This window comes from Coffea arabica, chromosome 7c (genome assembly GCF_036785885.1).
Source record: "Coffea arabica cultivar ET-39 chromosome 7c, Coffea Arabica ET-39 HiFi, whole genome shotgun sequence".
In the NCBI taxonomy this organism is placed as follows: Eukaryota; Viridiplantae; Streptophyta; class Magnoliopsida; order Gentianales; family Rubiaceae; genus Coffea; species Coffea arabica.
The window spans coordinates 37,683,083-37,755,171 of NC_092322.1; the positions used below are offsets into that span (position 1 = coordinate 37,683,083).

The window sequence follows — 72,089 nt, forward strand, 5'->3', positions numbered from 1 at the left end:
CCAAATCTTTTTAGTATTACTTTAATTATTCAGCAATGACCTATTTTGATGGTGACTTCTGACGTTTACGTCCTTAGTCAAAAAAGTACTTGGTAGATTATTCAAGATGTATGAAAATTTTTCAAAGTGTAAGTAAAGTAATTTTGGCAAACCAAAAAAAAAAAAAGAGAGAGAAAAACGTTTTGATATTCAAATTTTGACACATGAATGGCTTTTGTTCCCAAACTTTAGATAAAAGCAAATATGGTATCTAATCTTTTAACTTTTGAACACATTTTATATTTAATACCTTTAATTGATTTTTTCCAAATTGCTATCAGAAAAAATCATGTGATACTCATATATCCACCAATTATTGTATAATAAAATGCCAAAAAATGTAAAATTTAGTCCTTGAACTTCGTGTTTGACATTTTTTATATTTTATTTTGACATTTTTAATACAATAGTTGCCAAGCATGTGACTATCACGCTCTTTTAGTAGCAGTTTGGATAAAAACTATCAAAGATACTAAATGTGCTCAAAAGTTGAAAATCTAGATATCAAATTTGCTTTTGTCCAAAGTTTGAGGACTAAAACCGCTCATATGTCAAAATTTAGATGTCAACCAAAAAATAAATATGCGGAGGGTAACTACTGTATCTTAATCATGTCTGTCGCTTTTGCCATCATAGTGGAAGAACGGGTGAGAAGGTGATTCTCTTGGACTTCTTGACTACCATTTTCGCTACCCGAGTCAGAATTGCTCTAGCAGAGAAAGAAGTCAGGTATGAATCCAAGGAAGAAGATCTAATGAATTTAAAGAAAAGTCCGTTGTTGTTAAAGATGAATCCCATATACAAGAAAATTCCAGTTTTGATCCACAATGGAAGACCTTTCTGTGAGTCCCTAATTGTAGTTGAGTATATTGACGAGCTATGGAAGGGCAAAGCTTCCCTCTTGCCCTCTCCCTCTGCATGCACCTTTTAGCCCAAGCCGCAAACTTTGGGCATTGAGCCCCAATTTTGAAGTTTCCACAGGTCTCATAGGCATGGAACCAACTGTCGAAAGGAATCAAAGCCACATCTACATATCCAAACTCTTCACCACCAAAGTAAGGCTTATCTCCAAGTTCCCCTTCTAGTACCTTGAGAGCCTCTATGAATTCCTTCTTGGCTGCCTCCAGTTCTTCCCCTTTAGCAGCCCCCCAGGTTTTTCTTCCTAAAGTATGGGCCTGCATTGCACAACTGCAGATGTCAATGAATACGTATGGAAATATAATTGACCATAGCATGCAATCTTTATTGTCCAATTCTTAACAAATTCATTTCAAACCTCATTAATATATTGAAGAGCTATGAGAGACTCACAAATTGGTTTACCATTGTGAATTAAAACAGGGACTTTCTTGTGAATGGGATTCATTTGGAAAAGAAATGGGGTCTTATTGGGCAAGTTCTCTTCCCTGAACTCATACTTGACACCCTTCTCAGCTAAAGCTATTCTTAGCCTCATGCCAAACATACTAATATATGCATCCAACAGAATCACTTCACCTTCCATTTTTTCAGCAACGACCTGAAGCAACAATGACAGAGACTTTGGACACGAGATAGTGATAGAAGCAATGGAATTGATTGGGGCTAGTGTCACATTTACTGACTCGTATATATAATATAAGTTGCCTGAGTTGGAGCTAAAACATATGGTTGGTAGGTCCAGGTTGTGATTTCGTAAGCCATGAAATAATATGCACAGATATATAATTTTCTTCTTCTAATTGAATTGTTCTGAAACAAATATTCGACGGATAATAGTATACTGTTTAGGCTTTGTTTTCCAATATCATGTATGATCATAAATCTTAGCATGTGTCTCAACATTGGATTCACTTAATCATGTTGTCACTAGTTTCATAATTGTAATTTTATGCAGTTACACTCCCACAGAAAGGCAAATCCCCGGCAATTTTCTTTCCCAGGCCAGTTGAAACATGTACAAATGATTCGAGTTTTTCACCAGTAGTAAACAGAATATTTGCTTCAGGACTTATTTGAAACGTAAACTACACAAGGGATTTTTAGTCAAGAGTAACAAAAGTAAAACCAACAAGAATTGGTACTTTTGTTTCTTAATCAGTCCCATACTTCTTCTTCAATGTGAAAACATACTGATAAACCTTGCAAGGATCAGCGAGGGACTTTTGACACACTATCCCTTTTCATGCACCTGTTAGCCCATGTCACAATCTTGGGGAACTCAGTCTCTATCTTAAAATTTCCAAGAGTCTGTTGGCATGAAACCAAATATAGAGAGGTATTTGAGCCACATCTAAGTATCCAAAATTTTCACCTCCAACGTAAGGCTTATCTCCAAGTTTTCCTTCCAAAATTTTGTAGATCTCTATATGAATTCCTTCTTGGCTGCCTCCTGCTCCTCTCCCTTTGTAGCCCAAGTTATTCTTCCTACATTAACCTGGGCAAATATGAATCTGAGAAGAACACTACTAATAAGCTCAAGTTTTTGCCTTAAAAAAAAGAAAACTCTAGTGTTTATCCCTACAGTATAAACCTGGGCAAATGTGAATTTAAGAACAACACTAGTAAATGGTAATACATAGATGTAAATCATTGTGAACACAACATTACCTATCAGAGATGAAAGTAGCTTTAAACACCTCAAATTTGGTGTTATAAAAAAGAAGGGCATAGTATCAGTCAAACAGTAAAAGCTTAGGAACATTTGCTATCTATATGGAAGCTCACAAAAATAAAATAAAATAAAATAAAATCAGTGAGCTATACCATATACTGAACAATTGTACTAAGAGATTCACAAACGGGCTTTCCATCATGGATCAGAACTGGGATGTTCTTGTGAACAGAATTCTTCTGGAGTAGGGCTTCTGTTGTTGAAGTCTTCTCCCCTGTATTGCTCATCTAGTGCTCTTCTGACCCTCATGCCAAACATACTGGGATAGTCATCCGGTAAGACGACAACACCAGCCATTTTTTCAGATGATTTGCATCAAAATAAGAGAAGTTACAGGATTGATTTGGTATGAACACTTGCATAATTTGTCAACTGTATAAATTTTAGTACTCATATGTCAATTTTATAGGTGATTAGAGCATTACTTGATGGATTAATTTTTTCAATTCGTTGAAATTTGAAAGGGTTGTTATCTAGTGTAATTTAAGTAAAATAAAAAAAAAAAAGAGACAGAATAATGGCATCTGAGTACTTAAACTACTAGGTGAACAAATATTTCAACTACTGTGCAACATTTTGATTAGGCAATTCTCTATCTCTATGGTTAGAAGTTGGAAGTCCGCCTTATGTGCATAAACTATGGAATACAGAGCTGTACCACACTAATGCTTGGTCAAGATGTGGGTGATGCATTTCAATTATCTTCCTTAAACTCTTCAAACAGCTGACAAACCGATCGAGTCCAAGAAACCATGCTTGAATCCCTCCTCCTCCATGCTATTCCAGCCCCTTCCCCTTCCCACCAAAAAAACAATAGAGCCTAAAATAAAATCCACAAAGTTAATTTTGAGTTCTGAACTTTACCTTGGACCGAGTTGTGAATTATATAGAAGATGAATGAAAGGCCACAAGAAAGCCCAATTGAAAGTTCAGTACAAGTGCATCTCAACTACAAAACCAGAACATCTTTGGTCTCCCAAATTACTTTCGTGAATAATCTACAGGAAGAAAATGGAACATTGTGTGGTAATCTATTCGATCCCAAACATCTTCTTCAGAAAAAGGACAGTATCATAAACAGTGTGAGGATCAGAAAGGGACTGGGACACGCTCTCCCTCTGCATACAAAATTTGGCCCAAGCCACAAGCTTTGGACATTGGCTCTCAATCTTGAAGTTTCCACAGGTCTCGAAGGCATAAAACCAACTGTATAGAGGAATAAGAGCCACATCCACGAGCCCAAAAGTTTCACCTCCAAAAAAAGGTTTTTCCCCAAGTTCTCCTTCCAATATTTTCAGAATCTCTATGAATTCCTTCTTGGCTGCCTCCTGCTCTTCACCCTTTGTTGCCCAGATCCCTCTTGCTGGATCAAAAACCTGCATTTTCTCCATTAGTTAGTCAAATTTGTTTCTTCTTGCATAATGTAACTTTTAGTTATATTCCATTTCACACCTAACATTAGTTAGTCGAAAAATTTTTCTTTTAATTCATGCAGAATCTAACTCCAAAAAGAAGATTTTCTCCGGAAAAAAAAATGAAAAATATAAAATTCACCGAGAAATCTTGCAGGGTACCTTCTTGTCAATAAAGTCAGCCCAGAACCTTGCTTGAGCCCTCTCATAAGGATCAGATGGTTCCAATGGATTTTTGTCATGCCATACCTCATCTATGTACTGGACAATTATAAGGGACTCAAGTATTGGCTTTCCATTATGAATCAAAACTGGAACTTTCTTGTGAACAGAATTCATCTCAAGAAGAAGCAGGCTCTTGTTCGTCAAGTCCTCTTCCTTGAGTTCATACTTGACACCCTTCTCAGCTAGTGCTATTCTGACCCTCATACTGAACTTGCTCGGATAGACACTCAACAAAATCACCTCTTCACCAGCCATTTTCTCAGAGGATGGTACGAAGCAGGGGGAGGAGTTTTCTCTGGTTTGCTAGTTTTTTTTTTAAAGAAAATTGATGGTTGACCACAAAAGAAGTGTGTACAGATTCCTCTTTTTTTTTTTTTAATAGTAGTACATTTAGTCGTCATGGATTTTATTATTTAAGTTGAACTAGTACCATGAAATGGTACCGGATCATTCCTGGAACCTTCGAGCTCCACGCCCCAAGTCAGTGAGCTGTTTTTATGAGTTGGTCTAGAGATTTACAGAACATTTTTTTTGTAAATGAAGTGCACATATTTCACAAGTCAATAACTAAGGAATAAAAGGAAGGGAGAGAGTTGAAAAAAAAAATTATCTAAGGAGATGATATGAAATATATGGGACAATCCTGGAATAGAAAGTAGTATCACATTAGCATAATTTGGACATTGTACGAACACTCTCTGCATAACTAAAGACACAGACAATTGTCCTATAAATTTGTGGAAGAAATTATACATATAAACAGCCTATCCATGAAATCCTAGTAGTAGTAGTAAACATCATTTACTACCAGTCCAGGATAAATCTCTTTTATTCTCCCAAGCCAAGCAAACAAAACTAAAGGATTCTAAGACAGATCTACGAAGCCCAAAAAAAGCAAAGCAATCCCAAATACATATTCATGCGTAGACTTTATTCGATCCTCCATTTAGCGAAAAGGTTGAAAGAGACTTTATTCGTTCCCAAGCTTCTTCTTCAAGGACACAATAAATTCGTAAACCTTGTGAGGATCAGCAAGGGACTTGGAAACGCTCTCCCTCTGCATGCATCTTTTGGCCCATTCCACCAGCTTTGGACACTCCGTTTCTGTCTTGAAATTCCCAAAGTTCTCATAGGCATGGAACCAACAGTAGAAAGGAATCAAAGCCACATCCACATATCCAAAGTCTTCCCCTCCAAAGTATGGCTTATTTCCAAGTTCTCCTTCCAATTTTTTCATAATCCCTATGAATTCCTTCTTGGCTGCCTCCTTTTCTTCTCCCTTTGTGGCCCAGATCCTCCTTCCACAATCATAAACCTGCATTTCACCTTAATTTTCTCAGAAAAAAATTGAACAGAAAAATCCCTCCTTAACATAATATTTTTATCCCATATCTAACTTGTCCTGCTTGCTTATGTTGTTTGCCTAAAATAATCTAGTGAAAATAGGTTAAGAAATGCTTAGTTCCACGACTAGACGATCTTGGTAAAGACAGTAGAAATGCTTGCCCGAATAACTGATTAACAGCAGTTGACAACATTAGAGTTTCCATAAGAAAAAAATGTTACCTTTTTGTCAACGAAGTCAGCCCAGAACCTAGCTTGAGCTCTCTGGTAAGGATCAGATGGCAGCAAGGGATTCTTGTCATGCCACACTTCATCTATGTACTGAACAATGATAAGCGACTCGCAAACAGGCTTTCCATTATGAATCAGAACTGGGATTTTCTTGTGAACAGGGTTCATCTCAAGAAGAAGTGGGCTCTTGTTAGCCAAGTCTTCTTCTTTGTTTTCATACTCGATGCCTTTTTCGGCCAGAGCAACTTGGACTCTCATGCTAAACATGCTCCCATATGTACCCAACACAACCACCTTGTCACCGGCCATATTTTCAGATGATATTCGACAAAACAAAAAAAAAAAAGAAAGGATTTTTTCGCTAGAGGTGATGAAAAGAAAGAAGAATTATGGGCAATAGTAGCAATTTGTTAGCAACTAGCAGGTATGAGAACCGGGGTCTTGCATTTTATAGTGAATGAGAGGCTGGTGATGGCAGCATGATGGAGCGGTTGGTAAGTGGTAGATTTTACCAGGACACTTGGGTCCTCTGCCCTTCAGCAATTTAGGCCACAAGTCAAAATGCAGTTTTTTTTTTTTTTTTTCAAGCAGTAGGGATAGGATTCAAAGGTAAGGGAAGGAGGATTAGAACCAGAATTTCTAAATCTTGAGAAAATGAAGGGTCTCTTTTTCATGTGTTGTTAATTAGATCTTTTTTGACTCTTTAATTTTTTTTTTTTTTAAGATTCTTGAAAGCCACTTTAGGAATTTACAACCTATACTAGCACGTTTTTGTTTTGATATATGCTCAAATTTATAGCATGTAACTTAATTTACTTTATAATATTTTGAATACAAAATTAACTTTCCTTTTCCAGTTACTCACTAGAAATTGATAGAAAGTTCACGAGATGAATAATGTGTGCATAATTGCTGTTTACTCACAATTTTGTGGCCTCCCACCAATTGCTACTTTTAAATCCAGTAAGTACTTATCACATTCATGTGATCTAATGGTTGTTTAGCTTTCCTCGATTTCTAGAATTTGATGGCTCATGTATCCCTTTTCCCCCATAGTCGATGTATGACCCCAAAAAAAAAAATTTGCAACATTATCTCTACGACCAAATATTAAAAACTTTTTGGCTTGTTATTTTTAAATTTCTCTAAATTTGAATAAATATTTCGAGATAAATTCAATGCCATTTGACTGCCGTCCCCAATCAAATCAAAGGTAGTAGAGGATTGTAGAACTCAACAAATAAATATTATTTATTTGTGCTAGAATATTCGTTGTCTAGAACTTGTTCGAGGATCCTTGTCTTGCTTTCTTGTTCCTAATCACACAAAATTACGCGACAATTTTTGTAGTCACAATTCCGCCATTATCTTCTCCATTAATGAATCAGAAGATTCTGGTAATTTTAAGTAAAATTATTCCCATTACCAGTTATTTCAAACCAAATCAGCGGCCTGGTGGAAATTAAACTGCTAAATATTAAAACACTAACTAAGAAATTAAGGAACAAAAACTTGCGTCCACGGAAAAGTTTATGGTCTCTTTTTCTTGATTGTCTACTTAGTAGCTGCTGCGGCTGGTCCCTAATTATTAGGTTCCCAAGTTTTTAGCTAAGTGCTTACGCAGAGTCTTAAGGAATTTGACGTGACTCCTTAAGTAATCACATTCAAGCTTTTGTCTTTCCCTCTCTCTCGCTCCTTTTTCTGTTCCTGGTTTGCATATTATTTAAGGTCAATAAGAAAAAATATGAACATAGACAATTCAACTATACCACACTAAACTATAAGAGAGATGTATGGTAAAACATAAATCGTACGGGATTAAAGTGTCACGCATATTTTGTATATATATTTTAGTCATTTCAACCACTTTAGTTTCTAAATAAGGGTATGATATGTCACAATTTTATTATTTATTTTATAATTAATTCCTCCTATTACCTTATCGAATGTGCATTAATTAGCAGATTTTATTCATTTTTGGCATTTGTGCTTATTGCAGGGAGTTGGAACAAAATATCATAAAAAGGTGCAAATTTGTCAAGTTGTACACCTTCGGGTTAGTCAAATTAATTTTGACGATAGCTAGCAGAAGAGTTGGAGTAGTAAAAGGAAACAAGAGTCCAAACGGAGATGGTATTCCTTATCCAGTGATCAACTGCGGCAGACGAGGAGCAATTTTGGGGGACTCTCCTTTCTCTTCTTTTGGTAGTTTTCAAAAGAGAAGGGAGGTTAACAGAGACTAGGAGTCTTCCCTTTTATTCCTCTTAGTAGCCCGATAGGAAGGAAAATTAGGCAGGAAGAGATGGTCAGACAGTTTTGATTTTTCTTTCTTTTGTTTTCGTACTTTGTCGGCTAGTTCTTCTGGGGGGGTTGAATATTCATTGTTTTTGGGGGACTATTCCATAGTTTTTTCATTATATTTAAATGGAGGAAAAATGCCTTCACCATTTACTTCGGCAATTTTGCATAGGATCCCCTCGACAGAGATGAACTAAACTTTTATTTCTAGTCAAGAAATAACGGAGGATTTGGTTCTACTTAAATTATGAGATCTAACTGATTTTACTTTTTTCCATTATTTTCTTGTATTCGTATATTTCCTATTTTATTTTTTATGGTTATTGTATTATTCAAGTATCATGGGTCCAGATGTTAGATTAATTCAATAACCCAAAACCAATTAGAGTAATTAAATCTGTAATTGTTTAATTATTCTAAATTAGTGACAACTGATATAATCGTGGTTATATCAGGGAAAGATACGGGTTAATTTGTAAACAACCCTCGTAGCGTGTTGTTTAGTTAGAACAGGGTTTTCTAAATCTTAAAACAATTGCAAAATTGAATTCTACAGTCGTACCTAGGGTTATTTTGCAATAAGGACAATAACTAACGGTCTTACGTTAACTATCGATAATTAAGGAGAAATTGATTGTCATCACTTGTTTGACAATTATAACTTGTTTATCAGTTTATATGTGAAATTATTCTTGCATCGATGATCAATTAGGAGAGCCATTTCCGAAATTGCTTCTTGATTAGAGTTTGTCAAAAACTATTTGAGTTTTTGCAATTTGCCATCTAATTTTTATTTAATTGCAATATTCGATTAGCATAACTTATTGTTAATTTCTATAAAAAAAAACCCCCCCATTGTTTGTTTGAACTTCAAAAGAGGCAAATATCCCCAATTCCTGTGAATTCAACCCTACTTATCACTATCTATAGAAATTATATTTATTTGAGCAGGCATTTATTATTGCACATGCTCGATAACCTGTCAATTTTTGGCACCGTTGTCGGGACTGGTGTTAGTTAAATTTGTTTCTTTTTAAGTTCATTTTCGTTTTAATTTTCTAGTATTTTCTAGTTTATGCATTATTCTTCTCGTACAGGTGAATTAATTTTCGATCCTGCAGTGGAGAAAACTGCGCGCCGAACGTGAAAAGAGACCAGACAGCTCAGAGAAGAGCAATATAGTGCTGCATCTCAAAGTCTTGATCCAAAAGTTGTAGCAACAAGTTCGTTTGGTGATACTTCGAGTGACTCAGATCAAGATGAAGTCACTATGGCTAATGCACGAATACTAAGGGTGTTGGCTGCTTCTAATTTAAATCAGCAGCCCTTATGCATTACTTTTCCGAATTTAAATGATAACACCTAGTTTGACTTAAAATCTGGTCTAATCCATCTTTGTTATCTTTTCATTGTTTATCAGGTAAGAAGCCTCATAAGCATTTGCAAGAGTTCGATGTTGTTTGCAACATCATGAAACCCCCGAAAATCACGGAAGAACAAATAAAAATAAGGGCGTTCCCTTACTCTCTTAAGGATTCAGCAAAAGACTAGTTGTACTACTACCTCCAGGTAGTATCACCACTTGGAAGCAGCTGAAGAAAAAATTCCTGGAAAAGTATTTTCCCGCATCTCGAACTGCAAGTTTGAGGAAGGAAATATGCGGTATCAAACAACATTCAGGAAAGTCGCTCTATGATTACTGAGAGAGATTCAAGAAGTTATGTATCAAATTCCCTCAACATCAAATAAGTGTGTAGTTGCTCATTCAGTACTTTTACAAGAGGTTACTTTTCAAAGACAAGAATATTATTGATGCTGCAAATGGAGGGGCGTTAGCGAACAAGACTCCTCGAGAAACATGGTAGTTGATTGAAGGAATGGCCGAGAACTCATAATACTTCAGTATAAGGGAGGATATCTCGATACGCAAAGTGAATGAGATAGAAACATCCTCTATCCAACAGCAGTTATCCGACTTAATATCTTTTGTTATGCAATTGGCTATAGGAAATGCACCACAAACTAAGGTGTATGAAATTTGTACTGCCATGGGTCATTCTACAGAGATGTGATTCAAGAAAAGAGTGTGGAGAAAGTAAACATGGCTGGTTATGCACCCGCGCCAAGAAAACCACATGATTTGTACCCTAACATGTACAATCCGGGTTGGAGAGATCACCATAACCTCAATTATGAGGGCAATAGATAATCAAATTTTGCCCCGAATAGACAGCAAGGGTATCAACAGTAATACCAACCTCAACAGCCACCACCTCCTCCAAGTTCAGACCCGTCTTTGAAAGAAATAATGAAATAATTAATTGCTAGTCAACAAAAGACGGAATCTGACCTATAAAATATAAGGAATCAAATGGGTCAAATGCAAGCGATGTAGAGTCAGAGAAGTCAGATGGCAATATCAATCAACTGTCAGGAGTCCCAAGTTCACGGAAAATTGCCATCTTAATCTAAATTGAATCCGAAGAACGTAAGTGCAATGACCTTAAGAAGTGGAAAGGAAATTCAGGAATCCGAACTCATGACTCCAAAGGACAAGGATGAAGAAAAGATCAAGAAAGAACTTGACCCAATCATTGAACTTAAAGCTAATCCGCTTCCCTTTTCTAGCAGGTTGGAGAAACCAAAGAAGCAGAACAAGGAGAAAGAGATCTTTGACGTATTCCACAAAGTAGAGATCAACATTCCTCTACTAGATGCAACCAAAAAAGTGCCGAAATATGCAAAGTTTTTTAAAGATTTGTGCATCAACTGAAGAAGGTTGAGAGGAGACGAAAGAGTTATTGTGGGGGAGAACTTGTCAGCGGTTCTATAGAGGAAACTTCCACCGAAATGCGGGGATCCAGGTATGTTCATTATCCCCTGTAAAATAGATAATACTTTGATTAGAAATGTCATGTTGGACCTAGGAACATCGTTAATGTCTAAATCTATCTATGTTTCTTTGAACTTAGGTCCGTTAAAAGAAACTGGAATAATAATCCAATTAGTTGATCGAACAAATGCTTATCCTGATGGGTTGGTCGATGATGTGTTGGTTAAAATTCCTAACTGATTTTTATGTATTTAACATAAATAATTATCATTCCCCCGACCCCTTACCTTTGCTATTAGGTAGATCCTTTTTGTTCACAATTCAAACTAAATTTGATGTTAATAAGAGTACCTTGTCCATGAAATTTGATGAAAAAATTATTCATTTCAATATCTTTGAGACCATGAAATATCTCTCGAACTCTAATTTTAACTCTGTTTTTTCTATGAGTGCTATTGACCCAACGATGAAGGAAGTGTTTGAAATTATTGGCAGGGATGAGTTAGAAGTTGTTTTAAACAAGTACCTTGAGTTAAACACAACTTATGAGGTAGAATTGAGTAAAGATCTGAAGGTGGGGCATTGCAATCGTTGCCATTCAAGACGACAAGGTATGAGCTTGCACTTATTTTCGTGCCCAAATCTCACCAAAGGGTATTACCGTCTGTGGTGCAGACACCTATGTTTGAATTAAAATCTCTGCCAAAGCACTTGAAATACATTTATTTGGGCGAGAAGGAAATGCTTCCGTTGATTATCTCGACGCGACTGTTGGAAATCCAAGAAGAAAAACTAATCCAAATTCTTAGAGATCACAAGCAAGCAATGGGATGGACTATCACTGACATTAAGGGCATCAGCCTCTCTGTATGTATGCACCGAATAAGGTTCAAAGAAGATGCCAAACCTATACGGCAAGCTCAAAGGATGCTCAATCCCCTTATGATGGAAGTGATGAAGAACGAAATACTATAGCTGCTAGATGTGGGGATCATATATGCAATATCAGATGGCCCATGGATGAACTCGGTACATGTAGTTCCAAAGAAGGCAGGAGTGACAGTGGAGGCCAACCAAAAGAGTGAACTCATGCCAGTACACAAACTCACTGGATGACGGCAGTGTATCGACTACCGGAAATTTAACGCTGTTGCGGAAAAAGACCATTTTTCACTTCCTTTTATTGACCAAATGATTGAACGATTAGTTTGTTGAGCTTACTATTGTTTTTTAAATGGGATTTCAGGATATTTCAAATTGCAATGACACTGGAAGATCAAGAGAAAACCACCTTTACGTGCCCGTTTGAAACTTTCACATATAGGCAAATGCCTTTCGGATTATGCAATGTCCCTGCAATATGGTGAGTATTTTTTCAAAATATATTAAGAAAATTATTGAGATTTTCATGGACGACTTTAGTAAATATGGTGATAGTTTTGATAATTATCTAGATAACCTGAAATTGATCTTCTTGAGATTATAGAAACTAATCTCGTGTTTAATTGAAAAAAATGTCATTTTATTGTTGAGCATGGGATAGTTCAAGGTCACATAGTGTCCTCTAAGGGTATTGAAATTGATTAAGTTAAAATAGACATTATATCTGCCTTACCTTACCCCGCGAGTGTGCGAGAAGTGCATTTTTTTCTTAGACATGTAGGTTTTTTCCAAAGGTTCATAAGAATTTCTCGAAGACTAGAGCTCCTCTGTTCAAACTCTTACAAAAAGATATGGCCTTTGAGTTCAATGTTGAGTGTGAAAGAGCATTCGACAAATTAAAGGAGTTGTTGACATCGTCACCGATCATCCAATCTCTTGACTGGAATCTCTTATTTGAGATCATGTATGATGCTAGTGATCATGCAGTGGGAGTAGTGTTAGGGCAGAGAGTAGGAAAAGCAACTCATGCCATCTACTACACGTCCGGAACCTTGAGTGGAGGTCAATTGAATTACTCCACTACTGAGAATGAGGTTTTAGCAGTTATTTTTGCTTTAGAAAAATTCAGGTCATATTTATTAGGTGGTAAAGTTATTGTATTTTTTGATCATACAGCGTTGAGGTACCTAATGACCAAGAAAGATGCGAAACCAAGGCTGATAAAGTGGATATTGCTCTTGCAAGAATTTGACTTGGAGATAAGGGATAAAAGTGGTTCAGAGAATTTGGTAGTTGACCATTTAAGTCGCATATCAGTTGGAGAGGAGAACGTGCCATTGAAAGATACATTCCCTAATGAACAATTATTTTCTCTAAATTCTAAATTGCCTCGGTATGCTGATTTAGTTAATTATCTAATAACTGACAAATTACATGCAGGTTGGCCCAAAGCAAAAAGGGACAATTTAAAGAGCGACACGCCAAATACTACATATGGGACGACCCGTATCTGTACAAGCATTGTGCTGATCAAGTAATACGAAGGTGCGTAACTGAGAATGAATATCACTCAATCTTAACTTTTTTTCATTCTTTTGCCTATAGAGGTCATTTTGGACCTAAGAGAACAGCTCGTAAAGTGTTAGAGAGCGGATTCTACTGGCTTTCACTATTCAAAGATGCCTACATGTTCTGTAAGTCGTGTGAAAGATGTCAAAAAGTAGGTAACATTTTTCATAGAGATCTGACGTCTCAAATTTCAATGTTCTTTGTTGAAATTTTTGACGTATGAGGGATTGATTTTATGGGCCCTTTTCCCATGTCGTTTGGCTTTCTTTATATCATCTTGGCAGTTGATTATGTTTCCAAATAAGTGGAAGTTAAAGCCATCCGGACTAATGATTCAAAAGTGATTTCAGATTTTATTAAATCTAATATTTTTGTGCGTTTTGGGATGCCAAGAACCATTGTTAGTGACGGAGGGATGCACTTCTGCAATAAGACCATAGCTACGCTATTTCGAAGGTATGGTGTGCTCCACAAGGTCTCAACATCATACCACCTTCAAACCAATGGCCAAACTGAAGTATCGAATCGAGAAATCAAATCTATTTTGGAAAAAATGGTGTGACCCAATAGGAAGGATTGGAGTCAATGGTTGAAAGATGCACTTTAGACCTATTGGACGGCGTATAAGACTCCTATAAGGATGTCACCCTACAGATTGATATTCGGGAAGCTGTGTCACCTCCCAGTGGAATTTGAGCACAAGGCCTTTTGGACGATAAAACAGTGTAATATGAATTTAGAGGAGGCTGGTGCTTATCGAAAGTTGGACTTGCAAGAATTGGAGGAGATCCGGAGCAAAACATATAAGAATGCATTAATTTACAAGGAGAGGAGTAGGGTGTTTCATAACCAACAAATCTCTAGGAAAACTTTTGAAGTTAGTCAAAAGGTTCTCCTATACCAATCCAAGTTTAAGCTGTTTCCAGGTAAACTGCGTTCCAGATGGATTGACCTTTTTATTGTTACTCACGTCTTTCACTATGGCGTAGTAGAAATCCAGAGCACTAAGACGGCCAAAAAGTTTGTGATGAATGGACACCGTCTCAAACACTATTACGAGAGCTTTCCAAGTGGAGAAGTGAAGGTGATACATTTGGATGCACCAAATTGCTAACACCTAGCCATGTCTAACCAAAGATGTTAAAGAAAGGCGCTTTTTGGGAGGCAGCTCAATTTCTTTTAGTTGTCGTTCAACTTTAGTTGATAACTTCAATATGTTTTCTTAAAGTTTTTTCAAATTTTTTATTTTATTTTTTGTTTTTGATGATTAGTAGGAGTTCCCCTGACATAACGCGCCAGCGTCAATAGGGCGCGTGGTAATGTGCAACTCCTAGGTGCTTCATCAAAAAGGTTTTAACCCTCATAACGTGCCTATGTCAAATCACCTAAAGAGCTCTTCCTTCGATCTTGGAGCAGACTGACCGACATGACGTGTCCACATCAACAAGGCGTGAGGTAACTTATAATTCAACGACTCTTCATTAGAAGGGTTCTTGCCTTCATGACGTGCCTGCGTCACCTAGGCGCTGTTAATGTGCAATCCTCAAAGTCTTCGTCAGAAAGGTTTCCACCCTTATGATGCGTCGGTGTCAACTGGGTACATGGTAACTTTGAACTTAACAGACATTTATCAGAAGGGTTCTTGCCTTCTTGACGTGCCACATCATGTTCGAGGGAAAGGTATGTATAAAAAATAAATAAAATAAAATAAATTTCATTTAAATTCAAATTTTTAATTTTCAAATCTTTAGATTCATCTCTATATATAAAAAAAAAAAAAATCGCAACCCATTTTGGTTCTCTTTCTTCTTTCTTTCTTTTTCCTTTCTTTCTTTCTTCTTCCCCTGTCTTCCCTTTTTCCTTTTCACCTGAAACTCACGACTGCCGCCACCACCGTCTTTATCTCCTTGACGTTCGTCGCCGTCTTCTTTGTCGCAACCACTGCCATTGCTGTTCTCCATTACCTTGCCCACCATAGCATGGATGACTGCTGCAACAACTACCGCGCTGTCCACCGCTCCCCTGGCGTACCTTTCTCGTCACGCGCCGCCACTATTGCTGCTCCATTACTGTTGCGCCGCCATGTCTCTCTCTCTCTCTCTTGCGGCATCCGATAGACGCCACCACAGCTTCGACACACATCGCGCCCGACCCATGGCCGTCTGCCGCCTAGCTCCGTCACATGCCGCTGCATGCTGCTGTCTCAACCACCAACGTGCGCCACCGCCAATCCCTCAACCGCCACACTTCATTATCTTAGAGGTAGAGGTAATCCACTTCTTTCCCCCTTCAACTAACTCTCTAGAGTATCAAATTTTGAAGTATTATTTCTGGAAGTAATTATTTGACTCAATTGGGAAATACTCTGTTGAATTATACCGAATCTGGGAGTCATCTGATTCTTCATTTAAACTGCAGCGTTGTTCGAGAATTTTCTGATATTGTGGCTCGATAAATTCTGCATTTCACAATTGAATTGGGAGACACCGGTTGCCCTTGATTTGGTTGTTGAAATCGGTTGAATTAAATTGCATTGTTAGGAGTGTCGCGCCCCATTTTTTTGAAAAAAAAAATGAAATTACGATTACAGGTTTATAAAAATGAATTTTTTGATTGATTTTGATTGAAAAAAGTTTTTGACTTTTAGAAAATAAATAAAGAAAATGGACCTAAATGGAACTAAAAGTGCAATGATTTTGACCCAAAAATAATAGTTTAAAAAGGATTTTTAATAAAAAATAGGAGTCGCCACCTGGTATTAAGTTAAGGTGTACCAAGTCACCTATAATGAATTTTCAAAGAAAAAGTAGAGAAAACCCTTTTTAAACGACTTCAAGTCTGCAAAAATCAAGAGAAAAGGGGTCGGGAGTCACATTTGAAGAAAGGGAAGGCAAGAATAAAATCCAAAACACCCTTTCAACCTAACCAAAGCCAGTTGCGTGATTTAATCAAAAACTTTTCTTATTTTAACCTAAAAGTTTATCACATTTGGATGTCACTATATGGATGCAAAACCTAAATCTAGGAAGATATCGGGGGGTCGGAATATCTCTTCAAAACTTGATTGATGTAAATCACATTAATTGTAATGCCCAAGAGTAACTCTTCGAAGAGGTCACGAATATGCAAAATATGAGGCTCGAAAGAAAGAAAAGAAAAGAAAAGAATCATATACATGACCTAAAGGAATGCATCATAACGGGTGTGAGGGCTAAAATTCATGACTCAATTTTTCCTTTTATAGAGGGAATACGAGCGTGCTAAGACTAGAAAAGTCATACTCGTCCATATCCCATATTCGAGGGGTATTTCCTATCTAATCAAGCAAAAATGTACTAACCTAATTCTAATTCTTAAATGGAATGCAAGTCCTAAAATGCCATGTTCCACACATAGGGATAAGGAATATACATATAGGGAAAATATGGATAAGGGATGTACATAAGGGGGAAATATCATGCAAAAATAGTAAGGATCCTAAAAGATAAAAAATATGCATGCAAATGTAGTGATTATCATACAAACATGATCTAGCGCGTGGATGGTACCTAAGGGTCTAGCATTGGACTAACCCATATGTATAAGTTCTCACTAGCGTTGGACTAGTGAGAAATTAGAAAGGAGGGGCACAACTAGTATTGGACTAGTGTAGAATCGGGAAAAGGGGTCACAACTAGCGTTGGACTAATGTGGCGACGTCATGCATTTATTATAATCAAATAAATCATGTAAAATATAATAAAGCAAATAAACATATAAATTACATATAGCACATAACACATAAGCATGAAATCAAGATGCAAGACCCTAAAAAAGCGAGTAACACATAAACACACAAGCATGTAAAACACGCAAAGCAAATAAAGCAAATAATGACTTAACTATTACATTCGGAGGACCCTAACTACAATCTAAAAGGAGAAAGAATTAAATAAAATGAAATAATAACCAAACTATTATAATTTTGGCATTTAATGCCTCTTAAATAACCGAAATTAAAAAATGAATATACAAGATTAAAACCAATAAAGTGAATAAATAAATAAAATAAAATAAAATAAAGAAACACATTCAAAAGAATGCAATTACACACATAGAATCACATAGGAACATATTGGGTCAAATAAAATCAAAATAAAGAAGTAGAGCGTACCTCCCTTGAATTGGTTGTCTAATGAAATGCAATTTTCTTATTTAACCTCCAAAACAATAAAATGGTCAAGGCATCACTTTAATTAACAAATAATCACAAGAAATTGAAATAAATACGAAATTGAATTAATCAAATCATTTAAATAAAAATAAGCAACCCATATTCAATAAATTAAAACAAACAAGGATCCAATTGAAACAATTAAAGAAGTTTGAGGGGTTAAATTATTATTATTACAAATATTAGGGGTCTAAATGAAAATAATAGAATTAAGGTTTAAGATAAAGTCTATCAAAACTAAATGTTAAATTTCACAAAAAATGAATGAAAACCCATTTGCTATAGTTAAACAATAAAATTACCCCAAATTTCTACTAAGTTTCACATCATGATTATAAATCTATCAAAAAAATCGTTAAGCCTTCAAATTCATCCTAAAATTCACTAAAAATCTATTCAAAAACCCATTAAGTCATAGGAAAAATCTGAAGTAACGATAGTTATGGTAACGAATCTATTTTTACCTGATATAACAGGTAAAAATACTTTTAGCGACCATTAGATTACCTGTTGTACTGGTCATCTAAATGAAATAGTACCTAAAATTTTGGTTAGTAAGCTTTGCATAAAAAATAGTAAGTTAACTCGATATATTAGTAACTTTTATGTCTCAAAACGTAAACTTGAATAAATATGGAACTAATTTTTTTTTTGAAGTAAAATACTACTCTATATCTGAAACTTAGTTTTTGGAGAGTAATTTTAGTTCAAGTAATAGTAAGTTTTTATAGATTAATAGTAAATATTGTTGATAGAATAGTAATTTTGGTAAATTATCAAAACTTAATAGTTTGTGGCATAAATTTACTATTTTACTTAAAGAAACTTACAATTGTACGTATCATTTATAAATGTTATATGTTTGAAGCATTTTAAATATACCATGAAAACTTTTTTTTTTTGCATATGACCTTATGAAATATGTAAGAATAATTTGTCATATTTTAAATTTTTAATTATGGGAAAATAAACAACTAAGTTCCCAAAATATTTCACTTTTATTGTTTAAAAAATCTCAACTTGTTGGTTAAATTTAAAATAATTCTATTGTCAAAAATAGTTTTTTCTCAAATTAACTTTCATGATTAGATGTGAGATACAAATATGGTAAAATATCCCTCATACATATGTAATGGATGTAATGGATATTCCAGACTTTTAGTAAAAAAAATTTGTTGTTAAAATAACATATATCATAGTGTACTAATTATTTTAGGACCATTTTATAGGTGAACTAAATTTAATTTAAATTATACAATAGATTATACATGCATGTGATTTTCATTTATAATTATTGGATCCTATTCTTATGAACAATCTCCCAAGGGATTTAATCCAGATCATACCGATTTTCTTATATTAATTGTTATACTAATTTTGTCATTTTTATTATTATATTATTTCTCATTTTGTTTAGGCTTTTACTCTTATTATTTCTTGTGTCTCAGATGTAAATTTATTAAAACTTTATCATCTTATTATATTCATAGGTGTAAAATTATAAAAATTTTGATATATAATCAAGTAATATTCTATATATAACTAGGAAGATTTGTTGTTATTGTTATTCGAACTTTCAAACTTTTCAAAAATTGAAAATGATTAAAAGCTTATAATACGACAAAATTTTATTACATATTTCACAAGATTATGTGAAAAGTCAAACTATTTTTCATAGTATTTTAAAATATATAAATAATTTTTTTTCAATTATACCTATAATCATGTATTATACAGGTATATTATGAGTACTTACTAACTAAGGTACTAAGAATTAATCATTAATAAAACATCTTATCGTTATTTCAAATAAATTTCCTAATACTATTTTGAAATATGTTTTAAAATAAAATAGCACATGTGTCCCATAAATCAGTAAGTTTTGATTATTAATCAATTTACCATGTTATTAGTAAGAGTTACTATTTATTTTAGATAGAAAACTTACTTTCTTATTTTTAAGTGTTATTCTATTTAGGTGGATAGACCTAGCAAATAATCAAATGATCGCTAAAAGCAAATAAAAAATAAATAAAAAATGGTCATCCAAGTGTTATCCTATTTATGTCTTAAAAAGTAAATTGAAATAAAAATGAAAGTTACTTTTTAAAAAAAAATAAATTACTACTCTATATTCGAAACTTACTTTTTGGAGAGTAAGTTTAGTTCAAGTAATAGTAAGTTTTCACGGATTAATAGTAAATCCTGTTGATAAAATAGTAAATTTGGTTAATCATCAAGACTTACTAGTTTGTGGCATAAATTTACTATTTTACTTAAAGAAACTTATATGAAACAAGTATTAGGAAGTTTATTTAAAATAATGCTAAGATTTTTTTATTAATGATTGAAACTTAATATTATAGTTAGTAATTGTTGGTAACGTAAATGTATAATATATGATTGTATGTATCATTCATCAATGTTATGTGTTTTAAGCATTTTAATAAATTTATGTATCATTTACAAAGGTTATGTGTTCTAATAAATTTATTTTCTAGGTCACAAGTATAAAAGTTAAATTTGTACTAATGTGGCATAATCTTTGAAAACTATAGTAAATTTATCCACATATTTAGTTTCGTGAGATTCAAATATATGTTGTATCATTTACAATATGGATTTATATGCACATATTTTTTATCAAACTTACTTTTAATTGGCAAATAGTATGTAAATTATTAAAAAATGTCATTTTATAATAATCATAATTTGTATAGGTGAATTGTATGTAAACTGCTAAAATTGCCAATTTATAAATGATCAAATACTACTTTATGGCATATATTAGTTTGGTCAACTAAAAAATTATCGTAATTAAGTGTACGTTGGTTGTTGATTTGAAATTTGCACCCCTGTCACTATTTCGTTATTTCTACCACAAGTTTTTCTAATCAAAGTAAAACAAAGTCAAATATCTTTTCCTTTTGTATGCAGTATTTATATTTAGTTAAAAATTAATAAACCATGATTACATTTCATAATTTCTAATGAAATTAGTAACATTTTCTAAATAAATTGGAATAATTTGTAAAATATGTTATTTTTTTACCAATATAATTAGGGGTGACAATCGGGTCCAAATCGGAGTGGCGGGTCGGGTTGAGACCCAGGTAAAAGAGAAAACTGGCTGACCCGAACTTGACCCGCCAACCCGAAATGGGTCAAGATATCTGACCTGAATCTGAAAATTTCAGGTTGTCTGGTTGGCGGGACGACCCGAATGACCCAAAACTTAATTTTAATTTATTAATTTACCACTATAATTTCTAATTCACACAAGACTAATTACATAATCAAGTAATAAAAATTTAAATAAATAATCCCAAATAATGCCCGTACTAGTGTCGAATGCATAACTAAAATAGGAAATTGCAACAAAAAATAATTTTTACAGGAAAGGTGCAAATAAGTAGAACTTTTGCTAACTTTAAACCAAAATAAAAAAAAAAAGGATAGGCTTTTTTGTAGTGTTGAATTCAAAAGTGTTGTGGTTGTGATAGAATTCTTTATTAAATTTTGAAACAGTTAAGAATTCAAGAGATAAGTACCAAGGTGACTTTTATTAGCCATTAATTTTAGTTAGAGTAGGAAAGGTCGATGCCCTAGTAACGCTTGGATTTCTTTATGCCAAAGAATTCATAGTACCTAAAGCTGGTAGCCTTTTTCCGGATTCATTGAAGGTATTTATGAGACCCCCAATCTATACTCAATTTGATCATACCCAAAGATTGGAATCCTAGGCAACCCATAGCCAAAGATTGCTGAAAGTTATGTTAAATTGCATAATTCCTCTGGAACGACTAGAATTTAAGAGGGGAAGAGAAAAATACTATCTAGATTCAAAAATAATTGAGTAACTATAGTAACAGTCCATTTAGCAATTAGAACTTTTAATTTTCTGACTAAAACTTATCTTTCAGGCATATACTTATTAGTTTTAATTAAAAACTTACTAAAGTTAATATTAATTATTTTAATATAATATTTAAAAAAGTCGCTAAAAATTTTGATCTGTCACTAAAGGTAATAGAAACCTATAATAGTAGGTTTTCCTAATATCGTTACCATAACTATAGGCACTGTAGCATTGTCCCTAAAGGAAAAGAGTGATCATCAACAAACATGTCATAATAATTATGAATCTTAAAATTAATTTTCCAATCAGCCCACCCGAACTGAAATCATGCAAATTTAACACATGTTTCACACCATAAGCACCTACAAATGCTAAAGCAATTCACTCCTATCTATCTGCAGGAAAAGTAGTCACAAATTCTCAGTTTTTACTTCAACCTCAATAATTGAAAACTTTGCTTACCAAAAAAAAAAAAAAAAAAAATAATTACAATAATAAGCAACGCAATTACACATTATTGACTATATATGATAAATCGACCGGAACTGATCAGTGGTCTAAATAATGGTATTCCCAAGTCACTTTTACACAAATTGATGCTTAATTCCTTGACTTTGAGGGAGACTATCTGAAAAATTTTACGAAGGAAATCATACTACATATAGAGCAGAGATCAGTTCACTTAGCTGAGCCTTAATTAAACATATGTTATTTGAATTTTCCTTCAGAAGATTCCAAAAAGAACCGATTCCTAGCCATGAGATCCCCCCCCACCACAAAAAAAAAAAAAAATCTTTAGACAGCAGGGCAGGGATTCACGAAAACTCTATATAGTAATGAAATTCATAAATACTTCTACTGTAGGAAATACTCTAATTCATAAATACTCTAATCATGTTCACTGCCCCAAAGTCCACTGTAGGAAATTTGAGTTATACAACAGATTCTCAAGTCACCTATGCAAGTAAGTTCTAACTGTTCCTTGCAATAAATAAACCACATACATAAATTTTCTTTTAAAACGAATTTGCTAATGTTATTCTCAATAAACCAAAAATTGACTTATTCTCGATAAAAAAAATGAAAAAAAATCATAGTTTTGCATTAAATAAGACAAAAAAAGTCCTTTTTGGCCCCTTTACAAGATAAGGCAAAGAAAGTCTTATAACTCTAGCTATTGTATCTGACAATAATTTCACCTTGTTCTGCAGCCATTGTTTAAAAAAATGATACAAGTTTAACACTCGTAAAATCTCGAGTGGATACTACCAGAATAAGATATATTCAAAATTACCTTTTGAATACTTGATTAACAATTGAGTAAGCAAAATTGTGGCTCTCAAAGATAGACTGCTCCTTTCATTTAAATTTTGGAAGAATTATTATGAAGCTGTTAGGTTGGATAGCCAAGAACAACTACATAACGATAGAACAATAGCAGAATATGTGCTATTCTTCCTTCAGGTAATTATTTATGGTATTTTTCATCCTTTTGTAGTGATGAAGTAAATGTTAAGGGTTATTTTGTATGGTCATCCACGGAATAATTCAACTGGAAGTAAATACATTTCAAAATGTTTCATTATTGCATAAGATTGATTATGTCATTTTTTTTATTTGTTTGTTCCTCTATACTAAAGATGAAATAAATGAAAATACAAGTAGGCACATTGATTGCGTATTTGTTTAGCAAGATGTACTTTGTACCATGTGTTTCCTGTCTTAGGAAATATATAAGTGAGCTTCTCAAATATTGAACAAAGTTGATTTTCTCAAAGAACATGCGACTCAAAAAAAAATTTTGGCAAATGGGATTGGTAAAAAAAAATAGACGTTTTGGTTTCCTCTTTATTTGGGGTTCCTTGCCAATTTTGTTCTAGTCCCCATGGTATTGAGAATATTTGCATGCGGTACACATATAGATGGCTCAGGTTAACAGCAATTTGTACAATTTTCTTCACATAAAACCTTTTCTAATTAGTTAGTTAATACATCCTATATGATTCCCCGAGCTTGATTGAGATTCACCAGATAAACCATTGGCTCTCCGGATTCTGAATCCAACACTTCTTTTATTTTTTTCCTTCTTTTAGAGGAATTCAAGAAGACAAAATTGAATAAATTAATTAGCAACTTTCTAATTGCAGTCACATGCAAGGCATATACTGCTATTTATTTATTTATTTTGGGGCTAAATTCCGGCATGTATACCTTGATTCAAACAACTAAAGAATCCCACTTGACTTGGTGGCTCTTGAGAGTTGAGCCCATGAGATTCTGAAATAGTATTGCAAATTATTCATTTCAAAGCAGCCAGAGAAAGCAAATTATTGGCATTTTCTCCAACCTTCTTCCATGTAATGATACGTGCATGGATGTTCTTATGGCCTTTTATGTTCTCATTATTGCTCTTTTATGAATGTTCTTACAGATATCGAATCATTTGACTGCTTCTGAAAGTTGACCCAAAAAGACTATAAATTATGATTATGTATATATGCCAGGAACGTGCTTACGAAATTATTAGAGACAAAGTCAATGGTAGTTATCAAAAAGCTTATTATCATCAAAAATATTAAAATGTTTAAGAATCAATTGTATTTTGTCCCCCAAACTGAAAATCAAAACCCAGTTTTCTACGAAATTATTTCTCTTTGACATTTCACCTAACATCTTATATGCATTCCCAAATTAATCACATTTAACTTAAACACCTAGTCTCAAGTCCTTTCCTAGATGTTTCATATGACTATTAAGCATATTTTACCCGTAGACAATAAAAATTACAACCATTTCCTAGATGTTTCAACGGACAATTTCAGCCCCAAAATTGCAATAAATTCTTCAAATTCTCAGCCTTGATTTCACAAGAAAATCTTGACAAACAAAACAAATGAAATATAAATAAATTACAGCAATATAATCAAACGATTTCAAGAGAATATGATGGTCTAACCTCGTAACCGCTATTTTTCATATGCTCTTTGGTTGGCTACCACCGTTGCTAACCCTTTTGTTGTGTCTGACAGGGGGGAAACCCTTTCTCCTGAACCTGTGCTATCTATAAAGCATATTTAGCTTTTCCTCCGCGCCTAGGCAGGCCAATTGATTGACCGAAATGAGAATCAATGTAGTAGAAGGCAGAAACAGAGACTAAGGCATGAAACCTACCAAAAGAGTTCAGCCTGAAGATATGATAGAATTGTTTAGCCCGCTTGATCAATTTTCTAAATTTTAGCAAAAGCTAATCCCGTTCCATAAGATGATGATCGTACTCCTTCCTTTTCCAGGAAAAAATTTATACAATCTTCCGTGAGGTGAGAAGATAATAAAAAGAAGGGAAGCAACTTTAGAGAGATGTGGAAACCCAAACCGTTTTCAGAAACCGATTATTTTCTTACTTTAATATGTAAATTTTTTACTTTTAGTATTAATAAGTTTAAATTAAACAAAAGTAACATTTGTCAAATAATAAGTAAATTAAATTACTGAAAGGGTAAATTTCTATTTTTGACTAAAACTTATCTTTCAGGCATATACTTACTAGTTTTAATTAAAAACTTACTAAAGTTAATATTAATTATTTTAATATAATATTTAAAAAGTCGCTAAAAAATTCGATTTCTCACTAAAGATAATAGAAACCTGTAATAGTAGGTTTTCCTAACATCGTTACCATAACTATAGGCACTGTAGCACTGTCCTAAGTCATATCAAAGAAAAATAACATTTAAAAAGGACCAGATTGGTTAAATTTTCCAATTTTATGGGCCGTGGTAGAATAAGGAGAAAGTTGAGGGGTCGGACTGCAATTTTGGAAAGCTTTTCATGCATGCTTCGCCGAAGCTATTCTTCTTCTTCGCTGTTTCTGGGTTCATCCGAAACAAGCTTGGAATCTTATGCAGCAATTTTAACAACAAATCCAATCTCAAGTCCTTGTCAAATTCCCAAACCCATCATCAAGATATTATGCTAAGCACATAAAAGGAAAAATCTGAGCTGAGGAACTTGCAAGAACCCAGGTTCGTTCATTGGTTTCAAGTTCTGGGTTTTCATGTCAAAATCAAACAAGCACCAAACTCTCAAGCCAAAACAACAATCAAACCCAAATCTTGTACTTTGCCCTCCTAAGAATTCTCAGACCGAAATTACACGCACAAACAGGAACAAAAAATGCAACCTTTAGTTCATCAGATTACATATGTGGGAAACACTATCTGTTCATGGCCTCTCGATTGAATTCTTAGTTCAGATTCACATTAAATGAACAAAGGGCCGACACCAGGCCTATCAATAGCACAACAACATCCCTAAACATATCCACAGTCATCGTCATCAGGCATGAGCAGCAACTAAAAACTTAGAAAAGGAAGAAAATATGCATCAGTGACTGAAATCTCTATGAAAGTTGTATTAAACCAACATTGAGAGGAATCCATGGTTACCTGAGAGCACTAAAGCCGCTAGACGATCATGAAATTCCCCAAGAAACGAGCGGTTCTGGAAGACGCAACCCACGAACTGTTTTTGCAAAAAATTTTCAGCCCTGATGAAGGCGCTACTTTGGGCCGAGATTTCACTTGCTTAGAGCCGTTTTCTCCCAGGGATTTGTGAACAAAATTTCTCCTAATACCTCCCAAGAAGGTGCAGAACCCATGAAATCACTCAAAAACTAGAAATCAGAATGAGAAATCAATCTGGAAGGGGGATGGTCTGCCATCCTGGTACCAGATTTTCTGCAACTTTTCCTTCTTCCTTTCTTCTCCAGCCAGCCCGAAGCTCCTTCCTTCCTCTTGTTTTCTTTTTTTTTTTCAGATTTCCCCCAAGCTCTCTTTTTTCTCTCTTGGTAGCAGCCCCCCTTTCTTTTTCTTCCCTGGTTTTTCTCCTGCCCAGCCCGTAGCCTCTCCAAGCTTTTTCTCTCCCCCCAGCTCTCTTTCTTTCTTTGCTGTTGCTTCCTTATCCCAAAAACCCTCCTTGTTCAGCTGTTCCCCCCTCTTTCTTTTTTTTTTTTGGATTTCTCCCCACGAAACCCTTTTTCTTTTCCTCTCTTAAAACCTCTCTTGCCCGAGGCCCTTTCTGGTTTTCTTTGCTCCTCCCCCGCGCAGCCTTCCCTTCCTTGTTTCCTCTCTACTGCCCGAAAGCTCTCTAGCTTTCCTTCTTGCCTTTGCCCGTAACTTTTCTTTTCCCTCAATCTCCTGTCTCTTCTTGGTTTCTCTTTCTGGTTTCCTACCCTTTTTCCTCCAGCCCGTCACCTCAGCTCTCTCTCTCGCTTGGCCTTTTATTTCTTTCCTCCAACCCTTTCTTTTTCTTTTCCGGTTTTTCATTCTTGCTCTTGCCTTGTTGCCTGTGGCCTATCCCTTTGCCAGATTTTCGTCTTTTTTTCAGAATTTTCCTAAGCCTCCAAGTGTCTTGCCACCTAAATCCCCTTTGCATGTGTTGTCAACCAAGAATATGGACATTTGTCCTATTTGCATGCACTCCACTTGTCTAATATCCCCCTAATACACTTGTCTAATGATCCTCTAATACACTTGTCTTCTTATTTTCATTTATTTATTATATATTTTTCAAAAATAATTTAGGTAAACAAAATAAATGTTAATTCCTAATTGCAAATGCATTGCACAATTTTCATTTATTTTAAAAAAAAATTGAGTCTAAAAGGATTAAAGACAAATTTTGAATTTTTTGTGAGAATTTTTTTCTTTTTTTTAGAAATTTAATACAAACATACCTTAAAAATAAATATAATAAACCTAATTTATAAAAATAAAGAAAAATGAACATTAACTATCAATAAAAATAAAAATAAAATAAAATAAAACAAGAATAAAGTTAAAATTGAATAAAATAAATGAAATTTTGTTGTCTACAGCTTGCCCCTCTTTGTCTGAGTTTCAAAGAGACTCGTGACAAAGATGTAGACACCAAATACTTACCTGTGTTATTCCAATGACGAACTAAATCAAACAACACAAAGTGATTAGTTCAAAATGCTCCAAAATAAAAGATCGCAAGTGGGATAAAACCCAAGGGTAACGGAAGTAGGAAGACACATTAGTGGGATGAATCCAATGCTAACAGTGATAAAAAAACACGTTAGTGAGATAAACTCGATACTAACGATGATAGAAAAAACACGTTAGTGAGACAAACTCAATGCTAACGGATATAAAAGACACGCTAATGGGTTGGATCCAATGCTAACGGATATAAAAGACACATTAGTGAGTTGGACCCGATGCTAATGGATATAAAAGGCACGTTAGTAGGTTGGACCCGATGCTAATAGTGATAGAAAAGACATGTTGGTGGGTTGGATCCGATGCTAATGGTGATAGAAGAACACGTTACTGAGATAAACTCGATGCTAATGGTGATAGAAAAATGGATATAAATGACACGCTAGTGGATTGGACCCAATACTAACGGTGATAGAAGAGATACGTTAGTAGGTTGGATCTGATGCTAACGATAATAGAAGTCACATTAGTGGGTTAAACTCAATGCTAACAGATATAAAAGACACGTTAGTGGGTTGGACCCGATGCTAAAGGATATAAAAAACATGCTAGTGAGTTAGACCTAATGCTAACGGTGATAGAAGAGACACTTTAGTAGGTTGGACCCGATGCTAATGGTGATAGAAGCCACGTTACTGCGTTAAACCCAATACTAACGGATATAAAAGACACGTTAGTGAATTGGACCCGATGCTAACGGATATAAAAGACATGTTAGTGGATTGGATCCGATGCTAACGGTGATAGAAAAGACACGTTAGTGGGTTGGACCCGATGCTAACAGATATAAAAGACGCGTTAGTGGGTTGGACCCAATGCTAACAGTGATAGAAAAACACGACACACGTTAGTGAGATAAATTCGATGCTAACGGTGATAGAAAAAACATGACACACGTTAGTGAGATAAACTCGATGCTAACGGTGAAAGAAAAAAACACATTATTGCATGAAAGAGTTCTTGAATACTTACCTGAAAAATCTTTCAAAAATTGCTGCAGTTTGAACCAATTTTTGTACAATCAATCATTTGCTTTGCATTGTGGCATTGTTGCTCCTCCTTAAACCCTTGATTCGCACTTCCTCCTGAATGTTTAATTGTTAGGCGACATTCCATGACTTTATTATAAAAATAATTTTTCCTAGTTTTGCTAAGTGAAACAATCAAAATAATGCCACCACAATTCGATCCATCTGGCTTTCGACAAACGTGTAAACATGAGTACTTTGATATTTTTCTCTCGATACTGCAAAACCCGACCTTGCACCGTAAATTGCATCCCGGTTGCCTTAACTTCCAATGTTAACTTAACATGAAAACTTATACATATGTACATTTCGATAAATCGAGAAAATTGTCATTTGATAAAATCCAATGAGACAAATGAAACTATGCAACACCCAAAGAATTTTTATACAAAAATGTCAAAAACCAAAGTAAAGCAAAAAATAACCATAGACTTGCATTGAAAGAAAAAGATGATTTTAGAGAAATGAATCACAAATCTAACAATCTATGTTGACAACCAAAATACTTTGGCCTCTAAATAGTGCCCCGTTTTACCCTTTGGATATTGTCTGTCCGAAATTCAATGCCAGCAGAAAAACCATTATGTAAAAAGGAATCCCAATGAACTGAGTCACCTTTGCTTTCTTTGTGCAACCCTACTTTAGCGTCATTTTGGGTTTTCACTAAGATTACCCTCCATTCTTTTGTTTTATCCTTTTTCTTTCTCTTTTTTTCCTATTTTCCTTCTTGATTTTCTTTCTTTGTTTTTTCTCTTTTAAAAGCATCCTTACGGGTTTTCACATGATGAGTAGTGTCAACCTCACACCTAATCAATTCAGAAATACATCTAAAAAATTTTCTAGCATCAGTATATGAATATCACTTGCCAATTAAGTAGAAAATTCCTTGACAGAGATATTACAAAGAACAGAAGTCAAGACTTTCAACATTTGTAATAGGGTCAGGTGGGTGCTTAGAAAAGTCAAGACTTGAAAGCGGATTTCAAATGTAATTTAAATGATCAGAAATCGCATTGTTGCATCAACCCTACTTTAGGGTTAAATCAAAACTTGCCCCAGTTTATTCTCAACTGAATCTCTTTTCTTTAATTGTTTCTTTTTTTCTTCTCTCATTCCATTCACCTTTTGAAAATTTTCAAAATTGGCCCCAGTTTAATTTTTAACTGGGGTTTTTTCCTTTAATTTTCTTTCCTTTTGTTCCTTTATCACTTTTCACTTCTTGAGGCTTTTCTTTCCTCTTTTTTTCAACTCAAACTTGCCCCAGTATAGAGTTTGCGATCCTCAGGGGTTGCCAAACGAAATAATTTATTCTGAAGGTTCAAAAGGGATAACTAGAGATAGAATGTTTAATTGGAAAGGAAGAAGGCCTGACTTTTATTTCGTTCCTTACATTAACTCTGAAAGGAAACTTTTATTAATGCGAAATTTCTTGCATGTATCTGAATTAATTGACTGAGGAAGACTCCTGTTCATCCATATCTGTGAAACATAAGTGATTCGCCGGACAATACTCTTCCTTTTTCTTTTCTTTCCCTCTTTTTTTTTTTTTTTGACAACATACCCTTTCCAATCTTGCACCGACAACAGTTGCCTCAACACTTTGTCTCTTTTTCGAGTAGTCATGCTGTCTCTTTTCCGAGTAGTCACGATTTAACCCTTTTATTATAAGCACATGTCACTCCTTTTGACTGCATTTAGTTGCTTCTCATCAAATAAAGATTATTGTTCTTGACACTGCTTTCCATCAGCCTCCTTTTTCTGCTTTTTATTCAAGTGACTACTAATTTTATTTCCTTCATCTTGATCCCCTTTCGGTCTGAGTCCCTTCTTCGAATCTCTTTGAAGTATGTTCGGATACCTCCTCGCTATTCCTATATTCATGCAGTATTGAGATTACAGCCATCAATTTCCGGAATGGTAATATCCAAAGGGTCAGGGGGTTTTATTTTAGGTCATCTGAAAAGAATGTGTAAGTCACAGTACATATAAAACTGTACATTTTATTGCATTTTAAGAAAAAAAAAACCAAACTTAATATCATGTTACTTGCTAAACGAAACGTATCTTCAAAAGCCACTTGATTGAAAACTATTTACAAAAAACATAGTTAAACAAAAGATGCACGCATGAACTATTTTTCATTGGCTTTAACCAAAATAATTCCCCAAATTTATCAAAAATTCTCTTCAAGAGGGAGAAATTTCATTAATTCATCCCCTTCCAGGATTTTCAAATTTCTTCATTAGGGGCGAATGCCTCAAAGGTGGTGTGATGAGTTACTTGAGAGTCTGGGCAATCTTGACGCATTTGAATGCTAGCCGGGTTGATTTGGATGTTATGGGGGTAAGTATATGAAAAACTAGAAGTAGGGTAGGTGAAAGTCTCTTTGGGTATGTTTGCAAAGGACGGTGCAAAGGTAACTTGGGTATAGGATAGAGAAGATAGTTGATTTACAGTGTCTACTGGAGGTGCCGTGGTGGACCTGTCAGATGATTCCGGATATGCACTCATGTTTACACGTTTCTAAAAGCTCGGCTGCGAGATCGTGTGACGATAGGGTTTTTTCTTGTAACTATGTTTAAAAAAACACCTGACATTTTAGGAAAAACCCTATTTAAATTCCTCTCTTGACCAGCTGTTGACAAAGTAAGAAAAGAAAAAGACACGAGTTAGTATATATTGACGTAATTTGGATGCATGTCCTATTAGGGGACCCTTTTTATGCCAAGGGTTGGCCTAGCATGAAAATGTAATTCTTCAGGGTAGGCACTATACAATACCTGATGGATCCGATCAACTTATTGCCATTCGATTGGAAGGTAATTTGAAAATTTTGGCTAATTGAACGACAGGAGATTTCTAGCCTGATCGAACATGGGTAAAGTCCGAATGGATTGATTGCTTTGATTGATACGAGAATTTATAAAAACACACCGATTTGACCTTGAAGAACTTTCTATCGGAGAGATTGAAATTTGTTGACAAATTTTCTCAGTGAAGCATGGATCGAAACCCCAACCGATCAAATGGCTGGATGCAATGGATGGTTTTCTCAAAATCGACTAGGTTTCCCAATTTGAAATTTGACATTGAAACCTTAATTGGTCAAATGGGTTGAATGAAATTGATGATTTGCTAAAAATAGACTGGCTCACCTAATCGATAAAAGTCCTAATTTGACATTTTTTGTTGCCAACGCATTAATCTATGAGTCTTCTACAATCAAGATTTTGGCTTTAATTCATTTATTGTCTCAATATGAGGAGTCATTCATGAATTTATTCAATTTAAGGCCCTTTATGCAAAGGATTTTTTTTACCAATTTGATAAAATCGGCCAAAAAAAATGAGTATTAGAGGCTCATATTCTACTATACAAAAGATCGCTTTATGAAAATGATCGGATCCTACCTTATCTTGTGCACTATCCCTCCGGATGTTACAAAAATGTAAACGTGCAAGTCTCCTTGGATTAAGTATTGGAGACAAAAGGGTGGATTATTCCTAACATGGGATTCCCTTTGCGGCATTCCCACCTAAAGTTCATGCATGATGCCAATTTATCAAAATAATTAAATATGCAATTTGAAATGAAAACAAGACCTAAAAGGACCCTTTGTATGCCAGGGTAGGCCTAAAATGATATGCAATTATTAGTCTACAAATGCAATACATCGAAATTTAACCGTGCAATAACCTATATAAGAGGGTAGGTTCTAAAAGAGGATCATGCCAGATCTCTTATTTTCTAGCGTTTGTGAATGCAAAAGGCAAGAAAACAAGGAAATGTTAGTTCAACACATAACACGTTGTGGCAATTAAATGATATAAAAAGCAAGAAAAAAAAATAAGGAAAAAGGGGTGAATCACTCCCCTCGTGCTTAGTGTGCCTAATTGGGTAAGGTTGACTCTATCCTAGGGTATTTCTAATATGGATGCATGAGGTTTGGCTTACTAATGCATCTAGACTCGATAAGGTTTCAGACTCATAAATCTTCAGACCAAAAGGTGAAGAGTCATCAATCCCCAGGCCTTCGGTTACTGGCTCGAGTGATCCCTTAGGCATTACTATGGGCGCAGAGCACACCATCCATCTACCTAAGGAAATCAATCCTAATCCTACAAGGAAGTGTGGGAAACACCCACGAAAAAAAGAAAAAATAGGCTAAAAAGTAATGCATGCACGTATGAAGTGCTTTTCTTTTGAGGGGAGGGATTATAATACTATCAAAGGCAGGTGAAGGTTCTAGGGTTTCTACCCCTCCCCACCAAGATGCAAGCGCGATATTCAAGTCCACATAAATGAAAGTAAACAAACAAACAAACGATCGCATACGCGGATATTGAGATGATTGCGCGTGTAGATGCAAGAAAACCCTAAAAAGGAAAAAATGCAACCTAAAAACCTCCCAATGTGATATATAAGAAGGTTAAAAGAAGAAAAGAATTGCCTAAATTAAATGCTTAGACTCTCTAAATCCCCAGTGGAGTCGCCAGCTGTCGCGCCCCATTTTTTGGAAAAAAAATGAAATTACGATTACGGGTTTATAAAAATGAATTTTTTGATTGATTTTGATTGAAAAAGAGTTTTTTATTTTTAGAAAATAAATAAAGAAAATGGGCTTAAATGGAACTAAAAGTGCGATGATTTTGACCCAAAAATAATAGTTTAAAAAGGATTTTAATAAAAAATAGGAGTCGCCACTTGGTATTGAGTTAAGGTGTACCAAGTCAACTAAAATGAATTTTCAAAGAAAAAGTTGAAAAAACCCATTTTAAACGATTTCAAGTCTGTAAAAATCAAGAGAAAAGGGGTCGGGAGTGACATTTGAAGAAAGGGTACGTAAGGATAAAATCCAAAGCACCCTTTCAACCTAACCAAAGCCAGTTGCGTTATTTAATAAAAAGCTTTTCTTATTTTAACCTAAGAATTTATCACATTTGGATGTCACTATATGGATACAAAACCTAAATCTAGGAAGATATCGGGGGGTCAGAATATCTCTTCAAAACTTGATTGGTGCAAATAACATTAATTGTGATGCCCAAGAGTGACTCTTCGAAGAGGTCACGAATATGCAAAATATGAGACTCGAAAGAAAGAAAAGAAAAGAAAAGAAAATAATAATATACATGACCTAAAGGAATGCATCATAACGGGTGTGGGGGCTAAAATTCATGATTCAATTTTTCCTTTTATAGAGGGAATACGAGCGTGCTAAGGTTAGAAAAACCACACTCGTCCATATTCCATAGTCAAGAGGTATTTCCTATCTAATCAAGCAAAAATGTACTAACCTAATTCTAATTCTTAAATGGAATGGAAGTCCTAAAATGCCATGTTCCACACATAGGGATAAGGAATATACATATAGGGAAAATATGGATAAGGGATGTACATAAGGGGGAAATATCATGCAAAAATGGTAAGGACCCTAAAAGATAGAAAATATGCATGCAAATGTAATGATTATCATACAAACATGATCTAGCACGTGAATGGTACCTAAGGGTCTAGCATTGGACTAACCCATGTCTATAAATTCTCACTAGCGTTAGACTAGTGAGAAATTAGAAAGGAGGGCCACAATTAGTATTGGATTAGTGTGGAATTGGGAAAAGGGGCAACAACTAGCGTTGGACTAATGTGGCGGCGTCATGCATTTATTATAATCAAATAAATCATGTAAAACATAATAAAGCAAATAAACATATAAATTACATATAGCACATAGCACATAAGCATGAAATCTAGATGCAAGACTCTAAAAAATCGAGTAACACATAAACACACAAGCATGTAAAACACGCAAAGCAAATAATGACTTAACTATTACACTCGGAAGACCCTAACTACAATCTAAAAAGAGAAAGAATTAAATAAAATGAAATAATAACCAAACTATTATAATTTTGGCATTTAATGCCTCTTAAATAACCGAAATTAAAAAATGAATATACAAGATTAAAACCAATAAAGTGAATAAATAAATAAAATAAAATAAAATAAAGAAACACATTCAAAAGAATGCAATTACACACATAGAATCACATAGAAACATATTGGGTCAAATAAAATCAAAATAAAGAAGTAGAGCGTACCTCCCTTGAATTGGTTGTCTAATGAAATGCAATTTTCTTATTTAACCTCCAAAACAATAAAATGGTCAAGGCATCACTTTAATTAACAAATAATCACAAGAAATTGAAATAAATACGAAATTGAATTAATCAAATCATTTAAATAAAAATAAGCAACCCATATTCAATAAATTAAAACAAACAAGGATCCAATTGAAACAATTAAAGAAGTTTGAGGGGTTAAATTATTATTATTACAAATATTAGGGGTCTAAATGAAAATAATAGAATTAAGGTTTAAGATAAAGTCTATCAAAACTAAATGTTAAATTTCACAAAAAATGAATGAAAACCCATTTGCTATAGTTAAACAATAAAATTACCCCAAATTTCTACTAAATTTCACATCATGATTATAAATCTATCAAAAAAATCGTTCAGCCTTCAAATTCATCCAAAAATTCACTAAAAATCTATTCAAAAACCCATTAAGTCATATCAAAGAAAAATAACATTTAAAAAGGACCAGATTGGTTAAATTTTCCAATTTTATGGGCCGTGGTAGAATAAGGAGAAAGTTGAGGGGTCGGACTGCAATTTTGGAAAGCTTTTCATGCATGCTTCGCCGAAGCTATTCTTCTTCTTCGCTGTTTCTGGGTTCATCCGAAACAAGCTTGGAATCTTATGTAGCAATTTTAACAACAAATCCAATCTCAAGTCCTTGTCAAATTCCCAAACCCATCATCAAGATATTATGCTAAGCACATAAAAGGAAAAATCTGAGCTGAGGAACTTGCAAGAACCCAGGTTCGTTCATTGGTTTCAAGTTCTGGGTTTTCATGTCAAAATCAAACAAGCACCAAACTCTCAAGCCAAAACAACAATCAAACCCAAATCTTGTACTTTGCCCTCCTAAGAATTCTCAAACCCAAATTACACGCACAAACAGGAACAAAAAATGCAACCTTTAGCTCATCAAATTACATATGTGGGAAACACTATCTGTTCATGGCCTCTCGATTGAATTCTTAGTTCAGATTCACATTAAATGAACAAAGGGCCGACACCAGGCCTATCAATAGCACAACAACATCCCCAAACATATCCACAGTCATCGTCATCAGGCATGAGCAGCAACTAAAAACTTAGAAAAGGAAGAAAATCATGCATCAGTGACTCAAATCTCTATGAAAGTTGTATTAAACCAACATTGAGAGGAATCCATGTTTACTTGAGAGCACTAAAGCAGCTAGACAATCATGAAATGCCCCAAGAAACGAACGGTTCTGGAAGACGCAACCCACGAACTGTTTTTGCAAAAAATTTTCAGCCCTGATGAAGGCGCTACTTTGGGCCGAGATTTCACTTGCTTAGAGCCGTTTTCTCCCAGGGATTTGTGAACAAAATTTCTCCTAATACCTCCCAGGAAGGTGCAGAACCCATGAAATCACTCAAAAACTAGAAATCAGAATGAGAAATCAATCTGGAAGGGGGATGGTCTGCCATCCTGGTACCAGATTTTCTGCAACTTTTCCTTCTTCCTTTCTTCTCCAGCCAGCCCGAAGCTCCTTCCTTCCTCTTGTTTTCTTTTTTTTCAGATTTCCCCCAAGCTCTCTTTTTTCTCTCTTGGTAGCAGCCCCCCTTTCTTTTTCTTCCCTGGTTTTTCTCCTGCCCAGCCCGTAGCCTCTCCAAGCTTTTTCTCTCCCTCCAGCTCTCTTTCTTTCTTTGCTGTTACTTCCTTATCCCAGAAACCCTTCTTGTTCAGCTGTTCCCCCCTCTTTCTTTTTTTTTTTGGATTTCTCCCCACGAAACCCTTTTTCTTTTCCTCTCTTAAAACCTCTCTTGCCCGAAGCCCTTTCTGGTTTTCTTTGTTCCTTCCCCGCGCAGCCTTCCCTTCCTTGTTTCCTCTATACTGCCCGAAAGCTCTCTAGCTTTCCTTCTTGCCTTTGCCCGTAACTTTTCTTTTCCCTCAATCTCCTGTCTCTTCTTGGTTTCTCTTTCTGGTTTCCTACCCTTTCTCCTCCAGCCCGTCACCCTCAGCTCTCTCTCTCTCGCTTGACTTTTTCTTTCTTTCCTCCAACCCTTTCTTTTTCTTTTCCGGTTTCTCCTTCTTGCTCTTGCCTTGTTGCCCGTGGCCTATCCCTTTGCCAGATTTCCCTCTTTTTTCCAGAATTTTCCTAAGTCTCCAAGTGTCTTGCCACCTACCCCCTTTGCATGTGTTGTCAACCAAGAATGGGGACATTTGTTTTATTTACATGCACTCCACTTGTCTAATATCCCACTAATACACTTGTCTAATAATCCTCTAATACACTTGTCTTCTTATTTTCATTTATTTATTATGTATTTTTCAAAAACAATTTGGGTAAACAAAATAAATGTTAATTCCTAATTGCAAATGCATTGCACAGTTTTCATTTATCTTAAAAAAAATTGAGTCTAAAAGGATTAAAGACAAATTTTGAATTTTTTGTGAGAATTTATTTCTTTTTTTTAGAAATTGAATACAAACATAACTTAAAAATAAAAATAATAAACCCAATTTATAAAAATAAAGAAAAATGAACATTAACTATCAATAAAAATAAAATAAATTAAAACAAGAATAGAGCTAATATTGAATAAAATAAATGAAATTTTAGTGTCTACAGGGAGTAATCTTCCTATTGACTGTGTGTTGATTTGTTTGGAACATTCGTTGCGATTTTGGTTGGATAAATTGTGCAATAATCTGTGCTTATTGAGTTGATTGTTGCATTGGACGTAGTTACAACCTCTAGATTACTTGCTTCATATATTTGGTGAAATTTTGTTTCTCTTGGTGATTGTGCATGGTAGACACTATGGTCAAACAAATATCCACTTCTAAATCTCGAACCCCTAGACCTCAACCCTCTACACCCCAACCTACTATTCCTGTGAATGAACCTACCAACCAACCTTTCTCTTCGGGTGTACGAAAATGCCTCGGTAGGGGTAAAGGAGTCCACGTGGCTATACCCACACACTTTGAAGGTCATTTAAACTTTAGTAAGGCTGCCGATAAGTAGCGATATGCTCTGTGTTGTGAGCGGCGAATTATCCCCTGCAAAAGTAATGAGAAGCTTACCATGGATTTATTGAGTATAAGGGAAGAGGTTGAACAGATGTTTACTGCCATTGGTTGGCGATCTTATCTTGATATTTTTTGCCCCACCTTTGTAGAACTGGTTAAAGAGTTTTACTCCACTTTTGAGTTTGACATGCCTATAGGGTATACTGTAGATACCCCAAATGTGATTCACTTTCGACTAATGGGACAAGAGTTCCATTTCTCCATTACTTAGTTCAATTTGGCATTTGGATTCATTACTCGAGAATATGCTGAGACTAGAGAGTACGCTGAGAGTGCTTGTGACTACATAGAATCATTTTTCTCTCACTACCCCGATATTTGGAAGGAAATGTCTGTTGAAAGCAACTGTTATGACCCTTCTAGATCCATGAGTTCTTATCTTAAGGAACCCAGTTCCTGATATATTCAGCGCTTCTTAGCTTACAGTTACTCGGGTCGCAAGGATAGCTTCGATATACTTTCGCACCCCGAGTTCTTCTTTATCTAGTGTATGAAGAACAATATTAAGATAAATTTGGGGTGTTGGTTGGCATCTCAATTTAAGGCAGTTTTAGCCAAGAAAAACAAACCCTTGATACTCAGGTCATATATCACACACCTGGCAATCCAGTTAGGGGTTCTTAATCTCCAAAACCACAATCTCCATTTGGCTTTTGACATGAAATTTCTGGATGACGATTGTCTATTAAAAATGGGAGTTATAGAGCGGGTTGATGATACCCTCTGATTTACACTCCCGGGACCCATTCGAACACCAGGTCACCGCCCCTCTACACGAGCAGGGTCCTCTTCAGCTCTTGGATCTACTAATGACACTGTCGGACCTTCCTCTTCTGTACCTCCTCCACCGCTGGCCTCCGATTCTGAGTGGCAATACCTGAGAGCATAGATTCATCAAATGGACAAGCGGGTGATGAATATTGCTGATGAGGTGGCCCAGATATATCAAAATTTGGCGGCCTACTTCCACCATGTTGGCTTCACTCCGCCGTTCCCACCTATTCCACAGTCGGTTGGGACCCTTCACTACGTATTCGGGGAAGTTTCATTGTCCTATTTGCTTTATTTGCTTTATGACCTCCATTGAGGACAATGTTGGATTTAGGTGTGGGGGAGCTGTGGTACAGTTAATATTTTTAGTTTTTAGATGTTTTTCCTTTATTTCTTGTTATTTGTTCCGTTTTTCATTTATTTTCTTTTCATTTTTATTAGTAATTAGCATTTCTGTGACTGCCAAGGATTGATGATGGTTGGCTGACTCTAATTCTCCTATTATCAAATTTTAGTAATAAAAGTGTATCAAGTTAATTTGGTTAAGTCCAAAATATCTCTTTGGTGAATATCGATGCTTTTGTGATGCTTACAATTTTTGGTTAACTTTTCTCAGCATAGAGAATAACTGCTTGACATTTTACTTGTAAATTGGTCTAATTATTAACTTTAGTTCTCCATGTATGAGGAAATGAGGCTAGCTACTATTATTTTATGTGATATCTTGAGTTATTTTGCTGCCTAGTTATAAATAAATTTGGCTGTACTCCGCTAGTTATTACTGCTAAGTAACTGGGGGTCTACACCAAAAATATCGATCCTCGTATCAAAAAATAGTAATTTCTATGAGTACGTGGTCTTATAGCGACTGCAGCTGAGTAATCGGACTCTTTCATCTGACAATGTTGGAGTTCGCGTCAAAAGGCTCCAATGGCTAGAGACTAAATCTATTATTATTACTATCTAGTCAAAAATATAAAAAAATGTGAAAGTTGTGTAAATGTGTGATTAAAGTTAGCCTGTTGATCTATGCGTCTAATGTTGAGATTTTGGTTAATAGTTGGACCGTTTACTGATAAATGTTGATCGACCATTCCTTTTTCTTAGAATAGTTAGCCATAAATTGGAGGAGCTTGCAGTTTAGAAGCTAACCGAGGTGATGTTTCTTGGATCTTGACCATTGATACTTGATATGTGTTTTTCTCGGTATCTTGGCAATAAGGTAGATGGAGTGATAGCCATTATTAGGAATTGATGTTGGTTTGCTATTCTCATGCTTGAGGACAAGCATGGTCTAGGTATGCAGGGAATTGATAGGTCGCAATTTTTTCATTTATTTTATAATTAATTTCCTCCTATTGCCTTACCGAATGTGCATTAATTAGCAGATTCTATTCATTTTTGGCATTTGTGCTTATTGCAGGGAGTTAGAACAAAATATCATAAAAAAAGTGCAAATTTGTCAAGTTGTACACCTTCGGGTTAGTCAAATTAATTTTTATGGTAGTCAACAGAAGAGTTGGAGTAGTAAAAGGAAACAAGAGTCCAAACGGAGATGGTATTCCTTATCTAGTGGTCAATTGCAGCAGACGAGGAGGGAGGTTAACAGAGACTAGGAGTCTTCCCTTTTATTCCTCTTGGTAGCCAAATAGGAAGGAAAATTAGGTAGGAAGAGGTGGTCAGACGACTTTGATTTTTCTTTCTTTTGTTTTTGGACTTTGTCGGCTAGTTCTCCTGGGGGGTTGACTATGCATTGTTTTTGGGGGACTATTCCATCGTTTTTTCATTATATTCAATTGGAGGAAGAATTGTTAACCCCCTAGGAGAACTAGCAGAATTGTTAACCCCCCATTGAAGATATTCAATTGGAGGAACAATCTCGCCCACTATTGATCAATGTGGAGGCCTCGTGATGATATGTACTTGGAATCAATATAAATTCAAGAATTTGGTTTGCAAGAACCGAAATTCCACTAACAATGATTTCTTCAAATATGCTAATTGTTCAAATCTCACTTATATGACAAGATAATATGGTGGATTGCCCTCATATCAAGATCAAATTCAAACTAAACAACAAATTTTAATATCCCTAAAGTACATGAGCATAAATAAATAGGTCTTTTATTCTACTAGGTTAGATGCAAAGTGATTGATCGTATCTTATAATTATGTTTTATTGCATATTATATTTTTTAACTCAATATGTAACTTATGATTTTTCTATTTAATATCACATAATAAAATTATCATACTTCAATTCTTATACTAGAAAATGCCAAATAATAATTATTAACCATTTAATTACAGGCACTAAACTCCTGTGTATTGCGCGGGCTTTTCCCCCTAGTATATATATAAAAACAAGTTGTGGTTTGATTGTTGGATAATTTTCATTTGACCTTTTCGAGAGGCAAGTTAGGCAATGCACCACGAGTGTACAAATCATTAATGGTATAGTACTAGTATTGAATGTGCATTGGTATGCATTACCCACTCTATCCTTAGTGGGTTGATAGACTACTGATGTTTAGCTATTCAGCTATTGTTTCATCTTTGCACTTCTAAATAACCGTTACTATTGATTTGTAATTGCTGCAAATCTTCATGCAAGTCATTGAGTTTCTGCAAAGAGATCCAAGGGTTACATTGAATAATTGGAGCATGATTATGCGGACATGAATGCATTGAGAAGAACATTAACTCAATCCTTTATGGTAGAAGTGTAACTGTTAGCTTTTTCTCTTCTAAATTTTTTACAAAATGAATTTAGCAGATGTAAAAAGTTGGATCATTAGAGTGAGCAATTATGGCTTCTTTAATACAATAGTAATAATTGGAAGAATAATTGGAAGACGAGGACATGTTGGAAAGCATGTTTGAACGGAAACTGAAAGTTTTTGGCTTTTCTAAAGCATTTGCTGAGCAGTTTTTTTTAGCAACCTGCAATAATGAAAGGACATTAACACAATAAGGTTGCATGAGTTGCTTAAGTTCTATATCACCAAGGTGGTCCTTGAAGAGGTAAGGTGTCTTGCACTATGTTTTTCAGGCAAATACTCTCTATGTGTATATCGAATTTTTGAATGAAACAATGACAATATTGTGTAGTTTAAAAGTGGTAATTATATTTGTAATTTTATTCTTGAATTTTCATGTTTGCCAGCAACTGAGGTACAACTGTGAAACAAGGGATTTGTCCAGCAGCAGCTTTCTGATTAAGGTACTTCCTAAAACAATTGTTCCAATTAATGAATGCATTATTGGTGTTCATGCGTTGCTGTACTAGAATTACAATTGTGTTTTTCAGGCAGATACTATCTATGTGTATATCGAATTTTTGAATGAAACAATGACAATATTGTGTAGTTTAAAAGTGGTAATTATATTTGTAATTTTATTCTTGAATTTTCATGTTTGCCAACAACTGAGGTACAACTGTGAAACAAGGGATTTGTCTAGCAGCAGCTTTCTGATTAAGGTACTTCCTAAAACAATTGTTCCAATTAATGAATGCATTATTGGTGTTCATGCGTTGCTGTACTAGAATTACAATTGTGTTTTCCGCAATTGTTTTATGCATCTAATTTCTACAATTTAGACTTGCTAATTAGACTTATATTGTCCTTTTCAATTTATTTGCAAGCTTATATGTCAGTTAAATTGCAGTATTTATGGTAGGGGAAACATAAATAGGCACTAATTAACAAAAGCACACCAAACATTCATAAATATCTAAGCATATGATAGTTTTATGGCTAGGGACTCCTATTTGTTGATTACTTCAGGAGAAACAATTTACAATCTGAAATAGTACAATTTTAAAATAAAGCATTTACGATCAGTTGTTTGATTTTCTTTCTAATCATTACAATTGCAAGGACGAAAGTAATTCATTTTTTTATATAAATGTTTTCACAACAAATTTAGAAAAAATTCCTACTGACTTGTGATTATGTGATTAAATGACCATTTAGCTATTTTTACATTACTCCACTTAACCAATATTGATAGTATTTTTTACTTTTTTAATCTCATGATACTTAATAAATTATAACACATGTATTCACTCATGCGCATTGTGCAGGCTTCTCCCCTAGTAATACATACAGGATGAATTGTCGAATTCTCTTCCACAATTTTTTTACTCTCCTGACATGTACGTTAAATTTCCATTGGCTCTTTCATTCTAGGCTGATTGAATGTTTTTCCTCCTCCTTTTATTTTCATTTTCCACTAAGGGGCTGATTGTGCGGCGACCCCACTTCCCCCTAAGGCGAACCAGAGGGTTGGCGGGCCGTCTGCTAGCTCTCGCCTGGACTCACGCCAGCATGCTAGTAAAATCCTTCCGAAGTATAGCCTAAACTATTACAATATTGATCCTCCAAAAAAGACCAATAACTAAGACCACATTAACTTCAGAGATAACAACACTTTAAGATAGCGACTCGTCGATTCTTAAATACCTTACGCATTACAAACCACGGAATAAAGTCAAACAGTCCCATTTAACAAATTCATACAAGCCACATACATTCTCACAAGCCAAGTAACAAAACCAGGGTTTGCACTTTTCCAACTTCAAGTGGCAACCCAAAACAAAACTACATTGTTTAATTCGAATTACATTCATAACAAGTAAAGTAGATTTCAGGTCTTTCTCACATGCCAGAACCTGTCAAGGAAAACAAAATAACGTGGGGTGAGTTAAAACTCAGTGGTGCCCCAAGACATGCAATCACATAAAACAATAACGAGTATTATCCTCAATTAAAGTAACCAATTAGGAAAGCGTTTAACAGCACAAGATAGGATACAGGGGCTCTCAGAAGCCATTTCTCCACGAGCTTGATCAAAATTTCCCGTAGTCGACCCTCCGTCAACTTTCACTACCTAAGGTCCGTGTAGATCTTTTTATTTTTCTTAACTCCGACCACCAATCTTACCCCTGTCCCGGGCCCGCACGCCAAGCACGAAAGTGGTAATACTCGAGTATACGTTAGACTGGTCGAGGGATTCACCCAACGACTTTACGTCCAACACTTATAGACTGGTCGAGAGATTCACCCAACGACTTTACGTCCAACACTTAGCAAGTGCAAGCAGAATATTCACGAAAACATTTCAAGCAAGTCACCACTCGAAAGGCTAATGTGATAAAGTACACATAGCTCACTTCGATGGATCAGAAACCATTTTCCAAGTTATCACAAATCGAGTCAAGAAAGCACTTTAACCAAATAAGCATAGAACAAGCAGGGAGACTCACCAAAAGTGAAGTCACAGGTCAAGTTGGGAATCGAAATCCGCGTCCTCGCTAAATCCTAGAAAACCAAGTTTTAAAACTATAAATTTTACTATACAAGTTCTTGGTCTACGTATAAAAAAATTATCTAGTATATGACTAGTTTATTTTCTCAAAATAAATTGACAATCCACTTAAAGTTAAAACTAGTAAAAGTAGTAAAATATTTCGTATAGTTTCCTTAAAAATACTTTTCTTTCTAGAGGTGCAACTAAATCTAATTTACTTGAAGTAAGTTTTCTTGCTGAGCAGGTTTTCTACGCTTTTTAGTTAAAATTATTAAAATCTCATGTTTTTGACAATTTTCCTCTAGAACAACTAGCCAGGGACAATTTTTAAGAAAAGAAAAGAAAATAATACCTAGGGTTTTAAAAACTAGTGCAATCATTTTCTAGAAATAATAAGGCTAGTTTAAGCCAAAGAAAGAAATAACTAGTCTGCAAGGTTTTTAAAAAAATTTCCCGACACTTGAATTTCTAACATTATCGTGCTATACTAACTTTTGTAGTTCAATACTAGACAAAATATAAATTCACGTAGCTTGATTTAAAAATACTCAAGTTCACAGGACCAAAATGGACTTCACGATTTCAGTTCACATGCACATTGTATCCCAGTTGGCCACTACAGCAAAATTATATTTTAAACAGCAATCTCACTAGGACTTCATCAATCATTAGCCCTAGATCTCAATAAATCCATTTCAAATCGGCATTTGAACAAAACAAGTCCAAGGTATCCAACACAATCCCATCAAGATTCCAACTTTTGTAAAATATATTCAAACGACCAAGGCTTCATCAATCATTAGCTCTTGGTATCCAACAATTATTTCTTACAATAATTTAGCCAAAACTTCAAATGTTTAAAGTCACTAACATGTATTTGAAACCAAGGACAAGATTTGCAACAATCTCTCGGTTACTCCTAAAATTTCCAGCAGCTAATAAGTCTTAAATCCAATTTTTCCTCGGCTGAATCAATGTGTTAAGTACCCAAAACTAACATGCAAGGCTACTTAATGAAGTTACCATCATTTCTAGTTCAAATCAAGTTCGGACAGCACTTGTAATCATCCACAATCCAGAAATCAAGTTACCATCATGCGTCAGATTTCTGTTTCATTTTTTTTTTCTTCTTGTTTAGCCGAACTGATTAGCCTCATGCAAGACTTAATTGTCTTGTTCTTAGTCAGATAATCATGTTTATCAGCTCAGATTACTACCAAGGGACAAAATTAGAGCTACATTCTAGATTAAGTTCTCGGCTAGGCTTGCATGCCAACTCATCCCATTTCATTTTTTTATTTTTTTATTTTTCTGGTTTATACCAACTAATTAACTGCATGCAGAGCTTAATCATCTTGTTATTAACCAGCTAATCACAGTTATAAGCTCAGGTTATCAAGAAATAAACAGATTAACTCTGCATTATCCCATTCAATTCTCGGCAAACCCATTCCTTCGCACCTCAGATTTTTCTTTTCCTAAATTCATCATCCAAACGCCTAAACTTCACATGCATGGCCATAGATAACTTAATCTACCCTTGATCAGTTAGTTTCAGTCCAGAAATTACCTCACCGAAAGCTCACTCAGACGACAGAAAGCTGATGTTTCTCTCCTCTCGGCTCGCTCGCGGCTGGATGTGTTGGTCCTGGTTGCGGATGGTTGAAGCTGTGGTGTTTCGATTGGAACTGGTGAAGATGGTGATGATCAGTAGCTCACTCGACTGCCTCTTGCTCTCTCTCTCGCTTGACTTCCTCGGACAGAACAGAAATACAGCTCGCGGCTCGCTCTCTCTTCACCTTTCTCCTGCTCAATCCGAGGAGTTCTCCCTCTCTTGCTCTCGTCGATGATCACGAGGTGGAGAATGGAGATGGAGTGTTTGTGGTTGAGGCTGAGGTAGTGGAGTGATTCGCGGTAGTGGAGGTTGAGTGTGTGTGTAGAGGGAAGGGAATGCACTTCGGCAGAAATGGAGATGTTAGTGTTTTTAAGAGTTGGCCGAGGATACTTTGCGGTTGCATGGAAATTTTTGGGATAGTGAAGGGTATTTTAGTCTTTTCACGTTTCCTCCAAATTCCTACTCAAGTCCTCAATTCTAATCTAATTCCAAAGTTTACCCCAAATGTAATTTGAATGCCTAATAATGTACTAATCTTACGGAAGTTCAACTATCGAAATTTTATGTCCTAAGTATACTTAGTATACTTATATCGATTTGTTACAATGCTAAGTTTCCAATTAACACTTAACCTTATTAGGGATTAAAATGAGCTATCGAAATCTCGAAGAATTTATATTAAGGCGATAAAATTACTCTAACTCAAGAAATATTAATTTAACATAGCGAAACCAAGTATGTTAATATTTTGGCACAATTACATTATTTATCACATAAACTATTTCTACGCACTTATTTAAAAACAAGTAGATAAAATGCTAGAATTTATTAAAGAATTAAAAGTGCAATTGCAATATGCATTGATATCTATATATATATATATATATATTTTTTTTTTTTTTCGAGGTTCTCACAGATTGGTTAAAGGGTTTGGGAATCACAGAATGGAATAAACCCCTTATTTGTTGCTTGGATTAAGCCTATTGGAATGCAATTTTTGGAATCATTTCTAAAAAATGGAACTTATCCCATTCCCGAACAAATTGGGGGGGGGGATTTGGACAAAACTCTCAACTCATTCCCTCGTACAACATTTTTGACAAACCTACCCATTACATACAAAACTCTTCTACCATCTCTTTCTCTTCATCACAAGCCACTCTTTCTGTTCTTCTTCTTCATCAGTTTTATTATCTCTTCTTCTTCATCATATAGTCTTCATCTGTAATCCAAAATCTCTTGAAAAAAAAAGATCTAAAGTAGATCTAAATGGATTAATAGTGGGGAAATATCTTCAATGGGCAAATTGTTCAACAAGATTTCCACGAGAAAGATCTCTAAGAAAAATTGAAGAAAACCCTCAATCTCGGCATCGGTAATGTGTTGATTTGAACTGTCGTGGCTCTGGAATTATGGATGAATTCCTAGAATTGGAGTGAAAAGGGATCAGTTCTGATTGGTTGATTTTTTGTATTGATTACGATGACGAGATAGTCGGGATTAAAGATTGAATCTCAAATGGACTTATGGCATTGTAAGCGTTTGAGATTTTTTGGACTGCATTTGAATTCTCGGGGATGCAATTGTGTGGCTTTGGTTGTCATTGTTTTGGTTCTTAGAGCCGTCCTAATCTCTCCTTTCGCTGGTTTTGGAAGGATAGAAGAGAACAAGCTGGTATTTTTCCGTAACAATTCTTTACCACAAAATCTGCAATTACAAATTGGAAACCCAAATCCAAGACTTCGTAGGCTTTGTGATTTAACATTATTCTGATTTTATCCAACTAATAAATTAGCTTATGGAAAAATGAAAAAATGGATAATTTATGGAGGAAAGCCATAAAGAACTGGTGTTTTATTGGAAAACGAGTTTATTTTTATTTTATCCGATAAATAAATTTGTTTATAGGAAAATGGATACTCTGTTCTTATAATGGAGAAAAGCCATAAAGAGCTGGTGTTTTATTGAAAAACGGGTTTATTTTTATTTTATTCGATAAATAAATTTATTTATGGAAAAATTGGTACTCTGTTCTTATAATAGAGGAAAACCATAAAGAGCTGATCTTTTATGGGAAAGTGGTACTTTAATAATACTTTATGGGCTATTTCTTTTTTTTTTAATATTTAATTTATCTTAAATAGATAGCCTATAGATTTCCTTTTTGTAAGCATATTACTGTAACACTTTTTCAATTTTATTTACAAACATTGATATATTTATCATAAATTAAATGTTTAAAGTAAAATATTTATAAAGAGCCCGTACTTTAAATGTTTTATAAGAATTGTTATTTCAGGAGTAAATATGGAATTTAATTGCATTTAATTCTGAAACACTCATCAAACCAAGCATCATGAATTGGAATGATACTAATCCCAATGTGTGAACCAAGGTAGATATTGGAATGAAAAGTTTAATTCCAAAGGAAAAATACCAATTTTCGTCCCCAAACTTTGGACACAAGACACATTTCGTCCCTCATCTTTCGGGCATGACACATCTGGTGTCTGAATTAAGAATTTTAGACCAAATGTCATCCTCAAATGACAATTTACCCACCATTTTACGAAACCGGTCACGTGAGATTCACGTACCGTTAAGTGAAAGTTTCTGTCCAAAAGAACCCAGGTGGAAAAGGACGTTGTCTCCACTTTCCCTTTTCCTTTCCAAATCTGAACTCTCTCTCTCTACAAGCTCGCTTATATTTGTGTAAAACCCTTTTCCCCTTTCCTTTGCCTTTCAATTTTTACACTTTCAAAAGTGCATTCCAAAAAATTATTGAAGATCGAAGAAGAAGAAGCTGACTTGCTGGCATCCACTAAGTAGCAAAGCGGAAAAATATGTCGGTGCGAAAGAAGGAGTTGAACGATTGTACCCCACCAAATTATGGTAAGTTGTCCAGGGTTTAATAATTTGTTATTAAAGTATTAATAATGAAAATGTTGACCTTTTAGTGGCAAACTATGTAGATGTGGTCGTTCACATGCATGTTTGTGATATATTATTATTGTTTTTTTTAGCTGAAAATACTAGCAACAGCTTGTCACATAACCTTTTAAGCAATCTTGGTAGGAAAAGTTGAGCTCATATTCATATCACATCAGCTTTACATAAAAGGGCTATATGGTTGGTATAAAACATTATTCTTAACGAAATGGAATTATCCTGTTTACCCACGAACATGTTCTACACCAGTACTCGAGGAGCATTTCATTGAAGAAAGAAGGCAGTCGAAAGTAAAACCAAATCTCATGGATCCAGTGTTTATTCCAAATGAAGTGATACTCGAGTACGGTTATCCTTTGCCCAGTAGCTACATAGCTGGTTCATTGTGATATATTATTGTTAATGCTAGGTCCAGCTACAAAGTTTGAACTTTTTTTTTTAATATGATACATAGGGTCCTTGATGTCTATTTTACAGGTGTAAATCTTATTAATGTTTAGCCGACATTGTTTGAAGAGATTAATTTTTGTAATGGTTAGAACATATGTGTTTGAATTATAAATCTATGGTCCCCAAATTATTGCACTTTGCCGTCCTCAAATTATTGTTAAGCTTATAACAATAAGTTTATCCAATATTGTTAAAATATAAAAGTAATGGTTTGGTTGCTTATTCAGTATTTGATATATTCTTTTTTTTAACTATCAGAAAAAGGTAGCTCACTAATTTTACTAAAATGTCACTGTGGAGGGTTGATATTTTACACTCCCCAACCGCATTATAAGGGTGGAGATGTATGTGTCCTTGATTATGTTGAGAGTATAGGCTTGAGTATTTTTGAAATGGATAGATTGACTGAGGATGCTGGTGTGTTTGGTCACAAAGTGTACTATGGTTGGGAGAATAATAGTTTTAAAAGGATAGACAATAGTAGAGAATTGCATGGATATATTCTAAGGACTGCTGGTTCAATTAGGGAAGTTATCTTGTACCTTGAAATCTCATTTCATGAAATCTTGGTTCACCAACTTGGCAATGATGCTTATAAGGTTGATAAGAATGAAAAAGGTCCTGCTAGTGGTAAAGATGGTAAACATGATCATGAAGAGAGAGGAAATGATAACAGTGATTCTGATTCAGCCAATGAGTTTTTCTTCTCAGCAGTAGATTCTGATTATAATCAAAGTGAAGAAGATGATGCTGATTTCAACGATAACATAGATACAAATGTTGAATGGTTTGGTGTCTCACACTATAAGGAATTGAAAACTAATTTGGCAAAACAAGGACAGGTTGAAGCTAATTTGGTTCAGTCTGAAGATAATGATGTAGCCCCTGACTCTGAATCAGATTTTGAGAGTTTGCATGGGTCTGATGATGAAAATGGTAGTAATAGGTGTGTTGTGTTCAATCCCAAGGACATGGATAATCCAAAATTGAAATTAAAGATGTTTTTTAGTACCATCAAAGAGTGCAAGTTAGCTATTACAAACTACAATGTAAGATAGGGGAGGCCTTGTAAATTTGTGAAGCAGGATTTGGTTAGATTGAGGGCAAAATGTAGAAGTGAAAGCTGCGATTGGCATATTTATGCTAGAAAATTTGGTGGAGAAGGAAGTGTGCAAATTAGGACATTTGAGGACATTCACAAATGTGGCTTTACATATCAAAATCCACTTGTAAATTCTGATTGGGTTGGTAGAAAGTATTGTGAGAAGTTTAGATCCAATCCTAAGGTAGATGTGGAGCATTTTAGAAAAACAGTGATGAAGGAAAACAAATGCTCCTTCACAAAAAAACAAACATATAGGGCTAGAAAAAAGGCTTTGGACATTATTCATGGTAGTGAAAGTGACCAATACAGCAAGTTAGGAACGTACATGCATGAAATTCAGAAATCTAATCCTGGTAGTTCTATCATATTAAAGACTGTGGATGGCACTTCAAAAGGGCAACAAAGATTCCAAAGACTTTACATGTGTTTTCATGGAGTGAAACAAGGATTTTTGGTTGGGTGTAGGACTTTGATTAGGGTAGATGGCACATTTTTGAAAGGAATAGTAGGGGGTGTTCTATTGATTGCTATTGGACTAGATGGTAATAATGGCATTTTTCCTATTGCATATGCTGTAGTTGAGAGTGAAAACAAGGAATCCTGGACATGGTTCTTCAAGTTACTCAAAGAAGATTTGAAAATTGAAAGAGATTATGAATGGACAATCATGAGTGACGAGCAAAAGAGACTAGTTCAGGCTTGTATTCATGTTTTTCCAAATGCAGCTCATAGGTTTTGTGTAAAGCACTTACACAGCAACTTTTCTACTGCTGGGTTCAAAGGGGAAGCTTTAAGGAGAGCATTGTGGGCTGCTACAAAGGCAACTACACCAGCAGAATTTGTTAGGAAAATGGAAGAAATGGCAGCAATTGACTTGGATGCTGCCAAGTGGTTTGATGATAAACCACTATCTCAATGAAGTAGAGCTTACTTTAGCACCCATTCGAAATGTGATATGCTATTGAATAATATTTGTGAATGTTTCAACGGCAAGATTTTGGATGCTAGAGAGAAGCCAATCATTGAAATGATGGAATTATTAAGGTTGTATATGATGCAACGAATGCAGCAAAATAGAGACATTGCAAGACAAAAATGGAAAGAGTATATGTATTGTCCTAGAATCATTGAGAGAGTACAAAAGAGAATGGATAAGGCAACACAATGTTTTCCTTTCAAGTCAAACGATGATTTGTATGAAGTTTTCTGTCCATATGGTGATCATTATGCTGTGAACATTAAAGAGCAAACTTGTTCATGTAGGAGATGGGAGCTGACAAGAATTCCTTGTCCATGCAATTGCTGCACTTTGGTTAGCTAAAAAGGATCCCATGTTATATATATCCAACTAGTATACAATTGAGACATACCTAAAGAGCTATGAAGGAGCTATTTGTCCAATGAATGGGGAAGGAAATTGGGAGAAGACTGATGTTGATGGTCCAAAACCCCCTTTATATGGTAAAACAGCTGGAAGACCAAAAAATCAAAGGAGAAGGACTGCTGATGAGGAACAACAAGCAAAGGAAAAAAAGGCCAAGAAAATGAGTAGAGTGGGGCAGGTAATAAGGTGCAAATACTGTCTGCAATAAGGCCACAACGTGAGATCTTTTAAGCTTAAAAAGGATGAAAACAATGCCTCAGGATCTGGTATAAAGAGCAAAGAAGCTGCCTACAATACAAGATCTGATGAATTTGACAGTGGAGACTACGATGAAGTTAATTGCACTGAGATTCTGGTTACATGTACTCCCAAAATATTCGACAAGAATCCAAATAATAAGTCTGCCAAGCTAGCAGTAAGTCTTGTATACAATTGTTTTGATGTTAAAGTTTCATTTTATCTCCTTCTATTCAATAGTCTATAAAAATTAATTACTTTGAGTTGATTTTCTTACTTTGCAGAAAAGTCCACATGCAGAAAGTAGAGTTCACATGCAGAAAGTAGAGTTCAAGATGGATCAATGCATGATGTAACAAAACTTGCAACTTCAACTATGAGTGCTGTACATGCTCACCATAGTACCAAAGTTTATCATAGCAAAGTTGATGTTGAGGCAGGCACTATCTAGTGAAAAGTAACAAGGAATTTGTTTTTGTCCACACATGGCCAACCGTTCATTATATATTGGAGTAATTTCTGTTCATTGCATCTGCCTTCATTGAGGGGTTTCCTTTAGAGTCTTATGTCCTTTCTATATGATCTAGTCACTTATTTGTTGTCCACATACCATTTCTGGTGGTGCCAATACAGATTTGTTCTTTGTAATTTATTTATATCTAGTTGTTTTCCATATGTAAAGAAGGTCTTTTATGTCATTTATCCTGATTAAAAGAAATTTAATACATGTTCTTTAATACATTTAACCTCTCAGGAGACTAACCATTTAGAAGATGTTGCTGTTACAAGTTCAGCCCCAACTTCTCATGATTTGTATGAAGTTTTCGGTCTAAAAGAGCTCAAGTTAAATACAGTCAACCAGTACATGGAACAAAAGAGAAAGAGCATGTACAGATGCCTGTCAAGACCAAATCTGTCCACAGGGAAGTTGCTGCTGCTGCTGCTACCAAATGAGTTGTTGGTTCTTCAAGAATGAAGGGGAAAAACAAAGTACTATAAATATTGATAGTAGAGCCTTAGATGGTTTTTTTTTTGTTTGTTTGTTTTGATGTAGATTATGGACTGAGGTTGACAATAGGAATGGTTCTTTTTTGAAGCAGATATCATATTTTAGTGTGGTCACTTTTTTTGTTTGTTGTCCTCAGAATTAGTGCTACGATGTGAACACATGGTTTTGGTACTTTATTAATGGAAATTGTCTGGTGTAAAAATTTGTCTTGTCCATATTCAGGTGATTGGTACATTTCTTTATCTTCAAACCAATCTTATTGACAGATTATTTGTAGTCTAAACAAGAAAAAGAACAACCAAATTACCAAACTAATGCTACATAAACAAAAGAGGTATATAGAAGCTCAACATTCCACATAAACAAGAAAGATACAAAGGATCAAGACCTAATCCTATATTCTCACTCGGTAAGTTAAGTTAAAACATGCCATCATTTGCAACAACCAGTCAATACTACTACTGCTACTGCTAATCCAATCAAAATTGTACAAACACTGAAATGAACTAGATTTAACAGCTTCAATGGAATAGCTCACTCCAAGCTTAGCACTAATATTCGTTCCATTGCATGTCCATTCCTTTTTATAGTGATAGATATAATCAGCAGCATAGCCAACAGTATGATGACCACAATCAAAATTTTTTCCCTTCTACGGCTTTTTGCAATTGTTTCTTCCATCCGATTCACCCTTCTCAGCAAACCCGGTATAATAATCCTTCCTCTTGTACAGATTGGTTCATCATGCCATTCAAAATATTTACACCTGTCAGGTCTCTACAAATATAATCTCAGTTATAAACATCAGCAAAGCACAGTCACAATTCAATTTGAGTTGAAATAGTAACAAAACTAAAAAATTTCTTACTGGCCATCTTGAGCAACCATAAAATCGTCTCCCTGGATTATCATCCCGCCAACATGTTGCCATTTTTTGCCGCAATCCACAACCACACAGCCGGGTGTTGCTGTTTAATGATGATGACGATGACGATGACGACTCAAGATTTCTAGATCTCATTTTAGGGAAATACCGCCACAATGTTGGGTGTTGCCTTATGCAAGTTTCTACTTTATTGCTTGGCAGAATTTGATTTGGAAGAGGGGATTTGCTCTCGGCAAAATTTTCAGATGGAGCTTGAGCTTAGGCTTGGAAATTTACAGAGGAAGTCATTGAAGTGAAAGGAAAAAGGAAAGTGAAAGGCAAGGGAAAGGGGAAAATGAACTTGTAGAGAGAGAGTGAGTTCAGATTCGGTTTTGGACAAGGAAAATGGAGACAACGTCCTTTTCTACCTGGGTTCTTTCGGATAGAAGCTTTCACTTAACGGTATGTGAATCTCACGTGACCGGTTTCATTAAACGGTGGGTAAATTGCCGTTTGAAGATGACATTTGGTCTAAAATTCTTAATTCAGACACCAGATGTGTCATGTCCGAAAGATGAGGGACGAAATGTGTCTTGTGTCCAAAGTTTGGGGACGAAAACCGGTATTTTTCCTAATTCAAAATCAGAGTCTATGATTCCATTACCATTTCCGATTCCAATTGTGAAACAACCACCCCCTAAATGTATGATTTTTCTTTTTCTTTAACCCTTCCATTCGCTAATAACATATAAGCTTTTATTAGTCCTAAACGTATCTCTCTTTCCCCCAACCCGGCCCTTTACCTCTCTTTCTTCGACATTTGTGCGGCTCAGATCACTCTTTGTAACTCGATTTTCACGTCATGTGGGACCCACAAAAATGTTGTTCTAGTGTTACTCGCTGTTGTTTTATTGTTACACCTTGTACAGATGATGTTACATCGTGTGCAAATGGTGTTATACCTTCCGGAACGGTTGCTCTGACAACCGTTCCAGCACCGGATCCATTTCCCACGGCGTCTCTGTCTCTGTCTCTCGTCTCCGTCCTAGGGTATATTGAAGATGTCAAGCCCTGCACTTGACATGACTCTTGATGATCTCATCAAGCAGAATAAAAAACCTAGCGGTGGAGGTGGCGGCCGCGGCCGTGGCTCTGGTCCCGGTCCCTCCCGTCGATTCAATAACCGTGTCGCCAATCGAGCCACTCCTAAGGCTCTCCTAAGGCGCCTGACTCGGTGTGGATGCACGACATGTTTTCTTCAGATCAGGCTATGGCCTATGTCGGCCAACTCGGCGTTGGCGGAGGTGGCGGCAGCCGAGCGTCTGCGATTGAGACTGGAACCAAGCTGTATATTTCCAATCTAGATTACGGTGTCTCTAATGAGGATATCAAGGAACTGTTTTCAGAGGTCGTTGGTGACTTGAAAAGATCTACAATACATTATGACAGGAGTGGTAGATCAAAGGGAACAGCAGAAATAGTCTTCTCTCGTCGGCAAGATGCAGCAGCAGCTGTCAAGAGATACAATGGTGTTCAGCTTGATGGTAAACCAATGAAAATAGAGATAGTTGGAACAAATATTGTGATTGCTGCTGCTGGACCTCAATTTCCAGGTGCTGCTTTTGGACTCAAATGGAATCCCTAGAAGTGGACAAGGCAGGTGTGGCTCCTTTGGAAGGCCACGAGGTGGAGGGGGACGTGACGTGGTCGTGGATTTGGGAGAGGTCGTGGACGAGGAAGAGGTCGTGGTGAGAAGATGTCTGCAGAAGCTCTTGATGCTGATTTAGAGAATTATCATAAAGAATCAATGGAAGACAATTAAGCAAAGGGATATCTTCTAATTCCTTTTTGCCATAAACCTGTTGTGGCCTTTGAATACTAGTAGCCTTTTTTCTAGAGTGACAAGAAAGTAACTTGTAGGGAGATAGGACCCTTGGTTTGGGAGCTTGGCTTTTTAATTGTTCGTCCTCTCATTTGGATATGTTACTTGGGATGGAGATATATGTGTTGTGAACCTTTTGTTTTTACATACTCAAACTGGTTACATATTCAAGTAGTGGAGGATCAGGTGGCACTTGAAATTTATTTTCACATCAAGACAAAGCATTGCCTGGAAACAGAGGAGGGAAGTCCAGGCACTCTGAAAAGCCCTGTCTTTGAAATGCTAGGATTGCTTTTGGAGTCATACATTTGTCGGTTAGCAACTTTCATACTATAATTTTGTTTGACCTGACATACTAATTGGTAGCAAACAACTTCTTTGAGTTACTTTCATTGCCATAATTTTGTTTAACTTGACTTGCCGTCTTTGATTAACCTTGGTGTTGACATGGATATCTTCCCCTTCACCTTCCTCCCTACGTATTTTACTATAACATAATAATCTTCTTGAGATATTGTGCTAATTTTCCTTAATCATCATTTATTCTTTATCTAACCAATTGCTGACAAATATCAATCAGCATTCATTATTTTTTTAATAACTCACTGACCATAAACTAATTTTGAGAGATCTAATTTCAGTTCGCTATCATATTTTCTTTATTTCGGTCAATTTACTTAAACTTTTTTACCTTACTATCAATTTTCGTTTCAATTTCTGCTTAGTTTGTGTTTAATACCTTAACTAATTCAATTCCTTCATGTCAACATATGTATATATCTGATTTTGGAAATTTTACAGTAAAATTCTTTCTCCAATTTTTTGTGTTATCTTTTTTTTCTTTCCTTTAGTTTTAATAACTAGTTTTGTACCCGTTCGTTGAACGGGACTCATCGAAAAATAATAAACTATTTAGTTTATTTTATAAAAATGTCAATATAAAATAAAAATTTAATGTATAATCTATTATAACTTGTCTTAAGTATATTATTATATGTGCGTTGTAATACAAAGTATTCTTATAATATAAATTTGAACATCTAATTTAGTGAATAATAAATAATAATTCAAAAATAGAAAAAATATCATTCAACAATACCATAATATTAAAAAACTTGAAAATAAATAAAAAGTGCAGTAAATAGTATCAAATAATATTATATTCTTCAGAAAATTGTTTTTGTTTTTCTTCTGTTTGAACATTCTCCTCGATCTGTCCGTGCAAATCAACATTTATTGATTTTCCATTATTGCTGCATGATAGCAAAGCAGGATAACTAAGTACTGAAAAAAATAATTTATCGCATTTAAGATTGTGTATAACAATACGTAAAGATTATAATTTAAAAAAGTAAAATAGTATATTAAATTTACCTTCTCATGCAAAATCTTTTTATGAGGATTCCCTTCCTCTGTGATTTTTGTTGAACCCTATGATGAATAATTCATATGAAGTGTACTGAAATGTTGTTGATAAGAATCATCTGTTATACTAATTGGGATCTGAGAAGAAAATGCTTCAGGTTGGTAGTGGTTGTCGGTTCCACCAATCTGATAATGATTTATCAAAATTAAAAACAAAAATATTATGTGAGATATAATATGTGAAATATAAGAGAAATTTATTGCACATTACCTGTGAAAACATGAAATGCGCTTCCCTCCCAAAATCATAGTGGAACCATCTAGTCACTGTAAATCTATTACTACCTTATTCCAGATTGTAATTGTTCAACTTGATTTGAAACACAAAAGGTTTCCACGTGATCTTATTTATAATTGATGACACGATTTCACAGCTAAATCCTTCCTGAAAATGAAATGCATAATAGATTTTTTTTTGTTAGAATATTCAACGGCTAAGATAAGTGTCGGATTGTCTACTATTATTAAAAATATTTTTAAAAATTAGATATAAGTTTAACTTGTTAAATTCTTCAAGAACAAAAGAAAGTTTGTGTTCTATTATTCTTTCAGCCTCTTGATCAAATATAATAAACCAAGCACTACCGGTTGCATCACTTACCAAGACTTTTAACATACACTTGTATAAATACACATATTCTAAAAGTTATGTTTATGTAGATATTGTAACAATTAAAATGATAAAAAGGTTAACACCTACGACATATCTCAATTTAGGATACTCCACATTTTGATTGCAAGCATTGCACACAAAATTAGACCCTTCTAATGTCACTTTTCTCTGACATTTTGGACATGCTTTGTAGTACAGTTGACTATTGAAATCAATCTTCAGAATCGTCACTTTGGAAGTATAAACCAATTCCTAGAGAAATGAAAAGATCTAAACAGTTAATTTAAATAATTAATATTTTTAATTGTGAAAACTAATGTGCTATAATTGTAACTTGTAACTTTAATTGTACCTCTGTTTAAACACCGGCCATTATCTGATATATTTCTGATAATAATTTTCGATTCTTGAACATGAGTTGTTGTATAGCTTCTCGCGTTTTTTGAGGATGTAAAACCTCAATAGTTTGAGGAGCAGTGCTATCAATGCTAATAACAATCTTATCTTAATTAGTTATATACAATATATATGAAAATATTAAACAAACATTTAATAAAGATATATAGATTTACCAATTCAAATAATCTGCAACTTCAGAAATATTTAGATTCATATATACTCGATTTGTCCATGCAAATCAGCATTTATTGATTTTCTATTATCATTGCATAATAGCAAAGTAGGATAACTAAGTATAAAAAAAATAAATGATTTATCGCATTCAAGGTTGTGTATAACAATACGTAAAGATTATAATTAAGTAAACGGCCAGAGTCTTTTAATTAATTAATAAATTTGTGCTAATTAAAGATATTGTGCTAAGTAAAGATATTGTGCTAATTATCCTTAATCATCATTTATTCTTTATCTAACCAATTGCTGACAAATATCAATCAGCATTCATTATTTTTTTAATAACTCACTGACCATAAACTAATTTTGAGAGATCTAATTTCAGTTCGCTATCATATTTTCTTCATTTCGGTCAATTTACTTAAACTTTTTTACCTTACTATCAATTTTCGTTTCAATTTCTGCTTAGTTTGTGTTTTATACCTTAACTAATTCAATTCCTTCATGTCAACATATGTATATATCTGATTTTGACAGTAAAACTCTTTCTCCAATTTTTTGCGTTATCTTTTTTTTCTTTCCTTTAGTTTTAATAATTACAAAGTACATATGGGATGAACTATTGGATTTTCTTCCACTTTTTTTTTTTTAACCCTCCTCATGTGTACGTTAAATTCCATTAACTCCTTCATTGTCGGCTGATTAAATGATTTTTCTGCTCTTTTTATTTTCGTTTTCCATTAAGTGTGTGATTTCTCCTTTTCTTTACCCCTTCCGTCAGGTAAATAACATATTACTTTCTCCTTACCATATCTCTAATTGCTGTTCATTTTTTTAATAACTTTAACTATATTCATAATGAGTCCATGTACTTTCCTTTTCAATCTACGATAACAATTTAAGTAAGTCATAAATATTAATATTCATCTTTTCTTAGACTTCCTTGAGTTAAGTTCATTACTATAATTTTGTTTAACTTGACTTACGTATATGATTTGCCTCAATGTTCTATAATCCATTCCTAAAGGTTGATGCAGGAACAATTTAAGTTCAAGGTTAAGAAAAGAAATGGAATCATGGGCTTCATTTTGTCATTACTGTTTATCTTCATCACTTCGGGTTGCTGAATTTCTCTATATTTGTTCCTTATTTATATAAAATATTTATATTACGACATATATTGTTGCCTTTCTTTGAATTGCAATTATAGGGCTTGTTTGGCACCCTAGTTTTTTATCAAGTTTTTTAGCTACTAGTTTTTTAACAACTTTTGCTACAGGAACCCCAAAAAACTTTTCAAAGTTTTTTACCTACACACTTCAAAAATTATACACAAAAAATTTCTCAAAAAATTTTCTTCCTCCCTCACCCAACCCACCACACCAGACACTGCCTCCACCACCTCTCCCGGCGCCGATCACCTATTCCGGGGTCGCCGGCAACCTCAAAAATTTTTTTTTGAATTTTTGAGTCCCTCACCCTCAAAAATTATTATATATATTATATATTTATAACATTATATATTTATATATTTATTTAAACATATTATAAATATTTTATTTTATTTAAAATATATTTTTATAAATTTATATAAATATTATATACCATATAAATTAATATTAATATAAATATGTAATTATACATTTATATAAATATTATATATTATATATTTAAGATATATAATACATATTATATATATTACACATTTATGTATATATATTTATGTATATTTATATACAATTATATTATGTATTATGTATAACATAATACATTTATACATAATATTAACACACAATATTAATTATACATTTATACATAATACTAATACATTTATACATTTATATTAATTATATTAATACATTTATACATAATATTATATATTTATATATTTATAATATATTAATTTATATATTTATATAATATTCATTTATAATAATATACAATTATTACATTTGTAAATATATTTATATTATGTATTATATATAATATAATACATTTATATATTTTTATATAACCATATAAATATATTTATTTATAAATTTATTATAAATGCATAAATATATATAAATATCTAAACAATAAAAATTATAAATTATAAACAATATTAATTATACATTTATACATAATATTAATACATTTATACATTTATATTCATTATATTAATACAGTTATACATAATCATCATATACATTTATAAATTATAATTTATACATTTATATAATATTCATTTATAATATATATACATTTATATCAATTATACATTTATAAATATATGTATATTATGTATTATATATAATATAATACATTTATACATTTTTATATAAATATATAAATATATTTATTTATAAATATTTATAAACGTATTATAAATGCATAAATGCATATAAATATTTAAACAATAAAAATTATAAATTATAAACAATATTAATTATACATTTATACATAATATTAATACATTTATACATTTATATTAATTATATTAATACATTTATACATAATCATCATATACATTTATAAATTATAAATTATATATTTATATAATATTCATTTATAATTTATACATTTATATTAATTATGCATTTATACATTTATAAATATATGTATATTACGTATTATATATAATATAATACATTTATATATTTTTATATAAATATATAAATATATTTATTTCTAAATATTTATAAATGTATAATAAATGCATAAATGTTTAAGAATATAAAAGTATAAAAATTATAAATTATAAAATACTCAAAAATATGTTTTAAAAATACCTCTAAAAATAATCCAAAAAACGTCTACAGTAACATTTCAAAAATTTCTACAAAAAAGTTTTTCACCTTACAAAAACTTCTACAAAATTTTTTCAAAAACTTCTACAGTGCACTACAGTAAAGTTTTAGACAAACTCCCAAAAAACTCAGGTTCCAAACAGGCCCATAATTTGTCCGTTAGTTTCTACCTGTATTTTGAATTGATCAGCCAAATATAGCTTAAGGACTTTTTTTTTTTTTTTGGTAACATTAACTGATGTTGGAATCACTCAATTTTCTCTTCCTCAATTTACAGTAGTAATACTAGATTCCAATTTTTTAAATCTATTGACAAACAGCTCACTTTAATTATTACCGAACCTATTGCAAATGAACTCCCATGTGTGCAACCTTATTTCTTCCAATCACTCAAAACGTTTTTGACCCTATGTATCGGTTTACTATTTCTTTCTCATTATCCATCTCTCTCCTATGTTCTTCTATAATTGCTCCCCGATTAATATAACTTTTGACTTTTTTAATGTTTAGGATCGAGTAATATCATAACCAGTGTAGACTTCTTTTCATTTATTCTCTCTGCATTAGATTAATATTACACTTTAAATTTGAAATCATTTCACCTGATTTTTTCTTCTATTTATCATTGCTCTTCCTATGATATTTGAAAGACATCTTCTTAAAATATTCACGGGTAAAAGCATTAACCCCCCCCCCCCAACCCTTAAACTTTACGTTCAGTTACAATATATCCCTCTCAACTCAATAAATAGGCATTTCGTCCCCCTATTTTATGTTTTAGGACAAAAGTGTGCTTTCCATATTAATTAGTATTTTATTTCTTTTTCTCATTTTTGCCCTTTTCTATTTGCCCATTTTCTTTATATTTTTTTTCGTTTTTTCCCTTATTTTACATGATCAACTACTTTCTTTTTTTACTATTATTGTCCATATATTAATTTTAATTTTCTTAGTCTTCATCTTTATTTATTTCTACCTTTGTTACTTTTGTTACTGAAAGTAATATTATCATAAATTCTAGGCTATAACAAAGTATATGTTATTTATATGAATAAATTATTTCTTATATTACTTATATCAACACGTCTAGAGTTTAGAATGAATTAATTTTAATAACAATAGTAAAAAAATAAAAAATCATAATAACATAGTGGTTAATCAAATATTCATAAAAAGGTAAATAAAACAATTGGTTATTTTATTTTTCTGTGATATATTTTTAAATTTTAAGTAATTTAAAATTCTAGTTTGCTAATATTTTTTATATCGAATTGCTAGCAGTATACACTTTTTTTTTATTATAACAGGCATATATTAATTTTTTATGCTACGTAGTCATTTTTGAATTTTTTGGTAGTGTAAATAAATAAAACAAGAATAAAATTAAAAGTAAGAGATAAGTATAATATTATAAATAAGAATTAATCTTCTATACATTAACAGTATATACACTTTCACCATTAGATGCATGACATATAATTCGAATTTAAATTTGAAATCTAAATTTTGCATATGTGTCATACATCCAATCATGATAGTGTACATATTGTAAGTGTATATAAGATTTATTCTTATAATAAACATACAAATTAGTAATACTAATAGGAAAGTGAAATAAAATAGTGACATAAGAGTAGTAAAAAAAAGGATAAAAGTAAAAGAAAGTAGTGCAAAATAAAAAATAAGGAAATTAATAAAAAAGGTAACAAAATAAATCAATAAGGGAACTTTTGTCTTGAAATATTAATAGGGGGACAAAGGGCTTATTTAATGAGTTTAGAAAGGTAAAGCGTAACTATGGATAAAATTCATTGAGGTTTAATACATTTAATCTAACACACATAGACAAGCATGAAACTTTTAATTGTAAGTTTTAGGTGTGTCTGCCCATAGTGACTAAAATTGGCTATACTTAGATTTTCTTCTTGCATGTTTTTTGGTATATTGAATTCTTTTATTTATTTATTTATTTTTTGGTAGAGAACTGAACTATTGGACAACTTTTCTTATGTCGAGTGGGTAAGAATGTTTTGGTTCTAAATGATATCTTAAGCAGTCTCAAAACCCCCGGAAAAAAAAAATGAATTAAGGGCACAAGTATATGTGCGCTAAGATTTTTCTGATTAAGAAATCTTAAAGTCAGAAGCTCAATGCTAGAACTTACAAAAGTTGCTCTAGGTAGTATTATACCAATACATTTCTCTTTTCTTGATTGTCAAATAAACATTAATTTGATTCCTCAAAAGAAAATAAGGATTGATTCCTCAAAAAGAAAACAAGTACTGATTTGAATTGGGGGGGGGGGGGTGGGGGTTTGTATAGGATTGATTGATTTGAAATAGGGTTTATCATTTAACAAGGAATATGTGTTCTTTATTTACTGTTAAAATCTGAAACCAAAATTGTATATTCTCCAGGATTTGTATTCATTAGTCATAGTATTTTATCTTACTTAATCTTTATCACTAGTATAACTCATATAAATTCTAAATACCTTTTCTCAATTGGTCAACGAAAATATTTTCATGATTGAATTATAAGCGAAGCCAAGTGTAACTTGCATTTTAAATACCAAAACTAATTTTAACTTAAAATTTTAGCAAATTTTAATCTGAATTTACTACTTTTATCTTTGCATTAAAATCAACGTTGTAATAATACATCTGTGCATATGTTACTATTACTTATTATTCCTTCCTTCTGAGGCTGATGAGTTGCTCATTCTCTGCCTCTCTGTCTTCTCCCTCCGAATTCTAACACAGAGGACAAAACCATCAACAAGCCCTTCATCTCCCTCTTCCAGAACCCATGGCATCTGAGATGCCAATCTCTTATACTAATCCTCTTCCCCAACTGCAATCAGAAGAAGAATCATCATCATCATCAGAACAAGATGAAGAATCAGGTGAGGAAGAAGGATATAAAGAAGAATCATCATCAGAGCAAGGAGAACAATCTGGGGAAGAAGAAGATTCTGTAGTTGGAGAAGGCAAAGAAAAACCAAAAAGCCCTCATGCTAAGCCCAATCCCATGTTAACAAAGTATCTAATGCTCCAAAGCATACTATCCCTTCACCTTATTCCCCCTCAGATTCTGGAGAAGAAGAGGAGGACGAGGAAGGAAGACATGAGGACGAATCAGAAAATTCTTCATATAATGCTTTTGCATCTGATTTAACAGTTGAGTTCAATTCTCGGATGAAACACACCTCAAACGCCCCTTACAATTAGAAAATCATCGTGAAAAGCATTTGACAAGTAAGAAAAGGGCTAAAGTTAATGATGATGGACCGATGAAAGGAAAGCCTTTTGCTGTCGACAGCTTTTGGTTGGAGGTACTGGTAAGGTGTTGAGTTATGAGAATTTAATTTGTCTTGAGTAAATCTGTTTATGTTGATCTGCATTTTGGCAGGTGAAATTGCTGGTCGAAGAAGTTTCTTGAAAGAGAACAAAAGTTTATTTTGTGAAGCCAAAGCAAAGAAATTGGAGGTCAAGTGGAAGAAATCGCACAATGCTGAAGCAGAGATTTTTTGAAGAAGTTGGAATTGACGAAGGAGCACACCAGCTTGGTGTTAGAAGGTATGAAAGATAGTAATTAGTGGCTGAAGTTATATTTTTGATATTAATCAGTAGTCTTTTAAATTTCGTGCTATATAGTCCTGAAAATTTTATAATGCATATCTTAAGTCTAGCCATAGAAACACTTTGATGCCAATTCTGTCAATTTAGGTTTTTAAGTTCTTTTGAGAATAAGCGACCTTGATGCTTGGTATTTTAAGTTGAAAATGTTACTAATTTTTTAAGTTGACAATGGATATTCTGTTGATTATAAAAAGATTAGTGCCAAGAATGTTGATAAACTTGCTGTGAAAGGGTATAATGAGACAGTTTCTTGGAGAAATTCTGCAAAATGATGACAAAATTATGCAAATGGGTAAAAAAAAAAAGTTTATGAACCTGATATGAAAGTTTTGCCAAGGCTTTTACATCTGATAATCACTCATAACATTGTTCCTAAAGTTGGAAGTATCACTTTCGTTAGTGCACTAGAAAGAATTATTTTGTGGTATTTGTTGAAGAAATAACCAGTGAACATTGGCAAATTGATCATTGCCACCATCTTCAACAAGATTAAGAAGGTTAAGAGCAGGAAGTATAAGAAAACCCATCTCCCATTTGGTATATTTCTTACCAGGATCTTTAAATGGTTTAAGGTTCCTTTTTATGGTGAGCATATTGACAAAGGATTTTACAATCAAAAAATGGGAGTTTCATACTTCAAGAAAATGGCAATCAAAACTGAAAATCAGGGTTGGATGTGGAAGAAATTTAAAACTGTTGATGCTGTCATTGGAGAGAGTGGGGAAGAGAATAAGAAAATTGAAGAAATAAAAGAATTGGATGAGATGGGGAAGTTTGCTGGGGTTGAGAAGCTGCCGGTTTTGGGAGAAAAAGAAGAGTTTGATGACGTTGTTATACTTTCAGAAGAAACTAGAGTTGGAGGAAGTGTATGTTTATGTGTTCTTTTTCATCTTATTGTTTTTTCTTGTCAAGTAACCAAAGTGCATAACCTAATTCTTTTCTTCCTAGGTTCAAAATAAGGTGAAAGAAATTTTAGAAAAGGTTGGTGCCTTGGAGGTGAAAGAGACCAGATTTGAGACATTGGCATTTCTAAAAAATGTAAGACATGTTCCTTATATTTTCTTCATTGATTTTTATATATACTAATATCTTTATTGAGCAGTGTCATCCAGAAGGTTCTGGAGTAGCAGAGAAGGATTTGAAAGAAGCTGTAGGCTTTCATCTTAGAGAAATCGTTTCTCAAATGTATGTTGAAGTCTAGTTGCTTTAATCAATGAAAATATGTTACTTTCATCTAATTTTTCTGATCCTCTATTTCATTGCCCACAGCTGTGTGAGTATACTAGATAAGCAACATCTTTTTGATATTACAAAAGAAGATTTGGAGCAAGTGATGCATGATAAGCAATGTCTCAATGACAAAGTTAAGTTTTTTATTCTTTTGAACAGTGATAGCTCCTTCTTCATTTTCTTTTATTGGCATTTTATTGAATCTGTGAATTTGTTCCATTATTTTAAAGTTGTGACACAGTACCTTCATTTACTCCAGAGAGAGTATCAGCAATTTATTTTCTTCAATCCTATGTTTTGGGTACGTTCTAATATTTTTATTTATTTTCTTGTGCCTTGCAAAATTTACAGCTAACTCTTGCTTGTCATGCACTTCATTGCAGCTGAAATGTGTGTTAGATTATCCATGCATATCTCCCAGAACCAAAAAGACTTTTGTTGATGAAACCAATCAGGAATCCATGAAAAATCCTTAAAAGATATACGCATTTTATCACTCTCATTGCTCTGTCATCTATAACATTAGGAGTTCAGCCATTACTTTAATTTTTATCTGTGTACTTGTTGCATAACTTTTAACAAATTGGATATTGTTTAAGTCTCAAAGAAGTCATCATCCAACACAGATAAGCAAAGATATCAGAAAACTAAAGGATTAGGAGGAAAGGAGCAGTCAATAATCAGAAAACTAGTAACATCCTCAACTTAAAACACCAAGCATCAAGGTAGCTTACTCTCAAAAGAACTTAAAAACCTAAATTGACAGAATTGGCATCAAGGTGTTTCCTTGGCTAGACTTAAGATATGCATTATATCTGCTACAATCATATAAATCCACTGTTTCCCTGGTACTAGAAAGTCGTAGTCTTAAATGTTAGGTTTGGTCCCAGGAAATTGACCAACGAGAATAATAGGGTTCTTGTCAATTCAATAATAACAATAACAGAACAAATAAATTAAACAGAGAAACACGAAATATACGTGATTCGGTCAAATTGACCTACGTCCACGGGCGAAGGAATAGTAGATACAAAAGAAAGAGTACAAAATCTTAGGAAATAATTCCCATGTCCAAAAGGCACCGAAAACTGAAAATACAAAAGAGCCTTAAATAGCACTAAATGTTTAATGACCCAATGGCCCATGACTTGCTCCTTTGGTTTGATGCCAAACCAAAACTTCTCTTAGACTGGGGCGTGGGCCCCCTAAAAACTCTCTTGGACTGGTGCATATGGCACTTGGGCTGATGCTCTTAGCACAATTAAGCTCACTTGAGTTCATTATATTTATAACTATCAAGAGAAGATACTTTTTTATAAAAGTCCCGATGTGGGATACAAAAACATACTCAACAAATCTCCAGTTTGGTGTGTATCCAACATCGATAGATAGTAGACATATAGCAAACAAACTCCACCTTCTCTATAAAAGTCTCAACTAATTTCAACGAACCATAAAAGTCCCAACGAATCACAACGAGCCACCAATGAACCAAGATGCAAAAGACTTAACAGGTTCCAACGGGCCAATCTCACAAAAGGTTCAATAGATCCCAACGGGCTAAAAATCACGAGCATGGTAGTCATGCTTCACCTTCTTCTCAAAACCTTCAACGAGTTCCAACGGGCCAAATAACTCTTCTCAAAAAATCCAATTGAACTCCAACGAAAAATTTTTTCCTTCCTTCTCTGTGGCACCAAAAACTTGTTATTGTCATCAAAAATCCAAAATCTGACCATGACCCAAAACCTGAAACTCTGATACCAATTTGTTAGGTTTGGTCCCACAAAATTAACCAATGAGAATAATAGGGTTCTTGCCAATTCAATAATGACAATAACATAACAAATAAATCAAACAGAGAAACACGAAATTACGTGATTCGGTCAAATCGACCTACGTTCACGGGCGAAGGAGTAGCAGATTTACTATAACAGAAAGAGAGTGCAAAACCTTAGGAAATAATTTACAGGTCCAAAAGGCACCTAAAACTGAAAACACAAAAGAGTCTAAATAGCACTAAATGCTTTATAGCCCAAAGGCCATGACTTGCTCTTTTGGCTTGATGCCAAACCAAAACCTATCTTAGACTGGGGCGTGGGCCCCTTAAAAACTCTCTTGGACTGGTGCATATGGTACTTGGACTGATGCCGTTAGCACAATTAAGCTCACTTTAGTTCACTATATTTATAACTACCGAGAGGAGATACTTCTTTATAAAAGTTATGATGTGAGATACAAAGACATACTCAGCATTAAATATGATGCAACACAAGTAACTCAGACTTGTGTTATTTTCAAAACTTGAGTGAGATTATCAAGCCATAATAACCATTCCATGTATTTTTACATTGCTTAATATTCTAGGTTATGCACAGCTAATGCTGTTTTAGAATGGTGGACTATTATTCCATGTTCTTATTGCTGATCAGTAGCAGCATGCAATTTTTTATGCACTTTGCTGGGTTTCTTGAGTTAGTGGTTTGTAAATTGTTTGTTTGGTTTGTCCATTCTTTGTTTCCCTGTTGACGATCTCCAGTTACATTGGCCAAAACTTCTTGTTGAGCCTATTGGTTGCTCAAACCAAAGCAGCATACCATGGTAATTATGAATTATTGGAGAGCTGTATTGTGATTCACTATAATTACCATCTATATGCCTAAACCATAATGCTATCTTCCATGGTACTAGAGTCCTACTCTCAAGAGGTGATGTAGCTTGGACAGAGTTTTTTTTTTTTTTTTTGAAATAGAGACTGTCATCTTGATGGAATCCATTCTCAAGCAATGATTCTGTAGTGATATAGCTACAGCAAAAAGGATGGTCATCTCGATGGATCTCAGAAACAATGCATATCACAATAATCCGAGTTTTCTTGTATAGGTATATATATGCACAAAGGGAACATCGTGGAGTTTGAATAACAAAATGCCACCTTTATGTTTCTTTTTGTGTAATCAACAGTAACCAAAATGGTTTTGCAATGCTTTTCACTTGTAGGGTACATTGTTGCATTTTGAGGTAGAATATGTTACATGGTAACCATCTGATTCACTATTCTTCTTGTAGAAAGGTTGCATTGCTGAATACCACAGTATTAATACCATCAGTTGTGTTAATCTGTCATATAATTAGGAGTTGGGACAAATAAATCATGAATAGTAAGCTTACAATAGTTTTCTCTTTTTGACGTATATGTGTGCTAGATTTTTGAACACATCACATATGTAGACTATAAGTTTTCCTAATAAACTCACAAACTTTGCTAGCAAAATACTAAAGACTTTGGTAGCTTTAAAGTCGTGTATTTTGTTACATGATACTTTTTTTTTTTCTTTCTCTTTTGCTACAGGATACTTACTTTTTTCTTATAGTAAAATAGTTTTTCATATGACTTGAAAATTTTTTAACTAAAACATTTGTAAGTTTCGGTATAAAAGTAGTAAAGGAAACATATTTGTGACTAATTACTATGTTCACCTAACAAAGTGATCGGCTTTACTACCAAAAATTAGCTGGACATGGTGAAAAAGCAGTCATAGTACTAACAAGGGGGTAACTTATTGGAATGAAATAGTAATTTTTCCATAAAATGCACGAGGTTTGCTACACAGTGAATTTTCCAGGAAACTGAGTTGAAAGATCAATAAAATAGTAGACATTGTTAAAAAGTGAGTGAGATTGGGTACAGTAGTATTTTGAGGTGATAAGACTTGCTAGAAAGATAGCCGTAAATGGGACTAAAAAACGGTAATTTTGGTTCTAAAAATGCTAGCAAAATTTTCTGATAAGATTTGTGAAATACTTTGGTGGAATAGTAAATTGAAAAGTTTTACTAAACCAGTGGTAAGACACTTAGACACTAAACAAGTGATAAGACAATGACTTGCAAGAAAATTGGTAAATATATCCTTATGGTGAAAAATTTTACTATTATATATATATGCAGAATAAACTATCATATATAACACCTAAATTTGCTCTTTCTTTCTCTAGTTGGGAGTTTCACCATCGATTGACAATAAGATTGTTAGTTTCACATATTCTTTACTTTAAAATTTTTAGATTTCATGTTTTGATAGAAAAATGGCAAGGTTAGAAATTGTAAGATAAATTGAAATGAGTAGTTAAGTTTAACATATTGACATAAGCAGTTAAGTTTTCTATTAAAAATAAAAAAAAAATAGTAGCATCCTTTCAATTGAAAGGTGACATCTTTTAAACTATCACATTTTTCCTTTCTCTCTCTCGTAAGGTTTAATGTTTCCCTTGAACCAAGAAAAAGATGATGTCACCAGCATTTGGAACCTTATAGAAACAAAGGAAAAAGTTGACCAATGACAAAAGATCAAAATAGAGAGAAGATACAACAAAACCAATTCTAGATAAATATCAAACATAGTTTTTTTTTTTTTGGGAAAAATTTTTGTGATTTCGTGTTTGGACTATTTCCACAATATTTAGATCTGAACGTACCCTATTTTCTTCCGGTAAGATAATTTATCAAATAAACCTTTTTTTAAGCTATAGCATAACAAACTAAATACAAAAATGATAATGCAATTGATGATATAGATTTAGCGAATGAAATCATAAAATTTGTTAAAAAAAAAAGGTGGTAAGAATTGTGAAACAAAAAAAATTGCTAATACACATTCGTAAGCTTTTACCATAAAACAAAAAAGGTAACTTTTCGGGGCAGCCCTGTTTGGATTGCATTTTCCATGAAAAAAAAGTAACTTTTTTTTTTCGTTTTGAGTAAAACAATGTTCACATTCGTAAGTTGAAAGCATATAGTTTTTTTTCTTTAATTTATTCATATAGTTTTTTTTTTAATTTATTCATAACTCAGATCTGCAGCTAGTATTGCAATTCACCCCGTTTGCTTGGCTAAGAATGCCAAATTTTTTGCCATTAACTGCCTTAAAACCATTCTTCATCCTTTTTTCTGGAAAGTTTGTTCAAATAATCGAGTGAAATTGGCATATCGTTCATTCCTTCGTGACATAACCTCACCAAAAATTGCTCATAATCTTTTGAACATCCAAAAAGTAAAGAATCAAGGAATTTGAAACACAAAATTGACTATGTCAGAATTGTTGGATCCTTTGCCAAATTCTATCCTTCACTGGAGAGAAAAATTCAGTTTAAACATGGCATATGAAAAATTCAGTTTAAACATCACAATAGATAGTATTGGTCAGTCTTATACCAGTTCAATTCTTGCAATCTTTGATTTCTGGGTAGTAGTAACAAGACTCAGAATCGGTTCCATCATCTTCAATATCACAAATACTAAGATCATCCAATTTGCCGAATTCGTCTAAGAGAAACCCATGATTGTCAATAATTGGTAGATAATACGGATTCTCAGAATTAACCAAAACTCCTCTACTGAACTGGACAAATTGGCCCTTCACCATTACTCCATTAGCTACAGGCGTAGCTTCAGCAATCCCAGTTTCTGCGTTTTTAAAGATGTTGACATCGCCTTCCAACTTTTGGAAAACGAATGGCGATTTACAAAGCAATCCTTCGGTAGATTGTCCTCCAGAAACGGGCTTCTCCGATGACTCTTTGTTAATCTTGTCATCAGAATCAAGTGAGGAATTTACTTTCTTGGTTGTATGGCCAGAATCGAGCGAAAAACATACTTTCTTGGTGGAGTTGTATGTGTTTGCAGAAGAAAATTTGCTTGATTTTTTCTTCTTCATGATTCCTTTCTTCTTGATGGAGTGACCAGTTTCTTGACGAGAAGATGCTGATGGCATTTTTGGTTTTCTTGGTGAATAAGAACATCGATCAAGAAAACGTTGTGTATATATATATATATATTCAATGGTATTCATATTGTTTTCCTAAGCAAATTTTTGGTTATTTCCAATGATTGAGGAAGATTTATTGGAAGTGATCATGACATTATGTGGTCAATAACCAGTGAAGGTTCACAAAAATGGTAATTCAAAAGAATTTTCGAATCTCAAGAACTTAGAAATTTTTCTTTCCAGAAAACTAGCACCAGCTTTGGGGAAAGTAGCTTTTGAAAATTACTATGAAATAGAAATTCCACACTTAATTCACTGTTTGAAGAACAGTTTCCAAAACCGTATTTTAAGTAGCTTTGAAATTTCGCAAATTATGAAGTTTACTAAAGTAGAAATACTCCACGTCCTAAGTTTGCCAAATAAAAGAAAAGCACAAAAAAGAAAGTGCAAATGTTGGTTTTTGGCTTATGATTAACCGACATATTAAAATATTACACTAAAACTTTTTAATATTTTAAGGTTAACTATGTTTAACTCTTTTGAAGTTTAGCCAAATTAGTAATCGAACCTCAAATTTTGATCAAATAACATTCTACCCCTCAAGTAGATAAATGATTATCAGAAAGCCCCTACTGTCTCCAAACGTTAAAGACTCGACTGATGTCATCG

At 33.9% G+C, this 72,089-nt stretch overlaps 2 protein-coding genes, 1 long non-coding RNA gene, 1 other non-coding gene and 2 pseudogenes across 4 annotated transcripts; 1 reads left to right on the plus strand and 5 right to left on the minus strand.

Annotated features, from left to right (window-relative positions):
- Positions 1-764: 764 nt before the first annotated feature.
- Positions 765-2,613, minus strand: LOC113699869 (probable glutathione S-transferase parC; annotated as a pseudogene).
- A 973-nt stretch (positions 2,614-3,586) lies between these two features.
- LOC113698168 (probable glutathione S-transferase) lies at positions 3,587-4,876 on the minus strand. Its single transcript, XM_027217878.2, has 2 exons — positions 4,267-4,876; positions 3,587-4,068 (listed from the first exon to the last, which is right to left on the minus strand). The coding sequence occupies exons 1-2, from the start codon at positions 4,582-4,584 to the stop codon at positions 3,724-3,726; spliced, it is 663 nt and encodes a 220-aa protein (XP_027073679.2). The 5' UTR covers positions 4,585-4,876; the 3' UTR covers positions 3,587-3,723.
- Positions 4,877-4,973: 97 nt separating this feature from the next.
- On the minus strand, positions 4,974-6,338 carry LOC113698166 (probable glutathione S-transferase parC). Its single transcript, XM_027217875.2, has 2 exons — positions 5,896-6,338; positions 4,974-5,644 (listed from the first exon to the last, which is right to left on the minus strand). The coding sequence occupies exons 1-2, from the start codon at positions 6,211-6,213 to the stop codon at positions 5,300-5,302; spliced, it is 663 nt and encodes a 220-aa protein (XP_027073676.2). The 5' UTR covers positions 6,214-6,338; the 3' UTR covers positions 4,974-5,299.
- Positions 6,339-9,842: 3,504 nt separating this feature from the next.
- LOC113700263 (small nucleolar RNA R71) lies at positions 9,843-9,949 on the minus strand. The gene has a single exon (XR_003450606.1). It is a non-coding gene; the product is annotated as a small nucleolar RNA R71 (small nucleolar RNA).
- Positions 9,950-21,965: 12,016 nt separating this feature from the next.
- On the minus strand, positions 21,966-26,889 carry LOC140010265 (uncharacterized). The gene is made up of 2 exons (XR_011817568.1): positions 26,004-26,889; positions 21,966-25,917 (listed from the first exon to the last, which is right to left on the minus strand). It is a non-coding gene; the product is annotated as an uncharacterized lncRNA (long non-coding RNA).
- Positions 26,890-54,531: 27,642 nt separating this feature from the next.
- Positions 54,532-55,689, plus strand: LOC113699872 (THO complex subunit 4A-like; annotated as a pseudogene).
- Positions 55,690-72,089: the final 16,400 nt, after the last annotated feature.

Excerpts from the sequence above, each read along its gene's own strand:
- LOC113698168 (XM_027217878.2), bottom strand. The coding sequence starts at position 4,584 with ATGGCTGGTGAAGAGGTGATTTTGTTGAGTGTCTATCCGAGCAAGTTC. Across the intron at positions 4,069-4,266 it reads CTGACTTTATTGACAAGAAG|GTTTTTGATCCAGCAAGAGG; the intron begins GTACCCTGCAAG and ends GAGAAAATGCAG.
- LOC113698166 (XM_027217875.2), bottom strand. The coding sequence starts at position 6,213 with ATGGCCGGTGACAAGGTGGTTGTGTTGGGTACATATGGGAGCATGTTT. Across the intron at positions 5,645-5,895 it reads CTGACTTCGTTGACAAAAAG|GTTTATGATTGTGGAAGGAG; the intron begins GTAACATTTTTT and ends GGTGAAATGCAG.